Source organism: Humulus lupulus, chromosome 1 (genome assembly GCF_963169125.1).
Source record: "Humulus lupulus chromosome 1, drHumLupu1.1, whole genome shotgun sequence".
Taxonomy (NCBI): domain Eukaryota; kingdom Viridiplantae; phylum Streptophyta; class Magnoliopsida; order Rosales; family Cannabaceae; genus Humulus; species Humulus lupulus.
In genome coordinates, this window is record NC_084793.1 from 297,020,181 (window position 1) to 297,092,269 (window position 72,089).

The 72,089-nt window shown below is 35.3% G+C and overlaps 2 protein-coding genes and 2 long non-coding RNA genes across 4 annotated transcripts; 1 reads left to right on the plus strand and 3 right to left on the minus strand.

Moving 5' to 3' along the window:
- Positions 1-17,402: 17,402 nt before the first annotated feature.
- Positions 17,403-19,362, plus strand: LOC133810984 (patatin-like protein 2). The gene is made up of 5 exons (XM_062246106.1): positions 17,403-17,621; positions 17,740-18,123; positions 18,236-18,397; positions 18,493-18,855; positions 19,009-19,362. Exons 1-5 carry the CDS (start codon positions 17,499-17,501, stop codon positions 19,240-19,242), a joined length of 1,266 nt encoding a protein of 421 aa, XP_062102090.1. The 5' UTR covers positions 17,403-17,498; the 3' UTR covers positions 19,243-19,362.
- Positions 19,363-24,755: 5,393 nt separating this feature from the next.
- On the minus strand, positions 24,756-25,259 carry LOC133779541 (leucine-rich repeat extensin-like protein 3). Its single transcript, XM_062219496.1, has one exon. The coding sequence runs from the start codon at positions 25,257-25,259 to the stop codon at positions 24,756-24,758; it is 504 nt and encodes a 167-aa protein (XP_062075480.1).
- Positions 25,260-42,099: 16,840 nt separating this feature from the next.
- On the minus strand, positions 42,100-42,815 carry LOC133779405 (uncharacterized). The gene is made up of 3 exons (XR_009869147.1): positions 42,444-42,815; positions 42,275-42,364; positions 42,100-42,200 (listed from the first exon to the last, which is right to left on the minus strand). It is a non-coding gene; the product is annotated as an uncharacterized LOC133779405 (long non-coding RNA).
- An 8,587-nt stretch (positions 42,816-51,402) lies between these two features.
- On the minus strand, positions 51,403-53,233 carry LOC133779413 (uncharacterized). The gene is made up of 2 exons (XR_009869148.1): positions 53,165-53,233; positions 51,403-51,853 (listed from the first exon to the last, which is right to left on the minus strand). It is a non-coding gene; the product is annotated as an uncharacterized LOC133779413 (long non-coding RNA).
- Between the last annotated feature and the right edge of the window lie 18,856 nt (positions 53,234-72,089).

A 72,089-nucleotide genomic window follows, 5' to 3' on the forward strand; every position in this document is an offset into this window, starting at 1 on the left:
GACATTATGACACTGAAAATCTCCCCTGGATTCTTGACAAGGTCTATTTCCATCGACTAGTTAGTCTGCTACCTCTATTGGCATCTCGGAGAGGATGCAGGTTGGTTAGGATTGGGAAGATGAGTCTGACCTGCATCTTAGTCCCGGTTCCTTCGTTATGGTCGTGCCCATCGAACGTTGTTGAGCTCAACGATGATTGAGCTATCAGAACTTCTCCCTTCCCCGTTCATTGGGCTCAGGATGGATCCGGATCCCTTAAAGAGGACCCATGGACCCACTGAGTCAGGCCACGTGTCACGGGTAGAAAACAAGGATAACATATAGTATTTTGGAAAATGGTATTGATGATGACTTTGGGAAATATATGTCCTTTTACTTTTAGACGAAACTTTTGGCAAATAATATACCACCTTTTTGTTGAGATCATAATAATATTCCTAAGGGCAACAAAACATAGCAATGTTGCATTCCGATGTGGTTCAACATCTCTTTCTTCAATTGCCAAAGAATCTTGAACCTATTCTCATCAAGTCAAACCCATGTACCAAACACCCCCTAATAGTCATCAATTGATCAACACCTCCCCCTTCACGTATTCTGAAGTCAATGAGGATTTATTTTCTTTTATTGTTTAAAATTGACATCTTCAACTACTTATTCTGAAGTCTTGGCAAATCAATAGTCATGATTGGGATCTTCCTGTGTTGGCACCCGATCAAAATCACCTAGTTGGCTACAAATGTTGAAGTTGAGTATAGCATACTCTTAACATAATAACTCTATGACAACACCAAATTAAGGTCATTTTGGGATTTCTCACAATGATCATAGCGCTAGCAATCATCGTCACGTTTGAAATTTTGCAATGTTGTTGATTGATGGAACCAAATTTACCCTAATTAATTGGATATTTTCAATTTATTTATTTTGTTTTTTTGGGTTTGATTTCTCTATGATCATACTAATTAAATACGAGTTCAATTAATATATATTAATAATGTGAGCTGTTTCTTTGTAAACCAAAAAGTGAAGGAGGAATGGGAATTAGAAACATTATGAATTGGAATATTGCTGCCATTGGGAAATACATTTGGGCTGTGGCTAGTAAGAAAGACAACCTTTGGGTTAAATGGGTACACAATGTGTACATCAAAGATGAGGATTGGTGGGCTTACACTGCCCCGGTGCAAAGTAGTTGGTATTGGAAGAAGATTGTGGCTGTCAAAGAGCAATTTAAAAGTTTTATTAATGCTGGCCATTTTTCTCAGCTTGATTACAGTATAAAAAAGGGGTACTTGCTGCTGTGTCCTTCTCAATCTCGGGTCTCATGGAGCAATGAGATTTGGGGAAGACTTAATGTCCCAAAGCACAGTGTCATTCTGTGGTTGACCAGGCTGGATAGGCTGAAAACTAAGCAGAGACTTTATAAAATTCGAATCACTTCTGATAGCAATGTTTATTATGTAGGCAAAGTGAAGAGAATATTGAGCACTTATTTTTTAAGTGTCCATTCAGTAATAGGTGTCTATCTAGACAAATTTTGAGAGATTGTATTTGATTGAAAACTCAGCTCAACGAGCTCTGTGCAATTCATTAGATATATAGCCATACGACATTTACAATTCATGAGCATATACAATACTCCAGTAACAACATGACACGTATACTAACAGAATTACACAAATAACAAGGCATAACAGAATTTGGTTGAGCTGTTGAGAAGAAATTCTTGCTTCAGGACTCCCTCATTCCCTGCTGCTGCTCTCCTTGTCCACACCAGCTGATCCTCCTTCCTTAACTCCACCCCTTAAACGATATGGTGACTGAGTCACATTGAGTATGTGTATCAAGTATTTGAAGCGAGGAGGTGAAAGACCTTTTGTTAGGCAGTCGACAATCTGCTCATGTGAAGGCACATATCTAACTTCTAACTTCTTTTCCAACACTTTATCCCTTACAAAATGCACATCAAGTTCGATGTGTTTGGTTCTTGCATGATAGACGGGATTGGAGGCCAATGCACTTGCGCTTTGGTTGTCACACCATATCACTGGCGTTGATCTGCACTCAAATCTTAGTTCTTTCAATAACTCTTGAAGCCACGACAACTCAGCCGCAAGATGAGCTAAGGAGCGATATTCGGATTCTATGCTTGACCGTGCTACAACACTCTGCTTTTTGGAGGACCAAGATACTAACGAATCGCCAAAGAACACACAGAAACCACCAACTGACTTACGGTCATCAGGGCAGCAAGCCCAATCAGCATCAGAAAATCCTATGAGTGTGAGATTATCACTTGGCATTATATGAATTCCATGATAAACAGTACCTTTTAAATATCGAAGGATCCTCTTAGCTGCATTCCAGTGAACATCAGTCGGTTGTTTGAGAAATTGGCTGAGCTTATTTACAGCATAAGAAATATCAGGTCTAGTGTGGCTGAGATATTGAAGCGCTCCAATGAGTTTTCTGTAATCGGTTGGGTGTTCAAGAGGTCTTCCATCAGTAATTGAGAGTGGCTTTCCTGCTGTCATTGGTGTATTGGTCGGCTTGGTGTTCTGCATCTGAAATTTGAGTAATAATTCAGTAACATATTTCCCTTGAGAAAGATAGAAGCCTGTTTGATCTCTGAATACCTCCATGCCCAAGAAAAAATGAAGAGGACCCAAATCCTTGAGTGAAAAATGTCTATTTAGCTTGTCAATAAACGTGTTTAACTCTTCTGCATTATTTCCAGTTACCACTATATCATCCACATATACTAAAGCCATTATAACAAACTTGCTTTCCTTGAGAATAAAAAAGGAGGAATCTGCCTTTGAATTTGTAAAGCCCCACTGTATCAATGTAGTTTTCAGTTGCTCATACCAGGCTCTTGGAGCATGTTTTAATCCATAAATAGACTTGTGCAATTTGCAAACATAGTCAGGATGTTGTGTATCTTCAAACCCAGGAGGTTGTAACATAAACACATCTTCTTCAATTACTCCATTCAGAAAAGCATTGTTAATATCAACTTGCCTTACTTCCTAGTCATGTGCCACGGCTAAGGTTAGAACAATACGAACTGTAGCTTCTTTGACCACTGGACTAAAGGTCTCCCCAAAATCAAACCCAGGCCTTTGATGAAACCCTTTGGCCACCAATCTGGCCTTGTAGCGTTGAAAGCTACCATCAGCATTAAACTTTTCTTTGAAGACCCATCTGCATCCCACAACATTATAATCATCAGAAGGAGGAACTAGATGCCAAGTTTGGTTCCGTTGAAGTGCATCAAACTCCTCTGTCATAGCTCTTTTCCACCCCTCATGCTGAAGGGCACTCTGGATTGAAGCTGGAACGGCAGAGAAACCGGAAGCAGACGCTGCACCAACAAACGTACGAGGCTTGAAAATGCCCGCCTTAGCACGAGTCACCATTGGATGTGTGGGAAAAAGAGGCACTGAATGAGAGTCAGAGACATCAGAAGCAGCTGGAATTGGGCCAGAGGATTATGGGCAGTCAACAAGCGAATCACTGCGATAAGGAACAAGAGACCCAGTCGCCGAATATTCATCATGGCCGAGGGAAGAGCTGGAAGAAGGTGCTACGGGAACACTGTGCGACGAGGCAGGAGCGACTGGAGAGGAATCAGGAGTGGCAGATATTGGAGTTGAAGAAAACGGTAAGGTGAACCACGAGTGAGGGGTAGTTAAAGTAACACATTGTTCTGGCTGTTTGGTGTTCAGAAACCCAGTGGAAAAGGGAAATTCTTTTTCGTTAAAAATCACATGCCGAGTAATGTAAATGCGACCATGAGGACTGAGACATTTGTATCCCTTATGAACTTCACTATACCCCAAATTCACACACTTCACTGAATGAAACTCAAATTTATGACTTTGGTAAGATCTAATGCAAGGAAACACAAGAGACTCCAAAAATCTTCAAAAACGTGTAATCTGGAAGTTTAGAGAATAAAACCTCAAATGGTGACTTGTCTCTAAGCACAGATGTGGGCAGCCTATTAATTAAATAAATAGATGTTTGAAATGCATCAGACCAATATTTCAAAGGCATTTGTGCTTGTGCAAGAAGTGTAAGGCCAGTTTCGACAATATGCCTATGTTTACGCTCAGCCCTCCCATTTTGTTCTGATGTATATGGGCAAGAGTGATGAAAGAAAATTCCATGGTCACTAACAAGTTGCGTAAAGGCTTGAAATTCCCCTCCCCAATCTGTTCGGAGTTGTTTAATTTTTCTGTCAAATTGATTTTCAACAAGTTTCTTGAATTGAACAAATGCTGCCAAAGCTTCAGATTTATGTTTTAACGGGTAAAGCCAAGTATATCGACTATAGTCATCTAAAAAATGAATATAGTATCTATAATTTGTGTGTGATGCAACTGGAGATGGCCCCCATAAATCTGTGTGAATAAACTCTAAAACATGTTGTGCTTGGCTTTGTGAAGTGGGAAAGGGAAGAGCATGAGCTTTGCCAAATTGACATGCATCACAGAAAGAAAGTGTTTCATTAACATTAACATTGACATTTGATAGTTTCAAAACACGACTCAAAACATTCTTAGAAGGATGACCAAGGCGTTTATGCCAAGTATCTACAATAGACTGTTTCGACTGGGTTGGAATGGTTTGACCCGTGGGTTTGTGAAGATGGGTTGCATAGACATGCTTCTTAGGTGATATGGAATCCAGTCGATAAAGGCCTCCTTCAAGTGTTCCTCGCAGCACCTCCTTCCCTGTTTCCAGATCCTTCACAGAGCAAAAATGAGGAAAGAACTCAATAGAAACATTATTATCACTGGTCAACTTTGACACACTAATGAGATTCTTAGTAATTGTGGGCACATGCAGTAAATCATTTAAGAGCAAAGGGGCAGAATAAGTGGTATCAAGTAATCCAGTGCCAACATGAGCAATTTTAAGTGTACTACCATCTCCTATGACCATATGTTCCTTACCCATATAGTCGATTTTGTTGTTGATTTTGTCAGCTTCAGGTGTAAGATGATTTGAAGCCCCACTGTCTGCATACCAACTATCATCTTGCAGTGTCTGAGGAGTAGCAATTAGAGCTGACAACTGTCCAGATTTGTCATAGCTTTGTTGTGATTCACCTTGAGGAGGATGACCCATATAGTGATCATTATACCTGAAGTAGCACACAGCTGCCGAGTGTCCGAATTTGCCACACACCTGACACGTGGGTCTGGTGTTGTCTCTTCCATGTCTACCTCGTCCTCTGCTGAAATTGGGGCTTCCACGAGCATAACTGTTAAAGGGAGGTGTAGACCCACGGTTTTGAGTATTCTGATTGTTGCTTCTTCCAAACCCATTACTGAAGCCTCCTCGACTTCCTGAGTAAAATGGCTTTTGGGCCATGTTTGCTGTAAAATTGCTGAGGGTTTTGTTGTTGGGCGAGACAGCTCCTAGCCGTTCCAGTTTGCTATCAAAGCTGAGAAGGGACCCTTGAAGTTCCTGCCAAGATAGATCAGATCTATTTTCCAGAATCAAAACAATAGACAAATATTCCATATCCAAGCCTGAAAGAATATTGGCAATAAGATGTTTCTCTGGGTAAGGATCTCCAGCGAGAGCCAAAGAATCTGCCCACATACGCTTCATCTTGAGGTAGTCGGTCATGGTTTGAGCTCCTTTTCTCGTGGTCTGCAGTTTCGTCCTTAGATCGTCCATGTTTGCCTTTGAGTGGGCTCCGTAAAGCTCTTCCAGAGCTGTCCAAAGTGCTGATGCCGATCTGCAACCCATGACCTCCGATGCTATGGTTTCGGACATTGAACCGTACAACCAGCCCATTAGCAACTGATCGTGTACAATCCAAGTCTCATACTCTGGGTTTATTTGTTCTTCTGTGGTGGTAAGCTCACTTCCTTCATTTAGCTCCACTGTGATGTACTCTGATGGACATGGTTTCTGACCATTGAGATAGCCTTCTAATCTATGCCCTCTAATGATTGTGAACACCATTGTTTTCCACAATGGAAAATTGTTTCTGTCTAATTTTAGTGAAAAGGGTTGGCTCAAAGTATTGTTGAAGGGGCTGTTAATTGTGACTGATGAGGGAGCCATTGATGACTGATTTCTGGAGCTTCTTTGTGAGTTTTCTGGTGCTGCCCTTTCAGGTGAAACATTAGCTGTTTGGCTTTGATTTGTGGACATAGTGAGAGGTAAGAACCTGGCTCTGATACTAACACTACAACAAAATAGGCATTTAATGGCTATATGGGGGAGACATTGTAGACATTTGATGTCTCCCCCTAGGGAAGACGCTGTTGCAGGGGCCATCTAAAGTGACCCTATGACGTCTCCCATGGGGAGACTTTGTAGGCATCCAACGTCTCCCCCTGGGAGACGTCATAGGTTTTTGTATTTTTAAAAAAAAAAAATTAAATAATTATTTTCAGTATATTAATTAATAGAATTAAATATATTAATTTTTTTTGAAATAGAATTAAATATATTAATTAAAAAATCTAAATTATATACAAATTTAAATTTTGAATTTTCATTAATAAAACCGAAATGTGTATATCTAATATGTTTTTGCTAGCTAAATATACAAAATTGTAATATTTGTTGTTAAACATACAAAATTAACAAATATTACACTAGCTAGCTAAACACATAGTAAGAAAGAAAAAGTAAAAGTAAATGACAAAAACCTAATATGTGGGACGATGACTTTGAATTATCGGTAGCATATGGTTCGCCCAGTGTTGTCGCATTTCATTAATCTGTGCTTGTGTATATGGCGTAGTGTTTAGCTACAAAAAATACAAAGTAAAATATATTAGTTAATCAATTATTTGATTATATATACTTTAATAATAAATAAATTATTAACTTTGTATAAATTTATATACATACCTCTTTCTTCAAGTAACGTCCAGGTCGTGAATGTTCAATGTAATCCTTGAACATTCTCATCACATAATATCCACATGCCACATTGTCTGGTTGATGCAGACACTAATATTTAAATAAAATATCAAGCAATTAATATAAAAAAATATCAGTAAAATTCAAGTATAATTAAAGTCGTGGTTACTTACTTTCGGTTGCACAATTTCTATATTATTTGGAATCTCGGGAGGTTTTGGTAGACTGGTCAGAAAAAGGTTGAAAGCATTGACTATTACTGCCACAATTTCTTCACGGTTTTCCAGTTCTGAGTTCACCGGATCACAACAACAAACGTAATATGCATATGGGGCCAATATAATCAACATCCAATGATCACTGCACAAGAAAAACAATACTTGGTATAAGTCTCCAACGCAAATGTTATAAGGACTAAGTATCTGGCAGTAACAAATTTTTGAACTTACCCATGGTTCCAGGGGACAATCATAAGTTGCTCACTTGATCTTAATTGACGACAACGCTTGAACAGACCTTGAACACGCTCTTCAAATGAACTTCCTTTAGTGGCTACAACATTAGGATTGACAAATAAAAACTTATTTTGGCGCCCTTGTTCTACCAAAAAATTGTATAACAACCTATTAAAAAAAGAGTAGTAGTCAAAAATATAATTTAGGAAATTTGTTGTTAAAATAAATCAAATAAGAAAGGTTAAGTAAAAAAATTGTGAGATACCTCATGTAGCAAACAACAACTCCTTGTCCAATCTTTTCCATTCGAATAAATTGAAGTATGTCCTCTTTGCATATGTAAAGACTTGAAATATCCTGACCGAATACATCCTCATCTATGCCTGGATTGACACAGTCATCGTCATTCCAACGAGATATAATATTGTATATCTGTTCCAAAGGACTGGTGTCTTGTGTTAGAGGATCACTCAAACGTTGTGTTCTTTCTCGGGGTCGCTGTGTTGAAGGAGCAATTGGTCGTTCTGATATGTTATTACTTCTAGAACAAGTCTGTAAACTAATATTAATAATTAGAAAATTTACAAACAAATTGAAATATATAATAACAAATATGATTATATAAACATGATACATCACCTGTTCATTTATATCATCAGATACGATGACCAATTCCTTAGGCCATGATATAGGATGCCCAATAGCCTGAATGACTATGTACATATGTTGATCAGGTTTTGCATAAGGAAGAGGTGTCGTCGGCTTAATAGCGTCAGTAATCACCACTTGGTAGTTGTTACCCAGCTCTTTGTCAATGAGCTTGCCTGATGCAACAATATTGGATAGCGAACCAATGGCTAACTGACAACTAGGTACTTGCACATTATAATAAGTAGCATTATGTATATGTGTGTATGCATGTACATACATAGTCATTTTTAACTATCAAATTGAAATTACCGCAGTCACAAATGGTACTGGTGGTTCAGGCTGATAGTAAGATGGTGCTGGTGGGTCAGGCACATAGCAAGATGGCCCTGGAGGGTCGGGCACATAGTAAGATGGTGCTTGTGGGTCGGGCACATAGTAAGATGGTCCCGGTGGGGTTGGAACTACTGGTGGGACTCCAATATTGGATCCTGAACCACTCTGTTGGGCCATGAAAGATCTCAACATTTCCTCTTGTTTACGAAAACGTTCTTCTAGACGCGCTTCTTGTTGACGATGTCGTTCTTCTTGTTGACGAAGTCTTTCCTCAAACTTATTTCTCATAGCGCTAGCTGAAACCGTGTCTTTCGATTTCCCTTTCATTTTGGTAGGTTTCGGAGTATCCCAAAACAATGCGGGGGACACACCGTAACCTTTAGCCCGAACACGCCCTCGTGGCTCGGGGGTGCCCAATGCCCTCGCCAACACATCATCAGGGCCTTAGGGTTCCCATTGACCCTCCTCAATGAGTTTTCGATAATGAGCCTGTAAAATAAAAGTAATTTATTTAAGTTAGTTATATTAAAATAAATAGATTATATAAGTTCAATATATATATAAAAACTTACAATGTTTTTTTGAACCTCAGCTGCCTCTCCAATAAGTTCTCCTTCTTTATTCTTCGGTCGACCCATTGTCCATAAATCAGCTCTATCAATATCAGATAATTGTTGCCCAGTCTGTTGTTGAAGCATCTCTTCCACACGCACGTAGCCTCCTCTAGATTGGTTGTGGTTGTATTTGTTCATTCTTCGATATTCTGGCATTTGTAACCTCTTATCTTTCCACTCTGGTGTTAATCTTGAGTTGAAAAATTCTAACCATTGCTCATCTGTAATGATCTCCTCAAATCCAAATGGTTTCCTAGGGGGAAACTCATCTGGTCTTTTCTCTAAAGCATTAAAGATGTGCTTCCTTGTCGTGTCAGTCTTCCATTGTCTGAACATCTTTGCTGCGTCTTTCATTGTCTGCTTTTTGGAGCTATATTCCAACTGAAAAGTTTTCTGCAAGTTTGAAATAATAATCATATTAAATCACATATTTTAAAATATTTAAGTAAAATAGAAGTAATTAAATCATACCTTCATTAAATCCCATATATGAGTTTTGTTCTCCACTGGAACTTCATTCCAGGAGTTACAGGTGATGGGCACAATAGTCCTCACCATAGAACCCAACGCTGAAGATCGATTACTTCTTGCGGTACCTATTACTTGACCATATTCATTGAACTTTACAGGTATAAGATTTCCTTCACTTCTATTCTTAATCAATTTATTCATCCATGTGTGTCCTCGCACATTTTTATCATCTGTAATCTCTGCCTCAGTATCAGGATTTTGTTGAGGATTTTGTTGAGGATTTTCCTCCTCATCACTATCACCAAAAGGATCTGACATCTGTGAAACATAAAAATCAACATGATAAGTTATATATATAAAAAAAAATGACAAACAAAAACATATCATAAACAAACCAAAATCATTTTTGCAATAATGACAAACATAATTATATTATACCTCACATCAGATTATCAATCCATAAACCTTCACCATTATCACGTAAACGAACACCATCATCATCAATTTCATCATTACATATTGGTGAAGTGAATATGATTGATTCTTCTTCAATAGGTATATCATGCAAATCACCATCTTTGGTATTCCATTCTTTTGTTGGCGTTGTAAGCACAATTGACCATTGGTTGTCTGAAGGATCATTCACATAAAACACTTGTTTTGCTTGTGCAGCCATTATAAATCTGTCAGTTTTGTGCCCTAGTCGATTTAGGTTTACTAATGTGAAACCAAAATCTTCATATATTATGCCACTGTCACTCTTCACCCAATCACAAAAGAAAACAGGTATTCGAGTTGTGATATAATCTAACTCCCAAATTTCTTTAATTACTCCATAGAAAGTCATATCACTTTGAACATGATTTTTGTCTTTCGCACTGGATATTTGCATAGTTCTAGCGACAAGACTAACACCACTATTTTGTGTGGTTCTATTGGTATCACGCTCCCTAGTATTGAATTGTGTACCATCGATTACATATGATGAAAACTTGATGACTCTATGAGAAGGGCCTCGAGAGATCCACTTAACAATGTCTGACACATTATTTGATGTGTTTTTCAATTCATTGACAACCTATTAAAAATAAAACTAGTCAAACAACATACATTACTATATAATAAAAATAAAATCAAAAAATCAACATAATATACCTTATTTTCTATCCAATTATTAAATGTACGATAATGTTCGTCTTGTAACCATTTGGAGTTCCTTGACTTTGATGGAAATTTTGTCTTGATCCAGTTCAAATGTTCCCTTCAAAATTACATATGCTGTTAGTGAACTAATTGTGAAAGTTATCACATATTTACATTGCATATGCATTATATCTATGAAGATAAACTTGCTCGATATAAGGCTGGATTTCATTAATATTTTGCAATACTAGACGATGTGCTTCATCTAGTTCATCATGACTCACTGCGCAAACAACACTACCCCGACGACTCTGAATCTCAGCATTATTAACTTCATTTACCCCAATCCTCTGTACACCAGCCATGTATTCGGAACAAAATTCAACTGCCTCTTCAGCAATGTAACATTCCACAATGCACCCTTCTGGGCGACTTCTATTTCTGACATACCCCTTAAGAATCTTCATATATCGTTCAAATGGATACATCCATCTTAAATAAACGGGACCACAAAATCTCAATTCTCTAACCAAGTGAACTGTAAGATGAATCATTATATCAAAAAAGGAAGGTGGGAAGTATTTCTCCAGCTCACACAAGACCTCAGCAATTTCATCATGTAACTTGGGTAACTTAATAGGATCAATCACCTTACAACACAATGACTTGAAAAATAAACATAACCTTGTGATAATCTCTCGAGCTTTTTGAGGTAAGACAGAACGAATTGCCACTGGTAGCAAGTGTTGCATTAGAATATGACAATCATGAGATTTCATACCACTCAGAGTACAACTTTTCATGTTTACCAATGACCTTATATTTGATGAATAGCCATCTGGAACTTTTACATTAAATAGACAGGAACAAACTTCATTCCTTTCATCTTTAGTGAGGGTGTAAGCAGCAGGAGGCAAGTATGTTCGTCTCTTATCTATTTTCGGAGTTAATCCTTCACGTATACCCATTGCAGCCAAGTCTTGTCTAGCCTTAATTCCGTCCTTAGTTTTCCCAGGAATATTCAACAAAGTTCCAATCAAACTATCACATACATTTTTCTCTATGTGCATAACATCTAAATTATGGCGTACAAGTAAGAATTGCCAATATTCAAGCTCGAAAAAAATAGATTTCTTTTTATAACAACTTTTGGGCTCTTCCACAACCTTAGCCTTCCCACGACCCTTCCGCTTTGTAGGTGTACGAACTTTAGGCTTACCTAACTTAAACATGATTTTAGACATCTTCTCAAGTACTTCACTCCCATTTACAGGTTGAGGAGCCTCCTCAAACTCTTGTTTGCCTTTGAATGCCTTTTTCCAAGTTCGATATTTATGCGTACTAATCAAGAACTTCCTATGACCCATATAACATACTTTTCGGGAGTGTTTTAAGTATTCAGAACATGTTTTTTCTTCACAAACGGGACAAGCCTTATATCCTTTCACACTAAACCCGGATAAATTTCCATAAGCAGGAAAGTCATTGATAGTCCACAACAATACAGCTCTAAGATTAAATTCTTCCTGCCTGTACGCATCATAAACCTTAACCCCTTCATCCCACAAAGTTTTCAAATCATCGATAAGAGGCGACAAATATACGTCGATGTCATTGCCAGGTTGTTTAGGTCCCGATATCAACAATGTCAACAAGGTAAATTTTCTCTTCATGCACAACCATGGGGGTAGATTGTAAATGACAAGCATAAGAGGCCAACAACTATACTTACTACTAAGAGAAGTGGGTGGATTAATCCCGTCAGTCGAAAGACCTAAACGAATATTACGAGATTCATTTCCAAAACAAGGCCACTTCAAATCAACCCTCTTCCAAGCTAGGGTGTCAGCTGGATGCCTTAATTTACCATCATTTATTCTCTCATTAGCATGCCACGATAAATTTTTAGCATGTTCAGCATTTCTAAACAACTGGATGAAACGAGGAATAGGAGGAAGGTACCATAAGACCTTGGCGGGTACTCCTTCCTTGACATCCTCACCATTTCTTTTCTTTTGCCATCGTGACTCACCACAAGTAGGACACATTTTTGCATCTGCAAAGTCATTTCGATATAACATGCAATCATTAGGACATGCATGAATTTTTTCATATTGCATGCCCAATGAGCATAATGTTTTCTTTGCTTCATAAAATGAAGTTGGCATTTCATTACACTCTGGCAACAAATCATTCAAAAAACAAAGTAGATCAGTCATCCCTTTATCACTCCAACCGTGTTTAGCTTTCAAATTGTATAACCTAAGGAGTGCGGATAACTTTGTAAATTTTGTACAACCGGGGTAAATCGGTTTCTCAGCATCACTAAGTAGTGTCTCAAACTTATCTGGGTCTACTCCGGATCCATAATGTGCGTCATCAATCATATCATCTAATGCATCACAATTCTCCTCTACTATATTCCTCCTTACTTCATTGGGTCTACTTGGTGGAGTTGGCGCGACATGCATTCTCTCCCCATGCATATACCAAACCGTGTAACTTTTGTCGATTCCATTGAAAAATAAGTGTTGTTTGATCTTACTAAGATCCATTTTCCTTACATTTCCACACTTAATACATGGGCAATGAGTAAATTTTAGGTCTTTCACATTCTCCGAACAAAATCTTAAGAATAAATCGACCCCGTTTTTATATTCCACGGATAACCTATTCGCTGACATCCATTTTCTATCCATATCTTCTCCTATGTCTATGAAAAATTAAACAATAAAAACTACATAAGCATATGGCCGAGCGTATGAAAAATTGGGCAGCATTTCTTCTATATTAGTAACCTAGCCATCAGTCAATCTTATCAAATCCAATCAAATAAGCACAACACAATTCAAATATAATAATAGAATACATAATTCTAGACAAAATTGGACAGCATTTCCCCTATAATATTGATTTAACCATCTGTTAACAACAAGTCAAACAATTCAAACAGCACACAATAAGTTTCTTCCTTATAGCTCCACAGCACACAAACAAATTTTCCAGAACCTACTTCAATAAAACACACAGTTCTCAACCTTCTGTTATCACCGCAACACACAATTTTAATCTCAGAACCTACTTCACTATGGATGAATATTTAAGATATTCAAACTCCTCTAACAAAAATTTAATAATACTAAAACGAGAGATAAGATAATGTACGTACCTCTTGCAATTAATAGTCCTAGCTAGAAAATTTACTTCACTTTGCAATGCACTTTGCTATTAAATTCACAACCAACAAAATTGAATTAATTAATTAATAAATAAAACATAATATATATAATCAACTTACTTCAATGTTAATAAAATAATTAAAATATAAATACAAATATATAATTTTTGAATAATATAATAATATAAATAAATAAAATCATAAACATATATACTTGAATTACTTATTTCTATACATGCAATTTAGTATGTAAATTAAAATTAAATTATTTTCCTTATTTTAGACACATATATATACTTAATCAACCTAAAAATTTAATTAAAAAAAATCTACAATTTTCGAATTAAATTGTAAAAAAAAATAAAAAAATAGTAAATAACATGGTATAACTATTAAATCTCAATTGTGTATCTCAAATCTTCATTAAAATCATTTTTCAAACTTTTAAAAAATATTTATAATAAACTCACAAATCATAAAAAAAATACACAAAAATAATTATTTCTATCATTCTAACTATAATGCATTGTTTTAATAATGAAATCATATCTCAAATCTTCTTCAAATCAAGCAAATATTACCCAAAACCGCAACCCACAATACCCTAAAATCTCAATATTAACCCATTATAATTAAAGAAAATAAATAAAAATATATAATCATAACTATTATACATTAATTAAAATGAACAAACATACCTAAAATTAGTTTTTGGAGGAGAAAATCGGCCAAAATCGGTATCAATTTCGCCCAAAATTACCCACAATACCCAAAATCGCAACCCACAAAATACCCTAAAATCACAATATTAACCTATTATAGTTAAAGAAAATAAATAATAGTACATTATCCTAACTATTAAACATGAATTAAACTTAAAAACTTACCTCAAATCAATTTTCGGAGGAGGAAAACGGAAGAAAAATCGCCCAAAATCGCCAAGGAAATGCCCAGAAATCGCCTCTGGTTTCGTCTGGTTGGTGATGGCTCGGGGAAGGTGATATATAGGGGAGGCTTCCAACGTCTTCCCTGGGTAGACGTGTACACATCCAACGTCTCCCCTGGGAAGACGTGTACACTTCCAACGTCTCCCCTGGGAAGACGTCCGATGTGTACACGTCTTCCCAGGGGAGACGTTGGATGTGTACACGTCTTCCCAGGGGAGACGTTGGATGTGTACACGTCTACCCAAGGGAGACGTTAGAGGGCTCCCATTGTCAGATTTAATTATTATTTTTTCGACTTTTTAATTTATAACAAATAACGTCTCCCACCACTTTTAATGACTTACCTTGGTAGTCATCGACAAGAAATTTTAATGACTTACACCATTAGACTTTAAATATACCTGAATACTTTTAATGACTTACACCATTGGTGTAAGTCATTATAGAGAGTCATTAAAAGTGAAAATTGTTGTAATGTAAGACAAATTTTGAGAGATTGTATTTGATTGAAAACTCAGCTCAACGAGCTCTGTGCAATTTATTAGATATATAGCCATACGACATTTATAATTCATGAGCATATACAATACTCCAGTAACAACATGACACGTATACTAACAGAATTACACAAATAACAAGGCATAACAGAATTTGGTTGAGCTGTTGAGAAGAAATTCTTGCTTCAGGACTCCCTCATTCCCTGCTGCTGCTCTCCTTGTCCACACCAGCTGATCCTCCTTCCTTAACTTATCTAGTCTCAAAGAGAAGCTGGGTTGGAGAGTTCAAACAGAGGCCATTTATCCCTTGCTGAGATGGATTTCGAAGGCTAAAATTAGCAGGTTCAAGAAGCAAGTTCTTGCTGCATTTGTTGCTGCTGGTGTGTACCAGATTTGGAAAACCAGAAATGAAGTGCTGTGGTCTCAACAGGTTAAGAGATTGGATTTAGTTTTACAAATTATTATACATGATGTTAAGAGTAGAATATTCAACATTAAAACAAGGAAAGTCAATTGTATAGATTGGGAATGGTTTGAAGCTTTGTAATTAAATAGACTTACACTGTCAAAGTTGTCATTTTTGGGCCTGTTTTTAGGTGCCTTTAATTTGTAAGTTCCTTTTGGTATTAATGAATTCTGATTTACCAAAAAAAAAATAATGTGAGCTGTTTTCTTAATTAGTAAAGTCGTTGTCTTTTACTCCCCAATATATAATCAATCACTACTACAAGAAAAATTAATTTTTATATTACTTGAAAAAAATATTATTAGATATAATTAATTTAACACTATACGAATAAATGCTAACGTAATCCTTATTATTATAAGCTCAGAACTTTTTATAACAATTTTAAGTCATTATTTATAGTGTTGTAATAAACTATTTCATAATAATTTTCTTTTTGTTATAATATATAAAAAAAAAATGGAGGGAGACTTAATCTACTGTAGCTAGCAAGTTAGGTACTGCTTTCAGTCTAAAACGTCACTTTATCTTCTCCTACCTACCTAGACCCCATAAAATGAACAGTATTGTTATATTTATGTTTTCCAGAGAGAGCTGCCCATGTGAATATATTAACCACCTAAAACAACTGACTATATGCACTGTATATAGATATGGTCAATTGAAACTTAAACACTGGACAAAGAAAGTATTAAATAGAAAATAAAAATGAAGAAGGGGTTAATAGATAGGCTATATCCTAAAGAGTACAATGGTATAATTTAATTTCAGTTGAGGTTACTTGTTATAACAGACTCTGCCCCATGGCAGCTATAAGAGCTGTCATTATTGGCTGCTTGGTTGCCTTGACTCACTCCTCCAGGGCCCAGAGTAGAGACAAATTAATGAGGAACCTTCTTCGATCTTAACCGATGGTGGACCCAAATTAAACACATTTCTCACATGTCATCGGTAACAGTAAAAGACACAAGAAAGAATTTATGGTCAAACGAAACTGTACTGTATATGTATATTTTAAAATACGTGTACGTTTATCAATTTCATCATTTATTAAAATAATTTTATTATCTTTTATAAATAAAAATGTATTAGAAGCGACGTCTCTAATAAAAAAGTATTAGGGAGATTGATGACTTATCAAAAGTTATACTACATAATCGCTTTTGATATTGCAATATTAAAGCGAGTGTCGTCTTGATATATATCATAAACGATTTTTATAATTTTTAGGAGTGACGCTGCTAAAAACCCTTATATATGTCTTCACGACTTGAACCGATATTACACGACACAGTACTTCTTAGATGTATAAGAGTATCATGAGAGAGTGCCATAATTTCTCTAAAGATAATTAATAGAGAAAAAATGCACTAATTATTATTAATTATGATTAATAAATATAGATAAGTACGGACAAGATGAGACCAAAACTAGAATAATTGAATATCTGACCTGGCTAAAGGAAAGAAGAAAAAGAAACATTAATTTGAACGACCGAATCAACTACGGTGTCTTATAATAATGACAATAAAATAAAATATTTAGCTAAGTTGCATGTAATTACCCAAAAACAAAAGGAGTGTGGACCCTGCAATAAATATTATAGGCATATAATTTTTGACCTGCAATACTTTTCAGAAAAATCTACAGTGTCATGCAATTAGAGATGGAGTACATGTATGTATGTATATATATAGCACTAATATGTTAGTTTGCTGAAAGAAGCAATATCTATCATTATTGTAATATAGAGCTAGAGAGTTCGCTCGATCGATCTCTTGGTTGATAATTAAGAAAGAAAAGAAAAGGATCAGCATATAGAGCTATAAAGGGAGAGAGAGAAATGACAGGCATTTGTGGTGATATTAAGAAGGGAAAGATGCTTACAGTTTTGAGCATTGATGGAGGTGGCATTAGAGGGATTATCCCAGGAACTCTTCTGGCGTTTCTCGAGTCAAAACTTCAGGTATATCTATATATATTAGGTTTTGTAATCTTTGTTTATTTTTTTCATTATATATATATGAATTAATAATATTAATTGCTAACTATATAATGATGGGGTTATATATATATATTTATAGGAGTTGGATGGAGCAGAAGCAAGACTTGCAGACTATTTCGATGTAATCTCAGGGACAAGCACAGGTGGGTTAGTGACCACCATGCTCACCGCTCCCAACAAGGAAAATCGACCTTTATTCGCTGCAAAAGACATCAACAACTTTTACTTGGAGCATACACCTAAGATTTTTCCACAGAATAGCAGCAATGATTTCTTGAGCATTTTCAAAAACATTACAAACTTGATCGACACACTGACTGGGCCTAAATATGACGGCAAGTATCTTCATACACTTCTGAACAACCTGCTTGGAGACCTTACTCTGGACCAGACCCTGACAAACATCGTTGTGCCAGCTTTCGATATCAAGCTCATGCAACCTGTCATCTTCTCTACCAATGATGTACGTACGATCCATCGATACTACTAGCAAAATATATAGTGTGTGATATTATTATTTCACTATATATAAAGTCAAAAACAAGTACTCTAACATACACATATTATTATTACAGGGAAAAGCAAAGGGTTGTAAAAACGCTCGACTTGCAGATATATGCCTCAGTACCTCAGCGGCTCCTACTTATCTTCCTGCACACAGTTTCAAAACTAGTGATCGCAAAGGAAACACTCGCAGCTTTGATCTCATTGATGGGGCAGTTGCCGCAAACAATCCAGTAAGTAGTACACAAAATTAATGCATCATGTATGTATATATATATACTCTGATGACACAATTAACTTATTCGCTATTTTTCATTTGTGAATGAAGACAATGTTGGCCATAAGCCAGATGTTGAGAGAAATGACAAAGAAAAAGCACTCGTTGGGGGAATTGATGAAAGGCGAGAATGATGATGATGTAGTGGGTGCAGAGCATGGGGCTGGTGCCGGTGCCACGACGATGGATGGGAAGAGAATGCTAGTTCTATCGTTGGGCACAGGATCAGCCAAGCGTGAAGAAAAGTACAATGCAGCCAAGGCATCCGAATGGGGCCTCCTCAGTTGGATTTTCGACAATGGCAGCACACCCATCATCGACATTTTTGGTGATGCTAGTTCTGATATTGTAGATCTTCTTGTCTCCACTCACTTTCAGTCTCGTCATCATAGAAACAATTATCTTCGTATTCAGGTACGTACATATATAAATGAATATTAATTTATCTACTAATTTCATTATTTATATATATATATATATATATGCATGTCTCTAATCATGTATTATAATAATATTGCAAGTAAAATATATGTTTGCTAATTTTTATCCAACTCTTCATATATATAGGACGATACATTGGTTGGAGACGGGTCATCCGTTGATATAGCCACTACTGAGAATCTTCAAAGACTGGTAGAGATTGGAAATAAGCTATTAGAGAAGCCAATTTCAAGGGTTGATTTGGAAACCGGAAAGTATCAACCTATTAAAGGAGAGGGCACCAATGCACAAGCTCTTACTCATTTTGCAAAACTTCTCTCCCAAGAAAGGAAACTTCGATTATCAAGCAATAAAAAATGAATAGATAATCATCTTGATCATTATAATTAATTATTGATTTCTACTCCTTTTTAATTAATTCGTTCTTTTCTCGTTGTAATATATATAGAAGAAGAAATATATATGTAGGAATTCTTTTTATTATAATTGTAATTCATTCATTCATTTTTTTTATCTTTAATAATATATATATATAAATATAATGAGTGGATCGATTTAATATATATATATTTTTTTGGTAAATCAGATGTGTATATTGCTCATAAACAAACATTTTACACCTATCTCAGCACCATATTAGGCCTGACATTCTCTATTACAGCTGGTCAAACCAATCTTGATCTATTTGCTGTATTTTGTTCGGCATATAACTCCTAACTCTACTTTTTACATTGCTTTGAATTCTTTATACAACTATGCTCACTCTATACACTTTGTGATTCCACAGTGCCTCATTTCTACACCTCCAGAGTTGATAAACCATAGCAGCTACTGTAGTTGAGTATACTTGCTTTCTGAATCTTGTCAACCTTGCTTTAGCTATCCACCTCAGGAGTTTCAGTATTGTGCTTGCTGCTATATGCCATCCCATCCAATCTTTGATTTGTTCCAGCACTTGACAACTCAGATGGCATTCGAAAAATAAGTGTTCTCTGTTTTCCTTTTTTGTTCCACACAACAGGCAATTTTCATCTGCAACAATTTTCATCTGAATAGCCTTTCTTTCATCTGCATTTTGTCAAGTACCACAAGCCATAAAATGAACCTATGTTTTGGTAATGCCATCCTATTCCAAACTTCCCTGTACCACTTCACTGATTGCTTAGCAGTAACCAAAGCTTGGTACCCTTCATTCATCCTGTATTCTCCATTTGATAATAGTTTCAGCATTTGCATGTCCTTTAGTTTCTCCTTGACTTTGACCAGTTGCTTCCAATACCAACTACTTGTGATTGGTGCTTTCAAAGTCCACCAGTTGGTTTCCTTGATATATACAGTATGAATCCATTTTACCCATAATGAGTCTTTCTTTACTTCCACTGCCCATACGTATTTCCCCATTGCTGCTGTGTTCCATTCCTTTATCTTCCTAAACCCCAATCCTTCTTCCTTTTTGGTTGTACACATATCTTCCCATGATACTACCCCTGATCTTCTAAACTCAGCCTCTCCTTTCCATAGAAAATTCCTACATATTGACGTTATTTTATGTATTACTTTTTGAGGTAAGATCAGTACCTGAGCCCAGTATGAATGGAGGGACATCAGGACTGAATTTACCAATGTAGCTCTGCCTGCATAGGAAATATTCTTGGTACTCCATATTTTGATCCTTTGAACCATCTTTTCCACTAAAATATCGCAATCTGCTGCTGAAATTCTAGTTAGGCTTATAGGTATTCCTAGGTAGATGAATGGCACTTTGCTTCTAGAAAATCCTGATGCTGATGTGATCCTGTTCACCTCTGTTTCAACCATGTTGCTGCAATACAACCCTGTTTTGGTTTCATTCGGGTACAGACCAGAAGTAAGGGAGAACAGTTTAAGTCCCTGAAGCATAGTGTATATTGACTTGAAATCTCCATGACAGAATAACATTACATCATCTGCAAAGCAGAGATGATTAAGCTTGAGTTTATCACATCTGTCATAATATTTGAAGCCCTCTTTCTTGCCTATTTTCACCAAGATTCTAGATAGGTATTCCATCCCAATTACAAACAATAGGGGTGATAAAGGGTCTCCCTGCCTCAGCCCTCTTTTTGCATCAAAAAATCCATGTAGAACCCCATTAAACATTAGGCTATATCTTGGAGTCCTAATACAGTTCATAATCAGCCCAATAAATCGATCTGGGAAATTAAAAGCTTTTAACATCTCTTCCAAGAATTCCCATTCAAGAATATCATAGGCTTTCCGCAAATCCAGTTTTATCATACATTTTGGTTTTGAGTTTTTCCAACCAAAATGCCTAATCAAATCTTGGCAAATCATTATGTTATGGGTTATGGATCTACCTTGTACAAAACCACTTTGATTTGGTGCAATAATATCTGGTAGAACCTGCCTAAGTCTCTTGCATATCATCTTGGTTGCCACTTTGTAGATCACATTACAGCAGGCTATGGGGCGATAGTCTGTCACGGATTGTGGACACTTGCCTTTAGGTATCAAGGTAATTGTTGTTGAATTAATTTCTTTCAACAGCTTCCCTGAATGTAGAAATGATCTCACAGCCGCACAAACCTCATTTCCAACCACCTTCCAATTATCCTGGAAAAAGAAGCTACTGAATCCATCTGGGCCTCGAGCCTTAGTACCTGGAATCTCAAACATTGCAGCCTTTACTTCCTCATTGGTATACTCTGACAGAAGGATCTTGCAATGGTCATCTGTTATTCTAGCCCCGCTGTTAACTATGTTAGTCTGAACTGGTTTCTGTCCTCGGCTTTTCTTCCTAGCAACCTTTGATAAAATTGCATAAATGCAGTGACTACTGCCTGTGGGTTGTCCACCCATTTCCCTTCCATATCTTGGGTTGCATAGATTCTATTCTCAGCCCTTCTCATCTTGATACTCTTATGAAAAAAAACGGGTGTTGTTGTCCCCCTCTTTCAGCCATTGTGTTTTCGCCTTTTGAGAAAGAAATGACAGATACTTATTATTTATTGCATTATACTTGGATCTATCTTCTTTTTCCTGTGTAATAAGCTCCTTGTCGAATGGCTTCTGCTGCAATGCTACTTGAGTGTTAATCATTGCTTGACAACACTGAGTATTTTTTGCTTGAATATCCCCTATCTCAGATTTGTTCATGTCCCTTAATAACTGTTTGACTCTCTTTAGCTTCTTCACCAGCCTAAACATCGGTTTGCCTGTATCTTGCTCTTGCCATATTGTTTTCAAACCTTCCTGAAATGATGGATACGTTTGCCACATTCTGAAATATCTAAAGGGTTTTTTGCCTTCTGCCATATTAGGATACACAGATAACAATGCTGGGCAGTGATCAAAGTTTCCCTCTGGTAAAAACACAACTTCAGCTGTGGGAAATTTTTCTATCCAGTCTTGATTTGCCATTACTCTATCAATCTTGGAACAAATCCGATTGACCTGATCTTCTTCACCAGACTTAATATTGTTTATGTAATTAATCTTTCTACCCTCATTAATAATTTGTTTATATTTTTTCATTAACTGTTTACTTTCTATTATTATTATTTTTTTGGAAAAGTGTATACATTTAAAGTATACTAGCTTTAAACAAAAAACTACCAATAATCTTATATATCAATCTGAAAAAAGAAAGAAAGGAAAAATGTATCTCTTAACTAGTTAGAAAAATAGTTTTAGAATCCAACAAATTAATTGACAATACTTAATTATATTATGGATGGGCACTATGTGGGGTAATATTCTCACAACTTGTTATAACTATTCAAGACTTCAACAGCTTTTATCAACCTGTCTCATTTGTTTGTTTTTGGAGTCTATACATTAATAAGCCTTGTCTCTATTCATTTATAAATACACTTGAATCTTTTTACGAGCATGTGAGAGACTGTGTGAAGGAGAGTTTCTTGTTCATGTGCTAAGAGAGTTGGAGTGTATGGTGTGAGAGAAGCTTCGACTGAGTGTATATACTCTGCATGAGAGAACTGAGGACTTGAGTGATTGTGTTGCTCTCACTGTGTAAAGAAGGCTTGTAATATGATTTCCATTATAGTGGACTAGATCAAACTGGATGTACGACAATCATTGGTCTGAACCAGTATGAATTTGATTTGAGTCTATCATAGTATCATAGACTACACCTAGACGAGAATACAAAGATATTGCATACATTAAAAAAAAATATTTAAATAAAAGAAGGGCCCATTAGGGTGGGGAGTACCATCTGTAATCTCTTTCCGTTTAATATATATTCAAAGACGAAAAAGTCTCCTCATTTCTACCCCACTTCCCATTTAGATGGAAAATTCCTGGGGCTGGCTTTGTGGAGAAAATATGCATTTCTAGTCCATATATTCTCTTAACAGTAATACGCGCACTTAAAAAACATATTTCATAGACACTATTCGTGCAGTCAAATGTCGGAGGAAAGAGTTAAGAAATTCCCATAATTATTGAAAAAAAATGTTTCTAAAGAAAGTTCTTCTGTCAAATCTCATGGTCATGGTAGAGAGATAAGGCAGAATCCAAGGTAAAATTGCTCACTTCAAAAAATATCATTATTTATTTAAAGGAGGTCGTGAGTCGTGACCAAAACTATATAAATATAGGTGTATTAGGTGGTCTTACATATATCTCGAAAATATTAATAAAATAAGAATAATGATATGTGTATAACATGTGTATGTTAACCAATTATATTTTGTTATATTATAAAATATAATTATATTAAATAATATGAAAAAATGTGATTTGTGAGTTACAAAATTAGACACATGAGTATGCCAAATTATAACATATTTTGGAGTTGCGTAGGCATGACAAAATGGGGCGGTGAGGCGGGGCCCCGACGGGGCGTCTTTGCCCCGGTAAAAATAGGGCAGAATTCGGGGTGGGGCTGTCCCGCCCCATTATTAATTCAAGCGGGGTGGAGCTGCCCCACCACGAAAACTTTTTTTTTTCTATACTCTAACTCAATTCTCTCATGCTACTTATACCCATGCATAGTATATAATTTTTATATGTGGTTTAGAATATCCTTAATTCTAAATAGACTTTAGGTGTAAGATTTATATAATTTTTTATTCCACAACTACTATATGAAATAATTGTAAATATTGAAAACAATGTTTTATATAATTCATCATTATTCTTGTATTTATTTTTGTAAATTTCAAAATAAAAAAACAAAATATAATATTTGAGGGTGTAGTTGATACGAAGTGTAAAAAATAAAAATTTCAATAAAAAAAATTTAAGCTTAGGGAAAATTCTAAAATTATAATTTAATGTCACTACAACAAAAATAGCCTTTAGGGGCGACGGATGTCGCCCCTAATAATACCCAAAGTCGCCGCTAATGTCTATTAGCGACGAAATATCACTGCTGACGCGTCGCCGCTAATGCAGGTTATTAGTGGCGACTTTAAGGTCGTCCCTAATAATTAATATTAGCGGCGACATTTTCGCCGCTAATAAATCGATAATCACCCCTAATAATCGTAATTTTCAGATCATATTTCGCCTCTGATAATAAAAAGTCGTCTCTAATAATTTAATATTAGCTACGAAATTGGATATTATTAGCGGCGACTTGAATATTATTAGTGGCGACTGATATATTATTAGCCGCGGCAGATGTCGCCCCTAATAATTTGATATAATAAAAAAATTATTAAATTAAAAAATTCAAATAATATTTTTTAATTTATAATATCAAAATAAATATGCAAAAAAAATAATATTAAATTTAAATATGCATAAAATTAATAATTTGTTCAAATTACACAACTAATACAATATTATCCAAATTAAATATTCATGCAATAATATATTAATTAAAAGTTATTATTTAATACATCTCAACCATCAACGTCATATGTATTGTTCCCTTCTTCTGGTGCTTGCGGTTGTGGCGGCGGTGGCTGCGGTGCTTGTGGTGTGTGCGGAGGCATCGACCATGGATACTGTGGAGGTAATGACGATCCTCCAGGTCCATATATGTATGGATAAGGATAAGGATATGGCGGTGGTTGAGACAACGATCCACTCATATGAGGAGGCGAGGGTTGGGAAGAAGGTCCACCCATATGAGGATGATAAGCCTGAGGGTACGGAGGCATCGGCCATTGATACATATATGGATTAGCCGAAGGTTGAGATGGAAAATTTGGTGCAGACGTGTCGGGATGGCCTGGTGAAGGCCGAGAAGCTGAAGCTTGAGACGTGTGTTGTGTCTGAGTTTCAGAAGATGAGCCGACATACTTCTCGAAAAACCGTTGATATGTATTCTGTATATCCACGTTTGTTGTTGGACGTTTTTCAGGCGGAAGCTGCTGACACACGTACTGAAGTTGTTCATTCATGACCTTCACAATGTCAACCAATTCATGTTAACCCAAGATATGTTTCCAAGAGGGGGGGTGAATTGGAAATTTAAACTAATTTCGGAAATTTAAAACTTAATATGCCAAATTATGCAATAAATCAAATTTATCAAGTAAAAGCAAATAATATGGCAATCAAATAGATATAGCAAATAATCAAACTTGTAATGTAAAGAGTTGAAGGTTAAGAAATTGCAAACTCTCGAATTTTACAAGGTTCGGTAGAACTAAGCCACCTACGTCCTTGGTCTTCAAAGCTATGGACCTAGCTTTGAGTTCAACTATCGAGCCAAGTTAGCGGGCTTGACTAACCCTTACAACCGGGAATTTTTCACCAAGGTATTTCCAAACCTCTTACAATAGCTTTCCACCACCAAGGACTATCAACCTCTTTTTCGGATTGTTGAAGTGCCAATCTCACTCTAACCGGGTTGTTTACAAAACCGGTGCCAACCTCACCTCAATCACAATATGGGAATGTGTTTGATATTACAAGCAAAAATCACTCTAGAAGTATGATAATACAATGAGAAACCTAGAGTGATTAGCAAGCACACTTAGAAGAAATAAATACAAATTTTGGCTCAAGTGTATGAATATGTGTTTGGATGATATAAACTTTGAGAGCTCTTTGAAATCAATGGATTAGGATTGATAAATGTAATAAATGCTCAGCCAACCACCAACTTTGAGTGAAAAATGAGTTTATATAGAGTTTGGGAAAAAAACTAGTCGTTTATAGCCGTTGGGGGTTATTTATTGAACCTGCCAGCCACGAACCGGAAGTCCGGATGGGGAACCGGAATTCCGGTCTGGGAGCAACCGGAATTCCGGATGGCAAACAGAGAGCAAAAATCTGAATTAGCCTATTTTCCTGTTTTTCAATTCTATATAACTTTTAGCTCGTTTATCCGATTTAAAAAATTCCAATTGCGTTACGACCGTATCGGGATGTATTTTCTTATAAGTGAATTTAGGATATTTATTTCTCATTTTGAAAAATCACCATTTTTAGTACGTGAGTGAGCCAAATTTTATACTTATGACTTGAAGTAAACTCACAATCACTTTACAAGACTAAGAAATGAAATTAAACATTCATATTGAGTTTCTTGAGTCTTGAAATCCATTTCGGGCCATTTCCGGAAAATTTGGTAAAATGACCATTTTGCCCTTGGTCATAAGTTTGACTTGGAAATGCCAATTCACTTTGGTTTTTGCTACAAAATCAACAAATCATTAGTAACAAATAATAATAAAATATTTTTTAATCATCAAAACAAGGAGACTTAAGAGTTTGGGTCAACAATCTCCCCCTTTTTGATGATATCAAATATTTGATTATTTTAAAAGGGAAAGGAAATATTTTTAAATATTAATATTAGATTAGCTCCCCCTTAATGTGTGCAAGGGTTTAAAAAATTTGAAACTTTACCTTTGATTTTTACCTTGCATGATTTTGTAAACTCCCCCTCAATTTATTACTCATAGTGAAATAAAACGTTAGTCCAAAAATTGAGGTTTTGCCAAAGTTAAAATAATCTCAATTAATTTCTCCCCCTTTTGATTCATCAAAAAGGGTGGCAAAGGAATTCACAAAATAAATCATAAGCAAAACATAGATGAAACTGTTTAAACATTCATACATAAGTCATAGAGCTATGCAAACACATAAGTACACAAGAGAAAATACACATAAAAGGATGCAAAAAGAGAAAACATGTGAATGCCTAAGATGGTGGAGCCCCAAAACGCCTCATGTAGGCCTTCATCTCCTCCATCTCATCATGAACATTTCGGAAGCCTTGTTCCATGTCACTCCGCAAGTTGGTAAATTGAGTGTTCATGTCGGTGGTAAGACGAGCAAAAGCCTCCTCGAGGTTGAATTGAGAAGCTTGAGGAATTGGAAGGCTTGAAGGTTGAGCTTCTTCTTCTTCATTTGCTTGCTCCTCTTCTTCACTTTCACTTGCGGGTAACCCAAAGCTCTCCTCTTCCTCTTCTTCATCTCCTACTTCAAGGTCCTCTTGCGTTCTTTGGCCTCTTTTGGGAGTGAAAACCCACTTATTGTTGATAAGAGCATACCCCAAGCTTGTGAAAGTTTTAGTACCTAACTTATCTTCTTCGGTAGGTTCAACCTTCTTTTCATCCGAGATGGGAATTCCTAAGAGAGGTAGGATGTAGCTAAGGAGAAAGCCAAATGGGAGTGACTTGACCATGTTTGGTTTATACACATCAACGATAAAGTGAAGAATGAGATGGCCTAGGTTGATTCGTGCCTTTTTGGTTAGGATAAGGTATAAAATGAGTATATCTATGTTGTTTACCTCAGCTTTATGGCCACTTCTAGGAGCAAGGTTATTGATGATAAATAGTTGGAGAATTTTAGCTTCCAAAGTGAGATTGTGAAACTTTGGTTTTATGAAAATAGGGACTTCTCCACAAAGAACTCTAGAACACTCATTCATGGCAAAAATTTCATCATTCTTAAGAGTTGTTTTTGGCTCTAGCAAAAGTCCTTCATTTGGTGCTCCTAGCAAGTTGTTTAGAGTTTCTACATCAAGTTCAAAGGAGACATCTCTAAGGGTGCCTTTAACTCCTAGTGGTGCATGGCTAGGTTTGATGCAAGCATAGAAAGCTCTAACTAACCTAGGGTATATGGGGGTCTTAATATTGATAAAGGATTTCCAACCTAACATTTCAAAATGGTAGCTGAATTTTACACAAGCTAGGCTTGGAAGGGCACAAAATTTACCTGTGATGATAGGCCTAGAGGAGAAAGCATCATGGAAACGATTAAAGTCCTCTTGGTTGTAGAAGAGGGTAGGCTCATTCCTTCCTTTTGCCCTCTTCTCCCTGATTTGTTCAGCAGTGGCAACTCTCTTGCTCTTCCTTGGGTTGGATGATGAAGCCATTGAAGTGGAAGCAAAAAGAGAATGAGATTTTTGGAGAAAAATGGAGGATGAAGTTTGGGTTTGAGGGAGTGATTTTGGAGAGGGAAGAGAGTGGTGGCTTGTATGTTAGGTTGTAGAATCAGAATGGGGGAATGGAACTCGTGGGTAGGGTTTCTATGGGGAAAAAATTGCTTTTGAAAAGACCAAAAAACCCCTTAAGTGGCAGCTGCTTGTGCCAACCGGAATTCCGGTTGGTCTGTGCACAGACAACCGGAATTCCGATTGGTGCAGCAGCCCAGCCCCCTTTTTCAAAAACGTGCCAAACTTCTTCGTTTTTAACCCAATTGACCCCAAACTTTTTCTAACACCTAAAATATGACAGAATGAATATGCTCAAACAAGAAAATCTGAAAAATGTTGAAAAATGACGATTTACGGTAAGCTTTTTCAAAAAAGTTTAAGAAAGCTAAAAACTTAACAAAAATGAAATCTGTTCAACCAAATTGAAAAATTCTTTTTCCAGCAGTTCAAGAATATTAGATATGAGGTGTGTGAAGTGACGGAATTGAAAAATGTTGAAAATTGAGAAGTTATGGTAGATTTTTCGAAAAATGCCTTAAAAGGCCTTGAAAAGTAGAAATCTACCCCAAAATGAGTTTTATGCAACCAAATCAAAAAATTCTTTTTGGAGTAGTTCAAATATGTTAAATGTGAGGTGCCCAAACTGACGGATTTGTAAAATGTTGAAAATTGAGTAAGTTTGGCGAAAAACACTCATTTAGGCAAAAACTAACAAGTTTTCAATACTTAGCATACCTAAAAATTGTTCAAAGAGTAATTCAAGCATAGCAACCCTATAGGAATACTAGATAAACTTATTTAGACATGTTCAAACACATAAACACATATACTAAACACGTATGCAAAAATTCACATATTCACTCAATCAAAAATGAGTTCAAAGTTCACCAAAAATTCATACCATGACCTATAATTTGTTATTCTCAAAGACATACATCTAATAGGTCAAGTATTAAAAGACTTTGCTTATTTATGCATTAGAATCATATTATAGTGAAAGTATATATGCATAAGTAAGTAAGGAGAGATATGGTATTCAAATAGCTAGTAAACCTTAAATTTCGTTTATGTTGGTCATTCCTAGCTCTCTTATAATAAAACTAAATCTCTCATCACTAAGAGGCTTGGTGAAAATATCCGCTAGTTGGAAATTGGTGCTCACAAAATCTAGCATAATCTCACATCTTTGGATATGGTCTCTAAGGAAGTGGTGCCTTATATCAATATGCTTGGCTCTAGAATGCAAGATTGGATTCTTAGAGAGGTTAATGACACTAGTATTGTCACACTTTATGGGTGTACATTCAAAATCAACATCAAAATCCTTAAGAGTTTGTTTCATCCAAAGTATTTGAGCACAACAACTACCGGCGGCAATGTATTCGGCTTCGGTTGGGGATAGGGCTACCGAGTTTTGTTTCTTGCTAAACCATGACACTAAAGAGTTTCCTAGAAAGTGACATGTTCCACTAGTACTTTTCCTATCCGTTTTACAACCGGCAAAGTCGACATCCGAGTAACTAATGATTTCAAAGTTTGAGTTCTTGGGATACCAAAGCCCTAGATTCATTGTGCCTATCAAGTATCTAAAAATTCTCTTAACGGCACTTAAGTGGGATTCCTTGGGACATGATTGGTACCTAGCACATAGACCAACACTAAACAAAATATCGGGTCTACTAGCAGTTAAATATAATAATGAACCAATCATACCTTGATACTTGGTGATGTCAACATCCTTACCACTTTCATCCTTGTCCATCTTTATGGAGGTGCTTATAGGAGTTTTCATGGACTTTGCATTGGCCAAGTCAAACTTTTGAAGTAGATCCTTGATGTACTTGGATTGACTTATGAATATTCCATCCTTTTGTTGCTTTATTTGAAGTCCAAGGAAAAAGTTGAGCTCTCCCATCATGCTCATCTCGAATTCACTATGCATACACTTTGAAAATTCTTCACAAAGAGCATCATTAGTAGCACCAAAAATAATATCATCAACATAGATTTGTACTATAATAATGTCTTTTGATTTTCTTTTAATAAAAAGTGTATTATCCGCTTTTCCCATTGAAAAACCATTTGAGATAAGAAAAGTGCTTAAACGATCATAACAAGCTCTAGGAGCTTGCTTTAAACCATATAATGCTTTCTTTAATTTATAAACATGGTTAGGGTGTTTGTGATCTTGAAAACCGGGGGGTTGAGAGACATAAACCTCTTCCATAATGTATCCATTTAAGAACGCGCTTTTAACATCCATTTGATACAAGACAAAATTCTTGTGACTTGCAAAAGCTAATAACATTCTTATGGACTCAAGTCTTGCTACCGGGGCAAAGGTCTCCTCATAATCAATTCCTTCTTCTTGATTGTAACCTTGGGCCACTAATCTAGCCTTGTTACGCACAATGACCCCATGCTCATCTACCTTATTTCTATAGACCCATTTTGTTCCAATCACCGATTGGTGTGACGGTCTTGGAACTAACTCCCAAACATCATTTCTAATAAATTGATTTATTTCTTCTTGCATAGCTAGAAGCCAAGATTCATCGAACTCGGCCTCTTTAAAATACTTTGGTTCAATTTGAGAAATAAAAGCAATGAAATTACACAAGTTTCTAAGGGAGTTTCTAGTTGTGACTCCTTGTGAAGGATCACCTAGAATTTGGTCTATAGGATGAGCACTTTTGAACTTCCACTCATGTGTATGGTTAGAATCCATACCTTTGCTTTCATTTACCTTTTCCTCGGGTGGTTCCTCTTTGGGAGTTTGTGATGGAGCGTTAGATGATTCTCCAATGTCAAGATTTTCAACCTCTTCTCCCAAACCTACAACATCATCATCTACACTTTTGCTTGTAGGAGGGTTAAACTCATCAAATGCAACATGAATAGATTCTTCAACAACATTAGTTCTTTTGTTATAAATTCTATAAGCTTTACTATGTGTTGAGTAACCTATAAAAATTCCAACACCGGATTTTGCATCAAATTTTCCAAGGTTGTCCTTGGTGTTCAAAATATAGCATTTACATCCAAAAACTCTAAAATATCCAATGTTGGGTTTTCTCCCTTTCCAAAGCTCATAAGGGGTTTTATTCATGTTAGGCCTAATGAAAACACGGTTCAAAATATAACAAGAAGTATTAACAGCCTCGACCCAAAAATATTTAGGTAATGAGATTTCATTGAGCATTGATCTAGCCATTTCTTGAATTGTTCTATTCTTCCTTTCGACAACTCCATTTTGTTGTGGAGTTCTTGGAGCCGAAAAGTTAAGGTTAAAACCATGTTCATTACAAAACAATTCTAAGGCATCATTGTCAAACTCTCCACCATGATCACTCCTATTGGAGGTGATTGAATACCCCTTTTCATTTTGCACACTCTTACAAAATTTAACTAAATTTTCCAAAACCTCATTTTTGAGTTTAAAAAATATAACCCATGTAAATCTAGAAAAATCATCAACAATCACAAATTCATAGTATTTACCACCTAGACTAGCAATTCTTGAAGGACCGAATAAATCAATATGAAGCAATTGCAAAGGTCTAGAGGTTGAAATCTCTTTCTTGGAATGAAAAGATGTTTTAATTTGTTTACCAAATTGGCATGCATCACAAAGTTTATCTTTAACAAAAGGAATAGATGGCAAACCAACAACAAGATCTTTTCTAACCAACTTTGAAATAGAATCCATACTAGCATGTCCTAATCTTCTATGCCACAACCAAGAATTATCATTCATAACGGTTAAACATTTATTTTTGCTATCAAAGGAATCAACATCAATAACATAAACATTATCCTTCCTTTCTCCAACAAAAATAACTTCATTGGTTGAAGCATTTTCAATGGAGCATTTTGAGGATTAAAAAACAACACGAAAATCTTTATCACATAGTTGACTAATACTAAGTAAATTATGTTTAAGGCTATCAACAAGAAGCACATTTTTAATACATGGAGAGTATACGTTGCCGATATCACCAATGCCCAAGATTTTTCCTTTTGAATTGTCTCCAAAAGTGACAAAACCACTTTCCTTGCTCTTAAAACTTGAAAATCTTGATGGGTCACCGGTCATATGCTTTGAACAACCACTATCCAAGAACCACAAGCTTTTGCTATTCCTTGTTGATTCCTACAAAAGAAAATTATTTGTTGGCCTTTGGTACCCACATAACTTTGGGTCCTTTCTTGTTAGTTTTGGAACCCTTTGGTACCCATTTGGTCTTGCCTAGATATGCATATCTCTTAACATGACAATATGAAATAGTATGACCATCTTGGTTACAATATGTGCATGTAAAGTGTGGTAGGCTAGTTGGTTTTACAAAGAAGTTTCTCAAAAAAATTTGTTTCCTACTAGGATCATAACCAATACCACTTTTTCCAAAACCACAAGATTGACTCCCTAGCATAAGTTCACAGCCTTCTTTACCTTTTGTAAAAGTATATATGTCATTCTTAAGGCTTTTTACATTAGCATGCAACTCAACAATTTCTTTCTTATATGAGGAACAAGTATCACATTGAGATTTAGCCAAAAGTTTCTTTTCATTTAATTTTAAAATCTCAATTTCCTTTAATAGCATGTTGGTCTTTTCTCTAAGGGTTTGGTTTTTAGCAAGCAATTTTCCAAAATCATCAAATAGTTCCTTAAATGAATTTGACAACTCATCATATGATATTTCTAAGTTATCATCATCATTTTCACTATCACAATCACTTTGGTTAGAAATGCTTACCCCATCATCAAGTGCCATCATGCACATGTTTGCTACTTCATTCTTCTCCTCATTTGTTGGAGTCCTCTTCATCACTATTGAGCCAATCCTCCAACATTGCCCTTCCTTTATATTTATTCTTCTTCCTCAATGGGCAATCCATTTTCATGTGACCGGACTTCTTGCATTCAAAGAAAATTGGTGGATCATCTTTCCTTTTTCTTTCTTTTTCTTTTGAGTCACTTCCTCTTTGTGGCTTCTTCCCAAAGTTCTTCTTGAATTTCATGAACTTTTTGTATTTCTTTGAGAAGAGTGCCAAGTCCTCCATGTCACTACATAGGCTATCCTCATCATCTTCACTAATGGCACGAGAGGAGGAAGACTTGAATGCAATAGTCTTCTTTTTCTTCTCAACTTCCTCTTCATCTTGTGCACTCATGAAAATTTCATGGTTCATGAGTGAACCAATTAGTTCTTCCAAGGGAAGTGTTGAGAGATCCTTGACTTCTTGAATGGCAATCACTTTGCCTTGATAGGCTTTGGTGAGACTTCTCAAAATCTTGGTCACCATCTCCTTTTGTGAAAGTACCTTGCCAAGAGAATTCAAACCATTAGTGATAGTAGTGAAACGAGTATACATGTTAGCAATAGTTTCATCCGCTTTCATCTTAAAGTTCTCATATTGAGTAGAATAAATTTGAATTTTAGTTTCCTTCATAGAATTTGTTCCTTGATGAGTGACTTCAAGCATTTTCCACATATCATGAGCGGTAGAAGCTTGTTCAATATTTTTGAACACATTTCTATCCAAACCACATATAAGTGCATATTTAGCTCTAGCATTCTTAGAAAGCATTTTCTTGTCATCTTCATCATATGCCTCATGTGTCTTAATAACTTCTACACCATTAATGACATGTTTAGGAATGTAAGTACCATTAGACACTATATGCCACAAATCATAATCAATAGATTGAAGATAAGTTTCCATCCTAATTTTCCAATAAGGAAAGTCTACTCCATTGAAGAATGGTGCTCTATTTGTGCTTAAACCTTCTAACATGTTATTTTGTGAATTACTTGGAAACGTCATGCTCTAGATTGTGAAATCTAATCAAATAAATGAGCCCTTACTCTGATACCAATTGTTAACCCAAGATATGTTTCCAAGAGGGGGGGGGGGGGTGAATTGGAAATTTAAACTAATTTCGGAAATTTAAAACTTATTAATATTCCAAATTATGCAATAAATCAAATTTATCAAGTAAAAGCAAATAATATGGCAATCAAATATATATAGCAAATAATCAAACTTGTAATGTAAAGATTTGAAGGTTAAGAAATTGAAAACTCTCGAATTTTACAAGGTTCGGTAGAACTAAGCCACCTATGTCCTTGGTCTTCAAAGCTATGGACCTAGCTTTGAGTTCAACTATCGATCCAAGTTAGCGGGCTTGACTAACCCTTACAACTGGGAATTTTTCACCAAGGTATTTCCAAACCTCTTACAATAGTTTTCCACCACCAAGGACTATCAACCTCTTTTTCGGATTGTTGAAGTGCCAATCTCACTCTAACCGGGTTGTTTACAAAACTGGTGCCAACCTCACCTCAATCACAATATGGGAATGTGTTTGATATTATAAGCAAAAATCACTCTAGAAGTATGATAATACAATGAGAAACATAGAGTGATTAGCAATCACACTTAGAAGAAATAAATACAAATTTTGGCTCAAGTGTATGAATATGTGTTTGGATGATATAAACTTTGAGAGCTCTTTGAAATCAATGGATTAGGATTGATAAATGTAATAAATGCTCAGCCAACCACCAACTTTGAGTGAAAAACGAGTTTATATAGAGTTTGGGAAAAAAACTAGCCGTTTATAGCCATTGGGGGTTATTTATTGAACCTGCCAGCCGTGAACCGGAAGTCCGGATGGGGAACCAGAATTCCGGTTTAGGATATTTATTTCTCATTTTGAAAAATCACCATTTTTAGTACGTGAGTGAGCCAAATTTTATACTTATGACTTAAAGTAAACTCGCAATCACTTTACAAGACTAAGAAATGAAATTAAACCTTCATCTTGAGTTTCTTGAGTCTTGAAATCCATTTCGGGTCATTTCCGGAAAATTTGGTAAAATGACCATTTTGCCCTTGGTCATAAGTTTGACTTGGAAATGCCAATTCACTTTGGTTTTTGCTACAAAATCAACAAATCATTAGTAACAAATAATAATCAAATATTTGTTAATCATCAAAACAAGGAGACTTAAGAGTTTGGGTCAACAATTCAAACTTCTCTTGTAAAGAAAGCTAGAAAATGTGAAACTGCTTATTGTATGCTTATTGTAGAATAAGCAGCCTGCAGTAACTGAAACATTTTCTTTGTGTAAAGCTCTGCAAGATGTTCAGAAACCAACATTTAAAAGGACAGCATGAAAAATGAAATAAAAATTAGAATAATTGTTAAAGTACTTCTGAAAAGCCTGTCAATTTAAGTTGCTGCCTTATGTTCACGAGGAATACAACATAACAGCAGCAAAGACAGTTTTACAAATATTTTTAAGTACAAACAAGATTGGTATGTTTCAAGATCATGCTAACATGCTATTATGCTCTGACTTTAGTACCATGATAAATATATTATGCTAAAACAATATTGGCACAACTTTCCTTGAACATGGTCATTGCCAGAAAATGTCATTATTAGACAGCATCATCAATAAGAATCCAAATGGCCTAATTCTCCCAGAACAAGATTAAATAATGAACTACGCTCTTTGTCCTCCAAAAAACGTTAAAAAATAGTTCTCAAGTGGAGGATTGCATGAAAAGATCAAAATTGAGCAAATATGTAAGAAACATGCTAGCAAAGAAAGGTGGCTGGTAACACAAATACTAGCTCAAAGAAAATCAAAATCATGACACACTTTGAAAACTGAAAGATTTGGTAACTTTCCCTGCTTTTATTCTTTTTTAATATCACCAGTTCTCAGTTCTTTATGTTTAATGTTTTTTAATCTTTTGAGTATATTTTTGTTTTATAGTGAAAAATCAGTTTGTTTGAAGACACAAGTACAATGACCGTCATTTGTTTCATTAGTTTTACTGATACAATTTTGTTTTTGTTGTTTTAGGATGGATATGGAGGCACTTAGAAAATAAGCAGATCCTAGGGGGGAGTTGGTGGACTTATCAAGGAAGGGGTATCGATTTGTAGTTAAATACTAATTTATTTTGTTGCCTTAAATTATATATTCATATCATGCGGAAGTTCAGTTCTATTCATATCATAGAAAAAGAAAGGGCAACCAATTGTGAGTGCTTAGCAAAAAAACAAAACCAATAAATAATTCAGCACAAGGAAATAGTAAGAGCCTATAATACAACAAAATACTAGAACAAACATGAAAAAATTGATACTTTCATAGGCTAAATTATCTAGTCAAGAATTGCATCAACACTTTTTTTTCTTCTCTATAACTTCTTCATAAGATTCAATAATTAGTTCTTGGTGATCCATTATGTTGAGGCCCCTCATTTTTCATTACATATATATGAAACAAACTTAACTTTTTATTCAAGGTTATTATGTTGTATATATGGGGAAAAAAATCTAAGCGTCTAGTAATATCTTTGACTATAGTGGTCATTCTCTGCAATCTCCTACTATAGTATACTTATTAGTGTACTCAAACTCTAGTTACTACTGAATCATTTGGTCAACTTTTAAGGACCAATTCTTTCAGTATCTCTACATTGAAGAAAATAAGAATGGTTAAGACAGTGTAATTTTGGAACAGAATAATCTCTTCGTGAATCTTTCCATTGATTGAATCTTCAAAGAAACATTATAGTGCTAATGATCCAAACATGAAAAGTGAAAAATGCTACAATAATGAAATCTAAAAGTAATAGTACAACTTCACAATCTTTCTTACTTAGACACTACTATATTTACCAAGGTCCATGAACTATTATCATGGTCAGTGCATATTTCATAAACCCCAGCCACCAACACTTGCCATGAAGACATCATCTCTCTAATGTATCATCTCGATCAGTTTCTTGGGCAGCTAAAATATAACACTTCCACTCAGTAAGCAACAGAAAGGGAATATACACGATGGGATTTTTTGCTTCTTACATTCCTCTCTTTTGCAACATCTCCCCTATATGCCATTACACATTTTCAAGGAGATGATTTTTTTTATCTACATAGTGTATATCTATATATATATATATAAATAGAGTATATATAGAATACTAACATAATATATATATATATAAATAGAGTATATATAGAATACTAACCGAATATATATATAAACAGAATATATATAAACAAAAACATAATTTATACATATATATATAAGAATATATAAATAATGAGGCTGCCGTGAGCTTACCAAGATCAGTCCAAGATGCCGTGAGCTTCGCCAGCCTTCTTCTTGTGCTGTTGCGGATGTTCTTAGCGGAGAGGGAGAGATGGAAGACGAACGGCGACCCAAATATAAACAGACGAAATGGTTATGTTTTAGGGTTGGGACTTTGTACCGTGTCAACTATTAGCGGTGACACGTGTCTCCGCTAATAGTCGCCGCAGATATTTTTTAATCTACGTGGCGAATATTAGCGGCGACACGTGTCGCCGCTATTATATAAAATGTCGCCGCTAATATTCCGTTGAGGGAAATTTCCCACTTTTTTTTACGGTATTTTAAAATTATTTCCCACGTTTTTTTTTTACATTTTAAAAATATTAGTGGCGATAAATGTTGCCGCTAATAGTAAAAATGTCGCCGCTAGTAATATTTTTAATTAAAAAAATTAACCGTCTTATATCAGCGGCGACTAAGCTTTTGTCGCCGCTAATAATGTTATTATCAGCGGCGACTTTCTGTCGCCGCTAAAGAGTGTATTTCTTGTAGTGTGTTTCTTTAAAAAAAATGGGGCAAATGTGGGGGGGGGGGGGGCAGACCCGCTCCGCTCCAAGAAACTAATCAGGGCGGGGCAAAGTGTTTGCGGGACGGGGCAAACCCGCCTCATTTACATGCCTAGAGTTACAAAATCAATTACAAATTTATAACTCTCAAATATTACTCAATAATGTGTAGATTGAGAGTTACACATTTGTGTTTGAATTTCATGGAGTCATTATGTAATATGGTCGTTGGAGACATGTTTTTAACTCTTATTAGGTGTATGAAGGTTACAAAATCATGTGGGAAAGAATTTGGGACATTTGGAAAAACTGAATTTTGGGAGGCTGAAATTGCGTGTGGGACATAGGCAGTGGCTGCGGGCAGGGACATTGACAGCCAACTCCAACTTCTTTTTTTCATCTTGAACAGTTCTAACACCTCATGTAACTCCCAAAACTCATTTTTAATTCTATAAACATCCAATTAAACATTGGTAACAACCATGGGGGTTGGTGGAATTTGAAATTCAAAGGATGCCTCAAAACTCTATAAATAGGAGTCTATTGCTCACTTGTAAGACACACCATTTTCTATCCACAAAGCACTTGGCTAGAAAATACTACCATAGAGGCTTGATAATTCCAGAGAATTATTTCCTTGTGAGATCCCTTAGTGCTTACAGAATAAGGAAAATAAGGTTTTGGAGAAATAAAGGTCTTGAACCTTGTTCAAGTTGATGATCCCCACTACTCTACACTTTGGTTGTGTGAGCGTGACAAATTTTCTATTGTTCTTCTTATTATTTTGTTCTTCAACCTCTTTTTTTAATTTTTTGCTTCTTTCTTATATATTTATTTGTATTGTTATGCTTTTGAGTTGTATTATCAATATATGTATAATCTTCTATTTCTATTTACTTGTATTTTTGCAATAGAGTTGTAACACTTATTTTTCTATCATCTTGTCTCTTGTAACCTTTTGCATAGAGTTGTATCTTTGGTTTTACCATTTCCATTGAGTATAATATATTCTTTAACATATTTATCTAAATTGGGATACACTGTTTAAAAAAAACACTATCACATCATTGTGTGTAAATTTGAGTGTATATTTTGAGTGCACATATGATTAGTCATAATATAATAATAGGTTCCAGACTTCACTACAAGAAATATTACATTTTCTAGTACGTTTCGGAAAAATTTCAGTAAAAGGGACTTTCCCCAATGATTTTCATGAAACGCATCAGCAAAAGTTTGGATGGTTGCCAACACTATTTTACACTGGCAAAAGGCAACTTTTGCCAACTATTTTGGGTAACGCGCCGGGAAAAGTCACTTTTACCAGCACTTTTTCAAAACGCGTCGACAAAAATCCTCGCCTTTTGATGATTAGACATTTCTTAGCACTTTTAATCTAGTTTTTTTGAGGAATGTGACATTTGGCGTCATATATGTTTAGACTTTTGTCAGCGCATTTCGCAAAAAGTGCCAGAAAACTGGGAAAAACACTTATAGCGGTTCATGAAAATCACCAGGAAAAATGTCTGAAAAATATATAAACTCATTGTTAATTATCGCCAATTTTTCCCTAAGGTAGTAGTTTTTGGCAACCTTGGCTAATTATGGGATATATCGGATCCAACCAATGGTTTAATTAGCCCCCGAGATATTCTAAGAAATACAATTTTACTAATAAAGGTTGTTCTTGTTGATGGACAAAGTTCTACTATCAGTGTGAATCATAATCAATCTCACCCCCAAGCAGTAGTTTCTTGCATCATTGGCTAATTATGGGGTATTTCAAACCTAATCAAAGGTCTACTAGCTTGCGGGATGTTCCAAGATAAACAATTTCACTAATCAAGACTGTTCTTTTTTAATGTTAGTGGTCAAAATTCTGCTAATGGTGTGAATTATATCTAGTCATATAATTATTTAATTCAAGTAATCACGTACTAATACACACATATCATAATTAACCACGTAATCACATATTTAAATCAGTTATTACCCTCCTAGCATGCTAATAAAGACACTAAACCTTATTAGTAGATTTGGGACGTTACAGTTCAAAATAGACAAACCCAGACCTTATTGAGGATTTGAAGGATTATCACTCGAAGAAAGAGACAAAACAGTTTTTCAATGTAGCTGCTCAATTAGATTATGTAAATTTACCTAATTATATTGTGTTATTCTTAGAATTGTGTTTTTGTATTCCTACTAATGCTTTCTTTAAAACAGGAAAAATTGAAGGCCGATTTTATAGCACAAACTTAGCAGACATCTGCTTCCGCCTCGAATGAGTATGGTTTGACCACAGTTGACCAGGTGGAGGTGCTAGAAAAAAGTACTAGGACGGAGGCATGGTCACGAGCGAGGATTGGGCCGCAAATTGAGGGGGACTGGGCCATCCTCTAGCAATCCCTCTCAAAACACTCAAACTCAAGCAACTCCTCAACAGTCGACTGGTGAATACAGTGATTTGGTGGGAGACAGTAAATGTAACGCCCTACTACCTTAGATTCATTACCATGTGATTTATAAATGTGTCATTAGCTCGCTAATCGAGGTTTTAAGTCGAAAAGTGTGATTAAATTGAAACAAAACTCATTTGACGACATTAGTCATAAACGATTTGGACATTCATTAAAATCATAAAAGTTATACATTTGGGATCCCAAAATATTGTTTCAAAATGTATTACAATTCAAAAGTTAATAATACAGTCAACCTAAGCGACAAAACCAATCGTTACAACATATTTCAACCGTGGCAGCCAGGTAGGCCGAACATGTACACGCCGCTCCACGCTCTCCAAATCATGGTTGGTCGACCTTCCCCTTGCCTTTACCTGCACGTAGAGCACCCGTGAGCCGAAGCCTAGCAAGAAAACTCAACGCATAACATATCATAATCAATCCAATAATGTATAGTTTAAACAGACAACATATTAAACATATAGCGGCCTATGCTGACCCAGGTGCTTTACCAGGCACTAGGTTCGCGATCTTCATCGAGCGGGTGAATATTGCACCCTAGAGGGTCTCTCCCTAGCGGCTTGCACTCAGTGTGCTCACTACAACAAAAATGAGTTTTAGGGGCGACGCATGTCGCCCCTAATAAGCTGAAAAGTCGCCCGTGAAAAAATGTCCCTGAAGGGTACATTAGGGGCGACTCGAGGGTCGCCCCTGATATTCAAATATCAGAGGCGACACAGTCGCCCCTAAAACTTGAAATATCGCCTCAAAAATTTGAAAATTTGGAATTATTTTTGTCGATATGTCGCCCATGATACTCCATTAGTCGCCCCAAATGGTTGCACGTGGCATATTATCAGGGGCGACAGTGTCGCCCCTAATACTATTTTATTTATAAAAAAATAATAAAATTAATTAATTAAATACAATTTTAATTAATTATTTATCAAAATTATTATTTAAATTTTAAATAATTGAAAGCAAATATATTAAAAATAAAAATATTATATTAAATATTCAAATTAGTTTATTAAAATAACAATTGTACATATTCATAATACATTAACATAGCAAATATTCATATTGTTCATAAAATTTAACAATAATTAATAATAAAATAAACCTAGTCTCCTAAATCAGCTGCCTCGTCCTCCTCCCTGTTGTCTTCTTGTTGTGGTTGTTGTGGTGGTTGTGGTTGTGATTGCTGCGGTGGCGGCATCGGCCAAGGATATTGGGGAGGTAATGTGGACGATCAAGCTCCATACATGTAGGGATACGATGGCTGGGAGGACAGTGGAATCAGACACGGATAAGGTGTTGCTCCGTACATATATGGAGGTACCATATGTTGAGACGGCGTTACCCCGTACATAGAAGGATGAGTTGGAGCTGGAGGTTGAGAAGACGAAGCCCTAGAAATATTTTCACTATCAGGCACAGGCGGCATCTGAACGTTTGGTGGACGAAATGAAGGTACAAAATATTGAGTTAAGAAATTAACTTGAACAGTCAATTTCTGTAGATTATTCTCCAATTTTTCTATATATTATCTTGAATGATGAGGAGGAACTTGAGACTCGCTGAAGTGAGAGTGTTGGGTAGATGATGACCCCGACCCCAACCCCGACCCCGACCCCTTCAATTTGCGGCCCACTCCTCGCACATGTCCACGCCTTTGGCCTAATACTTTTTGTAGCACCTCCACCTGATCAACTGATGACAGACTATCATTATTAGAAGCATCAGTGGATGTTTGCTGAGTTTGTAACTCAAAATCAGCCTTCAGTTTTTCCTGTTTTCAAAAAAATTTAGGCACTAACATTAAATATAACTCTATTAATATTAAAAAATATAATTCAAACTTACATAATCTTGGCGAGCATCATCGTTCACGAAATCATTTGTTGATTTCTTCCAATGATAATCCTTCCATGACTCAATGAGGTCCGGGTTCGTCTAAAAAATATAACCGAAATGTTAGAGAACATATAATTTAAAAGAACATAATTTTGATAATATTTTATCTTTTACTTACTTTTTCAAAACGGACGGCTGCCAGCGATTTTGTACCCTGCGTTGTAGAATACTTTTGTTTCTTCCGATTTTCCTTATTCTTTATGGAGCGCGCAATAAATTGTGGACTTGTAAATAACTGACAGATCTGCTTTCACTCCTCCTTATTAACATCATTGGTTGGGTTGTTTAGAACCTTATCCCAATCCTCCGGTCCATTGTAGTGTTTCTCAAAGTGTTCGTGTCTTAGTGTTTTCCTATTACGGTATCGGTCTTTCATCTCTCGATCGATACCATCTAAACACTTTAAGAAATCCTCGCGGCCCGCTATTTGATAATAGTACTAAATTGAAAATTAAACATATTAATAATATATGTACTATATTAAAGACAAATTTTTAAAAAATATATTTAATACTATTTTTACCTAAATTATGCCAAGGACCTGATCCTTGTATTGTTTAGGCACTAATTCCCATGAACCGTAATGTGTGGGAACTTTCGTTTTAATTTGGGTTCCCACAAGGCAGACAAAAGCAGCGTGCTCGCCCCCAACAACCTTGTACCTTCATGGGAAAAACGCTACTTCCAGTGGTTTTCCATTTTTACACCGCCTCTCCTCTAGATCTTTTCCAATAGCTGCGCCACGACCCTTTTTCTTAGTTGAGATTCCTGTATTTTTTTTTATTAATAATACATAGAATATTAGTATATACATGATAAACATATGTGAGTATATAAAATAACAAAAAAATTACCTGACTCGCATGTAGTCGGGATCCTAGTAGGATCCGGTGGAGGATCACCGCCAGCGTCTCCACCGTGAGCTCTAGCCACATCTGGTGACATCTACTAACACGACAGTAATTTAACCTATCTATTTTAATATTTAATTATTATTTATAATTAATTTATTGAGTATTATTTCAATTGATTAGGTAATTTGAAACATGCTATTTGGAAACGAACTTCTTATTTCTCAATATGTATAATACATTGAACACTAGATACAAAACTAAGTAGAATAGTCACTATCCTCACTAATTACATCAACATCTATTGGGCACACATCATTAGTATTATCATCACTAAGGTCGACAATTAATTCATCCTCATCTTCTGCTTCTTCTACACTGTCTGCCATATCATCTTCATTGTCATTAATAAATCCATCATCTTCTTGAACAACTAAAGAAGGTCGATGGGCCGTGTTGACTTGAGTCGCTGGTACATCAGATTGCTGAACAACCAACTCTCTGAGATCCACAGTCAAAACAAAATTCGATGAGTTGGTGTCATGTACAACATCAACATCAGCAATCATATCTGAAGCATCTGGAAAGTCTCAAACTTGCCGATGATTCACTTCTTGGACAACTTTCCAATCTCGTCCTCTAACGAGATCATCGATGTAGAATACTTGTTTTGCTTGACTAGCTAGTATGAACGGTTCATCTTTATACCATTCACCACTAACATTGATACTAGTAATATTATTTACAGTGATGGTTTTTTTTTTTTTTTTTCGGATCTGTATTGAACCATTTACATCGAAATAATACCACTGAATAAGAACCAGTAAAAGACAGCTGGCGTATTTCTTCAAGTTGCCCGTAATAGTTAAAACCTTCTGTTCCAGCAACACACACTCCACTATTTTGTGTAATTCGATTATGATCTCGATTGTATGAAACAAATCGAACTCCGTTCACTATACATGCTTGGTAGGAGTAAGCCAATAGATCTGACCCAGATGCTAAAGCTAGTAATTCATCAGCATGCTCTAATGACCCAAGCTGGTGCAAGTCATATATCTAATAATAAAGAAATATATTAGAATGAGAATGTAATTTGTAGTATGCAATTTGCTAAGTACAAGTTACCTTCTTATGAAACCATGAACGAAACTCTTTCTTATGTATCAATTTATGATTGGCAGCCATATCTCTTTGTTGCACCTCAGTTAGATGTTCCCTGTTAATTAATTAACAATGTCAATATTGTTAATTAAATAGTAGATTGAACAAAGAATAAAATGAATATTAATTATGTACTTACTCTAAATACACTTCAGTTTCTGGAGAATTATCCAAAATGAACCACTCAGCTTTATTCCGAGTATTTTCATTGAGGGGCACGGGAATTCCCTTACGAAGAGGACGACATTGAGATTCAAACACTGTGAGGTGTCGATTCACATACGGTGCATCTTCGTTACGACCAGGCTGATTAAATTTTGTTTGCACACCTTTGAAATACATTGAACAAAATGTCAAAGCCTCATCTGCAACATATCCTTCTGCTATAGATCCTTCAGGACGAGCTTTATTCCTGACATAGTTTTTTAATTTTTTCATGTATCTTTCAAAAGGATACATCCACCTCATAAATACAGGTCCTCCCAATATTGCTTCATCAGGCAAGTGCAAAACCAGATGGATCATTATGTCAAAGAATGATGGAGGGAAAATCAACACCATCTTGCATAAAATAACAATCAAGTCATCCTTAGCTTTCTCCATATCAGAAACGTTCAGTGTCCTAGAGCACAATTGTTTGAAGAAATTACACAATTCAATGATGGTAGTGGATATAGATTATGGTAAAAACTTGCGAACACCTACTGCAAGTAATCGTTGCATTATCACATGACAATCATGCGACTTCAACCCAACAATGTTTGAGTCATTGTCTGTGACTTTTTTCTTTAGATTAGAACAAAAACCATCGGGCAACTTCACTCCTTTCAAAAATTGACAAAAATCTCGCCTCTGTTCAAAAGTGAACACGTATGGAGCATGCGGTTTCATTAACCTTTTATTGGCATCCTCATAAATCCACAATGATTTCCTAACCCCCATATTCTTTAAATCATGTCTTGCGTTAGTGGTGTCCTTAGATTTATCATTATCTAACAAAGTCCCAAGGATACTGTCGCACACATTCTTCTCAACATGCATCACATCTAGGTTGTGTTTTAACTGATTTGAACTCCAGTAATCAAGTTCATAGAAAATACTTTTTTTCCTCCAATTACTTTCCCCTGCACCAAGCTTGCGCTTCACCCCCCCCCCCCCCCCCAAATCTGTCATGTTTACCAGACACTTGAAGCGGTAAAGCATTGACTTGATCTAAAACTTGTTGACAAGTAAACTGTTGTGGAGGATTTCTTTTCTCAACTTTGCCATCAAATTCCTTGTCCCTTCTATACTTATGATTACTCCTCATGAATCGCCTATGACCGACATATGATGTCTTACCAATGGAAATCGTTGCACGTCGGACATGCTTTATACCCTTGCCCGCTCCAACCAGACAAGCTACTACGAGCAGGGAAATCGTTAATTATCCACAGAAGGGTTGCACGCATCTTGAACAATTCATTCCTTGTGCCATCTCTTGTGTCGACCCCGTTAATCCACAATTGTTTTAACTCATCCACCAAGGGCCTTAGAAATACATCCATGTCTTTACCTAGTGATTTTGGCCCAGGAATAAGCAAAGTTAGCATAAAATACTCTTCCTTCATGCATAGCCAAGGGATAGATTGTAGTTCGTCAAAATCACAGGCCACATGCTGTATGATAAGCTCATGTTGCCAAAAGGATTAAACCCATCAGCAGCCAAGTCTAGACGAACATTTCTAGGATCTTTTGCAAAATCAGGATGGGTGGCATCAAAGTCTTTCCATGCAGACCCGTCAACCGGGTGACGCATCACACCATCTTCTATTGATCTCCCAGTATGATGCCATAACATGTCATTAGCTGTATGTCTTGAACTGTACATTCGCTTTAATCTGGGAGTCAACGGAAAGTAACGCATCACCTTGTGTGGAACCTTTTTCCCCTTCTTCTTTTCATTGACCCATCGGCTACTCCCACACACATGACATGAATCTTTGCTTGCATGCTCATTATAAAATAAGGAACAATCATATTTACACACATGGATTGATTGATATCCCAACCCTAACTTACTCAGCTTCTTTTTCGCCTCATAGTGTGTTGGGGGAATTTTATTATCTTTCGGAAATGCAAATTTTAGTAACTTCAACAATTCATCGAAAGAGTTATTTGGCCACTTCCCTCTAACTTTCAAATGCATCAACTTTGCCAAAAAGTTTAAGGATGATATCCAATCACAACCCGGATACAACTCAGCTTCAATCTCGTCGAACAACTCGTCATAATACTGTCCCATTCGACTGCCAGACACACCATCTGCTTCCTCTGCATTTGTCGGTAAGAGGAAATCATCAACGACGTCAACCATCTTGTCTACATCTTCATTCTCCTCAACTATCTCATTGGCGACACTAGCTTCCACCTCACCGTGGTAAACCCACTTTTGATAACTCTGTTGAAAACCCTTGTCAAAGACATGAGCCTCCACTGTATCTATAGTTTGTAGTTTAACATTCAGGCACCTCACACACGGGCATAAAATTCTCCCGTCATAGTCTACGTGTTCTTTTGCCATTCTCAAGAAGGCTTGGAGACCGTTCCAATAAGCATCACAGCTACGCTTCCTTAATGTTGTCCAACTCTTATCAATCGGCATCTACGATACAAGAATAAACAATAATTAAAACTTATTGACTATGTGTGTGTGCCCTAATCCACCTTTTCACTCCACTTCTATAAGGGTAAATAACCTATCCCATTCAGATTTGCAGTATACATATAATTTAATCTACACTCTTAAAATTGTTTCGTTTATGTAAAAATTTCGGCAGCACCTCCCTATAATTCTCATAAGTGGGCAGACTAAAATTAAGTTTGCCCACTTACAAGAACAAATAAGGAGACACATATTGAAATATCTATTAACGAAACAATAAAATGAGTACTAGATCAAATTATAGGTACACAACAAATCCAAACTATCCATGCAGACTCATACCGTCCTGGATAATTCGGAGAAGCATATTTAAGAGTTCTTACTGACTCAGCTTCAGGGCCGTCTTAAATATTTTGGCGGCCCTGTTTTAATTTTAAAAATTAGGCCCCTAATAAAAAAAATTGTAATGTGTAAATAAAATTTTTAACACTAAAAGAAAAAAAAAACTAAAAAATCACTAAAAAAGAGAGAAAAAAAAAATCAAATTAGGCCCTATATTTTGGGTTGTTTAACTAGGTTTATTAAAAAAAATATCTGAAAAACATAAAAAAAAATATTGGGCCCTTTCTTTTTTGGGGCCATGTGCAGTAGCCAAGCTTGCACACCATTAGAGCCGGCCCTGCTCAGCTTCACCGAATGGGTCTAAGGCTTTTCGTGATTGAAAATAATTAATAAAACATTATCACTAAGTGATAATATATAAAACGTCTATCCAATCTTTGGTGATCAAATTTTATCACCAAAGAAAAGCAACAAAAAAAGAAATATTTTTTAACACTAGATGTTTTATGATGTCTTATAAAATCTTATGATATTAAATTATAATTTTGTAATTTATTTTGAAATTATTTATCTAACTTTTAATTTATTTTTCAATTACTAAATTTGTTAATATTAAATAAAATTATAATTTTTTAATTCATTTATCTAAATTTGTAATTTATTTTGAAATTATTTACCTAACTTTTAATTTATTTTTAAATTACTAAATTTGTTAATATTAAATTAAATTATAATTTTGTAATTTATTTTGAAATTATTTATCTAACTTTTAATTTATTTTTAAATTATATATCTAATCATTTAATTTATTTTTAAATTACTAAATTTGTTAATATTAAATTATAATTTTTCACTTTATTTTAAAATTATTAAATTGTTAATATTAAATTAAATTATTTATCTAATATTTTAATTTATTCTTTAATTTATTTTGTTAATTCTAAGTATTCAATGTCTTCTTTATTATATTATTATTTATTTAGTCCTCTAACTCTACCAAAATTTTGACAGCATAACATCTCTATTATAACATATCCCAAAATTTTAAAACCCTACGAAAAGCACTCAGAAAATTCCTAGAATATTCACAATATACATATTATTAATCAAATTTAAATACTAACACATACTACAATTTTATACACATATATAAATATATCACTAAACACATCTCACTTTGTACACACATTCACATATTAATTATATTAATTAAACCAATAACATAATTAAAAAATAAATACCTTGATGCCACAAAATTATATTATACCAGTGAACGAATTTCCAAGAGATACTCCTTCAATTTCTACACAAAATCAACCCAAATAATTAAATTTAAACAAAATTAAATCAACTTAATATATATATATATATTCTGAGTTGGGTTTTAGCTTACCTGGGCTTCGGCGTCTGAGAGATCGGGGAGAGATCGGAGAGCAGACCGAGAGTGAGGGTGAGGTGAGGGTGCGACGACAGAGAGATCGAGAGTACTCTATACATAAATAAGAATATAACTCTTAAAAACACCAATAATCACTACAAGAAAAAACAGTATTCATAACACTTAAAAGCTGCTAACCGGGACTATTGATAGCACTTATGAAAATGCTAACATAGCCCATGTTATTAAAAGTCCAGTCTTTTCTATAACAGTTTTTGAATGTTATCACTACTACAAAAAAGGGCAATTGTGTCAGTCAACGCAGTTGACTGACACTGTTGACCAAAAATTAGCATTTGTGACAGTTAGTCGCTGCCACAAATGATGGGGCAATTGCGTCATAACATACACTGACGCTGTTTAATGGGACCGTTTGCGTCAATGCCCCACTGACGCAAACGGGCCGTTAACAGCGTCAGTGGGGCACTGACGGTAACGGCCCATTTGCGTCAGTGGGGCACTGACGCAAACGCCTAAGTGAAACGCGCGTTTCACTATGGAGCGTTTGCGTTAGTGCCCCACTGACGCAAACGACCGTTACAGTCAATGGGGCATTGACGCAAACGGCCCGAATAACCTAAATAAACCCTCATCGTCCCGTGTACAGACCCATTTACCTAATGTTCAGAAATGAAAATGCTTGAAAAACCAGAGAAACCAGCAGCGCCTCCTTCCACATTTGCTCACCTAGGTACGTTTTTATCAAAAAAAAATCAATTTTAATGTAAAAATAGTGATTTATATATGTTTATGTAACTTATATATAGTTTTTTTTTAATTTTTGTATAGATTTTGTATTTTTGAAGATTGTAGTTTGAAAACCCATAAACTTTCTTGGTTTTTTGGGGTTTTCTACATCAAGAACCCACATTGCTCAATTACCACAAGTAAGTGCAATTTTATTAATTTTTGTGATTTTATTTTTTATAAATTGACATAATTTCGGATTTTTTAATTTTTGGATAGTTTTATATTAATAATTATGTAATTGTTTTAGGTTTAAACTTTGCATTTTAATATTTGATTTTTTTAGAATTTTTTTTATTATAATTTATTTTATTTTTATTAACTTTTTTTAAAATTTTAATTTTATTTCGAATTTACTTATATAAATGAGTGTATATATATATTAACGAATATATTTTGTATAACTTTCATTTTATTAATTGTTTAGTTTGATTATTATTAGTAAATTTTTGTTTATATTTTGTTAACTTTTTAAATTTTTTTTTAAATTTTGGGTTTAATTGGTTAAATATGTATATATTAAAATTGTTTTTTTTTAAGTTATATTTTATTATTGATTTAGTTAGGATATTTATAGTCAATTTTTCTTTATGTGATTTGTTAAACTTTTTTAAAAAAAAAAAACTTTATTTCGGGTTTAAGTATATAAATGAGTACATATAACAAATTATTTGTTTTCTTTAAGCATGTTATTGTTTATTTAGTTACAATATAGCTTTAATATATTTTTCTTTATATTTTGTTAACTTTTTTATTATTTTTTGTTTATTGTTATATTTGAGTAGGTATTTTGTTAACAACTTTGTTGGTGAGATCAAGCTTTTGGAGGATTTTATATTAGAGGTAATATTTTAAACCTTAATGTATAATTAAGATATTGAACTTAGTAGAATGTACGAATTATAAAATAATGGAGATAGGATCTGAGACTGTGTGCTGCGGTGATATAAGGTTGTAATTGTGCATGTTTGATTGATTACTTGATTTGTTGTATTTATGTGATGAATATAGGTTTATTTAAATTTTGGGAAATATGATAGAAATAAGAGAAATGCTGCCCAATTTTTTGTAAGATTTAGTAATTTGAGCAAGTTGGTGAGGAAATTTTAGTTTAAGTAGGTTTAATACTTAGAAATTTAGAACACACAAGAGTACATATATTAACTTTGATATCCAAATTACTTTTATAGTTTTGATCACAAATGTTAACTCTAGATAAATGTTTAAAAAAAATTATACTGTTGTTTTTCTGTTTCTATTGCTGTTTTTTTGTTTCTGGTGCTGATTTTTTTTAATCAAAATAGGCCAGGGAAATTGGCATAAACATTTGCAATTTCCCTGGTTAATACTTTATGTGACAGTGCCTAACTGACGCAAAAAATACTCATTTTTAACATTTGTGGCAGTGCCCCACTGACGCAAACCAGAGTGTCATTTGCGTCAATGCCCCACTGACGCAAATGACACTCTGGTTTGCGTCATGGGCAATTGCGTCACATATCAAACTGACGCAAAAAATCAATTGTGGCAGTTATAAACTGACGCAAATGGCCTTTTTTGTTGTAGTGTATGTTCGGTGTTATCTTAAACTATTCAATAATACATTTTTAGGTGCTATAATATTGAAATAATAACATTTAGATAGAGTTTTTGGTAATAAATTTGAAATTTAATCTTGTACTTTTTTCATAACACTTTTCAACTGTTACATTTGATTATTTTGATAACATTTTTAATTTGTTATATTATATAAACCATAACGATTTTTTACGCTTATAATATATTTCTAAATCATAACATATTAAGGTTTTTTATTGTGATAATGGTACTTATAAGTTTTTTTTTAATTAAAAGATTTTCATTATTGTATTTTGATAAAAAAAAATCAAAATTAATCATAAAATATAATTCTCAATAGATTGATAAACCATAAGTATTACATTAAACAATAACTAATTCAAACTCTGAATGTGTCTATTTCATGAGATCTTAGTTCTAACTTAAGTTTGAAAGCATAACATAATAAAGTTTTATAATCTTGAAAATTTTTTACTTCAAAAATGAAAAACAAAAAAATTACAAGGTACACAAAAGTAAACCATGCATGAAACTTGCTCCATCCTTCAATTCATCATCCTTTGTGCACATGTCTTTGTTGTGAGTCCATTTGTTGTGCACTTGTCATATACCTGTTTCCCTTTCTTGTTTCCCTTTCTTCCACAGGTCCATGTGTAATCCTCTTTGCAATAAAGCCAGTTGTAGTCCACAAAAGGCCTATTGCTGTCAAGCTTATGTTAAGCTCCGTCTTTAGAGCACTGTAAGCTCCAGTCACATCTACACACCTGTAATATTCGAGTGTAATAATGGAATCACATCAGCAATTACTTAAAGTGGTAATTCTAGGGCTTTTATATATATAAAAAAAAAAAACAGAACCAAATTGCCTTGTATTAATTAAAAATGCATGAAAGTTGTAATTCTAGGTTTCTATGTTGGAAGTAATGAAATTATAAGATTTTATCAGTCAATCCAAGTATAGGTGTCAGTGTGTGCCCATGCATGTGTGTAATCGGTCACTTGATATATTATGTCACTGCACAATATAGTATCTGATAAAACTGGAAGATTAGAACTTATTAAAGTGGCATCTATATAGCCATCCATGTTGCATTAATGAAATTATTAGCTCTTATTAAATATATCTGTATTATACTTTCAAAAGCATCAATCAAGCAATCAAAGAATATGTACTATTATCTGATAGAAGTGTCAAACGTAAGCATGAAAAATCATAGACAACCTATGACTTCAATACAGTAATGTGTATAAAAAGGAAGAATGAAAAGGCTAATAAAAGCAGACATTACATTCTATGATATCCCTTTGGGTTTGGTTGACAAGTCCTGGAAGTGATCTGAACCTAAAACAACACATATGGATTGATCTAATGCATCTAGTGCCATCTAACACTTTCTTAAACATCATAAATTTTCACCTAAAATATTATAGATATATATAAAAACATTTATCCTACTAAACAAACAGTAAGTTACATGATTTACCTGAGAATTTAAAGAGGAAAGAATACTGAAGTCGCTGTACTGGCCGGACGATTCATTCAATAACTTTTTCACACCAGTAGAAACCTACTGTCAAGATAAACTAAAGCTTAATATACTTAAACAATTAAACTCTATAAGAATGCTGCAAGAAAATCCCAAACAAAAATACTAGTTTCTAGTTACCAAATAAAGATTAACAATTTTCAAATAAATATGAATTACAATATAGAGAGCAAACCTTATTTACATTCAATCCTAATGCCTTGTTTCCTTCATCCAAGTCTTCCAACTTTTTTAATCTTTCACGCTCCAACTTTAGTGTAGCTTATGCAGCTTTAGTAATGTCACCTACCACCAATAGCCCCTTTCACGCATCAGATAACAGAAAAATTCTTAAAAGAGTACAGAGAACATGAATAAACTGAAAAAAAAACAGAGGGGAATACAGTGGAGTGTCAAAAATGAACTATTGCCAAAACCTAGCTGATCTTTGTGAAAACTAGGGCTAAATTAGATTTTTAGATAAAAGGGCAAATGATTATATTTATAGATCAGTACAAGGTTGCTATATTTGCCTGGTAGCCAAATTACCTGCTGATGCTGAATTTATTGGTTTTTCAAATTCAGATTCCTTGGTTTTGGCTTTAGTTTGCAATCCTAAAGCTCCTTCTGAACAGCAGCCTGGCTTGACGCTTCATTGGCCTCTCTTTCAGCAGTCTCTTTTGCTTCTCTTCTCTGAGCTTCCATTGCAGCCCTATTTGCTTCTTCAACTCTGAGTTTTGCCTGCATCAGAAAATACTTTTATTACTAACAACAGCATAAAACCAAGATAATATACCAAAGCGCATTAAGATTATATCAGAAGAATATGTGAGAATAATAGAGGATTGTGACAACCATCTTTAGACATCTACCAAAAGAAATGAATAATCTGGGCAAAGTCAACAAACCTCAGCTTCTGCTTTGGCTTTTTCTTGGCAGAGTTTTTCTTCCAGGAGAGCTTTCTCTTTTCTTTTGGCCCCTTCATAAGCCGCATCACTTCTTATTTTCCTTTCTTCTACACTACAGATGATGACCCAAAAATTAGAAAACAGAAAGTCCAAATCTGACTTAAACAATAAAAAAGAAGAAGGAGATGAGAAATCATTAAAATTCTAGGGAAAAAAAATATCAAAAGCATGAGCACTTCAATGAGGGGAGGCAAAAAAAACAATACAACATTATTAACAAAGGAATTGCAGTCTTACATTTTTCTTCCATCAAGTATGGCTGAATTTCAAGTGCCGACTCATTCTCAGAGTCGTCATCATCACTAAGAGATAAATCAAGAAAATACAAAGTATTAATAGAAACTAGCGAGATCTCTAACAATCAATGCGATATCACATACCATAGAAATATCATAGAAGACTGTCATGAATACACAACAGCTGAATAAAGCTTTTGATGACAGAATAGGGATGCAAAACTTGAATTGATAAATGGAATATAAGTAAAGGAAAACAATCAAGGCCAGTTAAATGCATGCCTAACAACCATATACTTCACACTAGTTAAAACAGAACATTTCACAAATGACAAATATGGAATAGAATATAGAAATAAGTTGAGACAACTGCAGTTATATAAATATATATAGAGAGAGAGAGAGATAAAGAGACCTTTTCTGAACAATGAGGCCTTGAAAGTGAGTATCAAAATCTGAAATTCCAGAGCTTAACTAGTCAGAATCCATTGATGCTTCTGCTGCTTCAGCAACGCCCAAAAGCTTTAAACACTCATTCCAACACTCAGCACCCCTCCATAGAAGCTTAGCTGCAAGACCATAATACCCAACATCATTAACATCTTACATGAACACCCTATTACATTAACTGCGAATTGTCTAAGAATTTGGCCAACTAGAACTAAATAAGTTAATCACAAATTTAAATGTTGTATTTATCTTTCCTGAAACTTCATAGAAAAAAATAAAAATACTATTCAATGCAACGGTACCCTAGTCACATTGAAGTCCCCGCTGTTACAACACCATCCCCACAGTCCCACCTCCATGCTAACATCTTCAACAACAGAGAAAGAAAGAGAGAGAATGAGATCGTGGGTGAGAGGGAAAGAACTAAATCTGGAGACACAAACAGATGTACATATATCATTGTATATATATAATACCTATACATGAAATAAATACATAAAAATAGAACAACATCAGAGTAGAAACAAAACTAAGAAAACTTAAGAAAAAATAGGACAGAAATTGCAAAATAGATAATGAGAGTCACTAAGGAGGGACAAGTGACTAGCATAACAACCAAATAATAATCGCACCACACTTAATTCATAGTAACTGCTCTTTAAAATTTCTATGCATCTGCCTTTATATAATATGCAATGTCCTAATGGGAATTTAATTTTGGAAAGACAACCAAAGAAAAAAAGTTACTTTTTGTAAACAAAAGTAGACCCTACAAGCAAACAAAATTAACAGAAAACAGATGAAAATATTGAATACACCATAATAGATGGAAATACTCATCACAAGCTAAAATGACATGGTGAAAAATTATAAGAAATCAAGCTATAGAATCATGCCTTGTGTAGTCATGATAGCAACAAAAAGGATTATGCCAACAGGTTGCACCTTAAAAAAATGCCAAGCATTATGCATTTTAATTTCTCATTAAGACCTGGCTAAAAGCATTGAAGCAATCAATACAAAATATTATATTACCACTGTGTCAAAAAGCAATCAGTTGAATATTTATATTAGATGAAATTAGCGCATAAATGATCAACTCTTAATAATGGACCCATTCTAAAGATACTTTCATCTTTTACCAAAACATTGATAAGTGCTTATAGTAACTCTTAAAAAAACCATATTAATTATCAAAAGCATCAAACAAAGAAGCCTAAATATGATTTTGATTAAGAGCTTATCCAATTTTAGTTTAAGGATCAGGTTGTTTAGTTCTACCTCTTTTTATGAATTCCTACTTTGTAGGACTCAGCTAAGCGGCTGAAGCTATATATAAACTCTTGTAATTCTTTTGTTTCTTAGTGAAGTGGATTTAACAATGTTTTAGTGTTTCCTTCCTTAACCAACTTTACTCGTTATGTAATCTTCCTTTCATCTTATTGTTTGTTTTATCATTTTATTCTTCTTTTGACGATATGATTTTGACAACTTGTAAGTTTCAAATTAACTTCATAACTATTACTAATTTTTTAAAGAAAACATACTAATCTATATACTAAAATTTATCAAAGTGCACCAGACACTGTATAAGACTAAAAATATTCCTGTCCAGTCATTTCTACTGAAATCCAGTCCAAAGGTTTATTTAAATAACTAACTTCTTCGTGTGACTGGAGAATACATACCACAAGCGTAAAGCAAGCAACTAATGGCATACAGAACAGTTAGCTGAATACAGTAAGTTGTCCCCCGAAACCTATGCACACAAAGGAGCCAAAGACAACATATTATCAGGCAATATAAAATGCTCCGAACTTACTTGCATTTTGGGTGTTGATCGCAGCCAATAAAGTAGTCGGCACCGAATCGACTGACTTTAAAAACCAATGTGCCCTCAAAACAGCTAAGAAGAAAAACCATGAAATAGACTAATTAAAATTTAAAAATAAACAAATAAGCATTTAATTAGGCAAATAGACATTCCCCATTAAAGAGGAATAATAGAAATCATGCCCCCCCTAAAAAATGATTAGCGCCAACCTTGAAAAGGAAAAAATTTAAAACCATCTAAGAACCATTATGCAAAGAAGGAAAAATAAATGTAGAGAACTTTTGAAATGCAATTCAGAAATGTAAAATAGAGAGGACAAGAATATTTCTACACAATACATTTTGCATAAAACTTTGCTATTACTTAATGTTGAAATTATCATTGATTCTAGGTGATATTACAGCCGTATTTTACAACTGTGATCAGTTATTAATTTTCTCATTTGTAATAATGCTGATAGTATGCTATCAGAATATATCTTTATAAGCAATTAATTAGGAGAAAACTCTTATATATTCAACCTTAAATGAATGAATAAATTGCCTGCATATGGAAGCGAATTTTCAATTATCAAATGGCCAAATTCTCACAATCCAATTTGGTTGTATCCTCAATTAGACAAGTGCCAATGATCTCCATTTCATCATTACAGAAAAAGACATAAAGGTAATGTGCAAAACATAGTATTTCAGGCAAAAAAATAAGTAATAAAATAGAAGAACAAATTTACAAAACATGCAAAATTTAAATCTAATTTCATTTCTTTTCACTTCTGTGATCAAGAACCTAAAATATGCAAATGAAATACAATTGCAAAAATTGATATGCAAATAATCATAGTTTAACTTTAAGAGAGTAGAGCTTCAGATCACACTAATAACAAAAGCTTAATAAAATCAGATAATAGAACATGCATAAATCAAATCTAGACAATCCTAACTTCATACAAAAAAAAAATACAGCAAAAAGGACTAAAGGAGAGGTAACTACAAAAAGACCAACACAATACTAACAGAACTAAAGACACTAACAAATACAAATAGTAAAGTATTGACTAAGTGTTGCCGGCAAGAGAATACTCAATAGTTATATGGTTAATAAATTTATTAATTAATTGATTTTAAAATCACTCTTCATTTACCTAAAAGTTTCATTTACTTTCGGTGAATTAATTCCAAAGTGTAGTTTATAAGCACTTTCAAAGCCTAGTAAACTGTAGACGCCTAGAACATCCTAAAATTTACTCAGATCATCAAGAATAAAGATCATCCTAAAAATCATGGTAGCATAAAAAAATGGAATTAGAATAAAGATCATCAAGAAAACCAAATATTTATTTGCAGACGTTCAGAATAACATTAAAGCAGATAAAGATGGTCAAGGAAAAGGCAGAATACAAGTACCACAATAACAAACCCAAAGAAAATACCTGCACATTTTTGGGGGTAAGGACAATGTTTCTCTTTGATCAACTGATAATTCAGAACCAGGACATTGTAAAGCACTGCCAAAATCTCAAATTAAACCAAAAACTTCTATATTGTCAGGTCACAAAATGCAGATATGCTATTATATTTCGTATTAAAATACCAGGAGATGCCAATTTGAAAGAAGCAGCAAAATTGAATCTTTGTTTTTAAAGAAGCTGGGGAAAACCTTTTTTTTTTATAAAACAAAAAAAAAAAAACAAAACAACTTGTGTTAATAAATGAATATTACAAGACAGTGAGTGGTGAAAACCACCACAAGTATCGCATCAAAACAAAAAACTAAGAAAAAAGAAAAAGGTAGCTAAACTACCACTACATCAATACACAAAAGAATACATTACAACAAAACAGAGGACAAAGAAATGAAGTTATATAACATCAAGAAATGGTAAAAAGTAGTATACCTCCATAATGGATGTTATTCCAATCAAGTCAACAAGCTTCTGCATAATGATTTCTAGTTATAAATTACACAAGTTCAAACTATAAGAATAAATAAAAGTGAGATCAAGAATGAAATATAATAATATTTTCTAGTTATAAATTAAAACAGATGCAGCTGGTACAAACAAAGAACTAAATCTAAACATCTCACAAAGTGTACATCATACATGTTTTTAATAATTTCAAAAAGTAGAAGCAGCAACACACACATGGTTCTTTGAGGTATTTTCACAAAACATGGTTTACATTGTATCAGTTTAATGGAATAATTACATATGATCAACACTTAAATCTCATCAATAATGAATACATTAATATATACCCAATAATAGAAAAGAACAAAAAATCAAATGGACAAAGTAAGATCTTTTGGAATTGGCAAGGCTGGGTACCAACATAAAATGAATAGCACGTCAAAAAGAGAAAAATCAAATAAACCACTCAAAAATCAAAAGAATATGACAAGCTTTCTTGAAATTCAGCATAACTAAAAAAATTCAGATTGTATGCCAAAAATGAGTTTCATGCAACTTTCTAGAAAAAATTCTTTTGTAGCATCTTAAAATTATTTAAATACACATGTTAGAGCAAAAAAACCACTGGAAATTAAGAAATTAAAAAAAATGGCATGTTTTTGGACTTGGTGCAGTAGGGGATCCAAAAAAAAATTAAAATAATAAAGACTCAAAAGTATTATATATTCATATATCCTTAGAGTGAGTATTCGAGGATGAGGAGTGGATATTATTATTAATTACTCAGCATCATTATGTATTTATATTTAGTTATTTATACATTGAATGATTACCCTTATTATTACTTTATGTATGAATGATTACCCTTAAATGATCCTAACACAGCACATGAATCAGACTACAGGCTTTCTTTTTTCTTTTTCTGTTAGGAAAATTTGGCCATTGATTAATTTTCCTGCAAATCTAACCATGAAAAGCCAAGGCTTTTCTACAACTAGAAAGTGATTCCAAATAGTATATACCATATGCAGTTATACAATTGAATGACTGCATGACTTCATTGCAAATCCATTTGAAAGAGAAGAAAGGTTATCAAAATCTTGTCATCATTATTATTGTAATAATTTTAAATAAAGTTAACATATTTAGAAACTGCATCTACATCAAGTCAAAAGAAATAAAAATTCACAAGGCCCAATTGCATATTGACTAAGAATTCCAAATCCAATAATTCTATTGCTTAACATCATGAAAAAACTAAAACATCACAGCTTGACACCACAGTGTCCAATTGCAAAGCAAGTTTAAAAGCTCCCATCACCAAAAGTTAAAAAAAGGCATACCATATACACATTTTCTTTATTACTCAAACAAGAAGCAAAATCATATGAAATGGGAGAGCCAATATCTCAATCATATTCTTCAATTAAAAACAGAAGAGAAGAGACCAACCTCCTGCATCGTCCTTGGCGGCTGCATTGGAGCCACCCGTTGAGCCGGTGCTGCTGCGGCGGACCCCAGAAGAAGACAAAGGCTTGGATTTGATAGAGGAAGAAGACTTGGAATTGGAGTTAACAGAGAGATGCCTATCGACCTTGACAAAGCTCCTCTGAGCACCACCATTCCTGTGATTAAAGCCACCAGAAGCAGCCATTGCAAAGAAAGAAAAATACTTTTAAACAAAAAAGCTTTGGCACCAAAAAAGCTTAAGAAAACACATTTCAATCACTGCGTTCCACTTTTCAAAATAATGCAGAAATACACTAATGAAGACTAAATTAGCTAGACCAGATGTGGACCCTAATTATAAAGAAAAATGGAGATGACTTAGAAACACACTCATTGTCCAAACATAATAGTACTAGTGAAGGACCAATGGTAATTATTAGTGAAGTTATTGTCGTGCCTGTTAATACCACGAGTAGAAAAGATTGAGCAATAACCTAACCATTTTGACAAAACTGAATACATATTGACCACAAGAAATGAATTCTTTTATTTGGCATTCATTTACTCTTACCTCTAAAGGAATCACGCACTGTGACATGTGCACTATTTTCTGCCAATGCATTAATACACTTCTCTAGTGCACTTAAAGAAAGACTAATTGATTTTGCTTCCTCTAACATATGTCCTTCACTTTCTGCAAAACACTCCATTAAAAAAACAAAATAAGTGATTAAAAATTATGAAGGTAAAATAACTTTGAAAAAGCTCCCTTACTATAAACACACATATGAATTAATCTTCAAACAATTTTATACCAAAAGTTGCTTTGGATGTAGAGAAACTTTGCTTCCAGCAAAAAATGTGAAGAAACTTTGCTAAATGCATTAGATTCAAGACTTGAACTCAAGGATGAGCATGCTGGCCACACTGAATCGAGTTTCTCATTCCATTTACCATTCTTATACTAAAGTTCACTAGTATCTAAGAAACGATTAATTAATTCCAACATGGTTAATTGCTCATGAGAGAGTAGAGAGTCGAATCAAGAAACAAAATGAGAAGAAAAATTAAATGTTGTTGACGCCGTTTTTCGTCAACAGATAAAAGAAGAGAAGCACGTAAACAATTAAAGACAATGGCCAAACGGAACAAACAAATCAAACACACGATTTTTTACGTGGTTCAGCAGTTAAATCTGCCTAGTCCACGAGTCTCTGTTATTAATCTTAAGATTATCTCTGAAAGATTCTTTAGCATGAATCCTCCAAAGTTTTCTCTCAAAGATCAGAATTTCGGTCCATTACAATGGTGCATGGCTTCTCTATTTATAGAGAAGGATGCAGAATACTATCCCACATATTTTGGGTAGTTACTCTTTTGTGAATAAAATAAATGGCTTTAAATGCCTTTAATCAGATAAAAAAGGAAACGTCCCTGAAGACCACGGAACGCATAACTGACTAAATAATATCCCACGATTCTTGGGGATTTACATCAATAAATGAGGATTACATCTCATGTTTGCAATACTTGTAGATATTCAAGGTGGTTATAGCGTATCTCCAAGGCTTCAGCATCTCAGGTTTCATGTCATTGTGCGAGCCACTGACATCTCCCGAGCTAACATTGCTTTCGAGATAGTACATCGAGCTCAAGACCCATGCTCCGAAGTTCCTGAAGATGAAGGTGTTCTCGGAGCTACCTTTCGAGATCGAGATCATTTCGAGGTCACCGCATTCGAGATCTTATATCATACTTTGCATGCTCGATTTACAATCCTAGATCATACTCTAATCCTCACGAGACCATTTATTGCGAACTCAGCTTTCGAGGTCATATTTACCATGGCTCGAAATCTGGGTATAACAAATGTATAAATATATATATAACACCTACCTTGTTCGCCATCACAACAAATGCCAACTTCCCAAGGCCGGATGGACTAGCCTGAAAATCATGACATATTACATTAAGAGACATATTACATTAGGGAAATTAAAGACCTAAACTACCGTATAAGAACACAAGAAAGCCCATCAAACTATTAAATTTGAATTCTACTCACCCTTCAGAATAATCTGCCTGAAGAAGATCAAGGTAAGTGTCCCATTTGTTCCCAATAACATACACGAATCATTTCAATAAACCAAAATAGATTAACCATATGCTATGAAAAATCTTCCCACAAATAATTCAGGTTTGATCAACCATGGTTTAACAGAGCATTTCGACAAGAAAAAAGAATACGACCATCTTAAGTATTGGAACCCAAACGGAATATGCAAAAAGAACATAAACCCTATCAAAACTATGGTAAAGAAGAAAGTGAGATCAGTTCGAAGGGGCTATAGAATAGAAGAGAGAAATACCTTGTCGCAAGTGAAACAACGAACAGGGATGATCATCTTCAACCTCTCGCTACGGTTTCTTCTAGCTCTCTACGTTATTAGTCCCAGAGAGTAGAGAAATTTATTTCAGAGAACTTGAAAACAAAAATTATTACCACAATAAGATTAAGAACAAAGAATCATCACAAGATCTCTACTAACCTCAGGAGCCCATCGCGTGCTCAAATCCCACACATCGTCTCTGCAATTGCAAGTAGAGAGAGAGAGAGATATATATATATACCGTGGAAAAGAGTTATTGTGACTGAGAAACAACACAAGGGGAAGGCAAACAGTCCTTGCCCGAAGCCCATCACTGAGAAATGGAAGCCCCTGTACCCTTCCATTCATCCGTCGGCCATGCGAGAGATAGAGAGAGAGAGAAGGGATAGAGAGAGAGAAAGACCGAGTGAGGCGAGAGATAACCCATTTCAGGAGAATTTTTTTTTTTTTTTTTTTATGATTTTAGAGAATGAAAAAGTGAGTTAAGAGTGGGGAAAAAGTGAAAGGCGGGATGTTTTAACAAAAAAATTCATTTGGCACTTTTTTACTCTTTCTCCGTGTTTTTTTATGCGAATCAACAATAGCGCTTTTAAAATTATGTTATATTTTAATGTAATATTTAGTCAAATCTGTTGTAGTGAATGTATAAAAGCAAAAAAATCAAAATCCAATTTCTTTTAACAAAAAGTCTTCAAAACTTTGAACTAAAGCAAATTATGATCTAACAAAGCAGTACAAGCAAAGAATTGAGCATCAAACAGAAAGATATTCCAGAAAATATATTTGACTATAGCCAAAGCCCAAACATAAAGAGTTAATCAATCTCCTTATGAAAACAATAAAGAATCATTCTTCAAAGTGATGAATTCCTGCACAAGCATAAATTATCATTTTGAACCAAAACTGTTAAAAGCAATATTCAAGGCAATTGTCCATAAAAGTAAACCAAAATATCATACATCAAGCATCAAACAAATTGAAATCATCAAACTTTACAAATAAAAAAATAAATTAATAACTTATATCCATAATTTAGTTAAACTTCGAGAACTATATGAAGCTATAAATATAATTGATGAAAACAAACACGAAACATGGTAAGACTATAATTAATTCACAAAAAAATAAAAAATAAACAAAACATCCTGATTAGTAAAAAAAAAACATGGAACAATTAACATAAAATAAAAAGGATCCAAGTAATAAGAGTTATGCTCAATGCAAGGCACATATAAGAGTTAGTTGTAACTTTAACTTGCAATATGATAATAATGAAAAAGTTCCCCATTTGTAAGCAAACCAATCTTTCCACTTAAAACAAATAATAATGAAAAAAAAGAGTCAAATCTTGATCTGGAAAAAGATATGATTGTGAATCAAAGTAATGAATCACAACTCAAAAACTAAGGACAACTCAAAAAGTTCAAACAGGTATACATTTCTAACTAAAAATCTCAACACACCAACTAATAACACTCTTTAAAATAAACCATAAATCATACTCTAAACAGGATAAGAAATTGATTTAAACACACATATACACAAACTAATAACAAAATGGGCACCTAATTAATCCTAAACATTTAAAAGAACCAAAATAATACCTCAAGATACAAAGTCCATAAATATTGATTGCATAAAAAAAAACACCTTTTATTTATTTTTAATCATTTTTCTGTAGTAAATATTTGATCATGTACTTCCACTCCCAATGACAAAACATGACAATGGTGCTACTAAATATAATATTAGTAGTAATACTAGAGTAATGGGTTATTAGGAATGAATTATGAAAGTACATTCTATATGGTTGTGATGGTGAAGTGATGCCATCTTTGTCTTATTTTGGTTAGACTCTATAGTGTTATAGATGAAGTACATCACCTACTACTAACCTCAATCTTAATTAAATAACATAGCACAATACAATAATAATAAGCTATAAATAGGAGAAATGATCATCATCTTAGTCTTACACATCATCTTCCCACCAAAAATCATTGCTATTACTTTTATTTGTAATATTTATTAAATATCAATTTTATTCATTTGTAATCAGATGTTCAAAATAAATACCTTCTTTTTTTTCTTAAAAAAATAATTACAATAAATTTTGGTTTTATGGAATTAAAACATATAACATAATCCGTTTTTAAAATAAAAAATAAAACAAAATATCCCAATGACCAAAATATGTAGAGAGGAGTAAGTATGCGAATAAGACAGTTGTGTTTTGAAAAATTCATATACGCAAATCGCCAACATAAAAATACTTTGTCAACCTATTATTTAATTAGTGTAATAAACTATATTTATGGCATCTATTATTACAATTGTTCAAACCGATCGTAATGTTTTCGCTGACAAGTTGGAAAGAGTCCAAGATAAGATAAATGAGTGGAAGTTTGATATTGAATTTGACCAAGAAGGTGAGATTGATGATGACCAAATTTGCTCAGAGATGAAGTTTTTAAGGCAAGTATTGGAGGCTGGAGTTTTGAGTTGTAGATTAAATATGACCCTGAATGTAGCTTAGTAAATCTAGTGCTCATTTAAGAACGCTTATGAAGTTGTACTTTTACTTTCAAATTTCATATTGTTGAATTTTTCTGTTAAGAACAGTTGAATGTATAGTTTTTTTGCTATTAGAGGCAAGAAGAATCCCCAATAAGTTCTTGTTTCATGTATGAACTACACTTGGTATAATGATATGCTTGAATTAGTGTATAGCTTCTTTAGTAGAACTAGTCTGATGTCTAGATTTAACCTTCAGTTCTCTTCCAACATTACTATACTATTTAACAACAAAGGAATCTAATAGAGAATGAGAAATTTTTCCATACAAACTTGAATAAAAGGTATACAAGAAAATTATTAGCAAGAGTAAAGGTCAAGTTTGTTCCATATGCTTTGAATCCCAACAGCAATTGTTTCCATAACAGACTTCACTTTCTTTTCATCTCTATACCTCAACATATATATAAATGCATACCTATAATATATATATAAATGTATATAGATTCAAGTGGGAGAGGCATACCCAACAAAGGCGATGCTCAACTTTTTCGACCCAGCTAGCGGAGGTGACATACCCAGTAAGCAGAGGCCCTGCTTAACTTCAATCAACCCAGCGGAGGATGAGCGCGAAGTCAGAGGCGAAGTGCGACTTCGATCCAGACAGAAAGTGTGACTAAATGCAGGAGAAGGTGGCTTGGCGGTGGTCGAATGGTCCGATTGAAGGCTTGGCGGTGGTCGAATGGTCCGATTGACACTATACATATATGTAGTGGTTTGGGGTTTGGGGTTTGAGGTCTGAGAGAAGAGAGAGGGAGGTTTGGGGTTTGAGTTTTGGGGTCTGAGAGGAGAGAGAGAGGTTTCGGGTTTGAGATGAGAGATTGGGGTTTGGGGTATGGGTCTGAGAGGAAAAGTGTTAATTACAGAGGGGGAAAAAAAATGGGGGTTTTTATTTTGGTTTCGCGCGTAACAGAAAATATAGGAGCAGAAATGATCAGTGGCCGCGGCCTGAGCTTATTGGTGGCTGCGGCCACTTCACGTTTTCAAAAAAAAAAAAATTCACTCCCCACACAAAGACCCAAAACCAAAAAATCACTCTCATTTTTTTCATATCATTTCATCATTTCTCTCTCATTTTCACTCCAATTATTTCCAAAAAAAAATCATTAAATCCTATCATCAATCTTCAATCTTTTACAACTTTTCACACATTATCATCAAAATCCTCATTGTCTACACAAATTTCCTTTCAAAATCTATAGTCAATTCAAGTAAGTACATTTTCTTGATTCTTTGATTATTGGGTTTTGAGTATTCAAGAATATGATTTTGGGTATTTTGTATTAATTGGTTTTTGGTGGATGAAATATTTATATATTGTGATAATTGGCTTAGATTAAGTGATTATGTTGTTATATTAGTAATAATTCAAATTTTGGGAAGATTGAAACACTATAACATACTTTTTCACTATTGGTTAGTCTTTGCCCACTAAGTGTTTGATGAAAGTTCTTAGAGGAGTATGTTTCAGTTTTAAGGGGAATTAATGCAATATTTTTGAAGAGGAAGTGTTTATTGGTTTAACAGAAGTTTGTTGGGAATAATTAGAGGATTTTGACTTTATATTTTGGGGTATTTTGAATTATTCTTTTAGTGCTTAATTATTTGTGTTTAACGAAGGTTATCTTTGAGTCTTGAACTGACGAATGGCTCCAAAGAGATTTCGAAAGAATGCTAAAGGTGTTTCCTCATCTGAGGTTGAGTTTGATGCCACCAAATTTATTTCTGAGGAGGCATTCAAACGCTATCAAGATGCGATAGTGAAACAGAAAATGATGATTGAAGAAAGGGGGTTCGATATGGAGATTCGTCATGGGTATCCATCTATTGCAGAACAGATTGACAAAAGACATTGGATGAAATTTTGTTCACAACGAGATGCTGCAGTAATCCCTATTGTCAGAGAGTTCTATGCTAATGGAATTTCTCAATTTACAGCCATGGCTACAGTGCGAGGAGTTAATGTGAACTTCTCAAGTGCAGCCATAAATCAATTTTATGGGCTTCCTAGCATTGACAATGATGAGTACAGCCAAATCGTTGATAATTCTGACTTGAATGAGATTATCCAATTTCTGTGTAAGCCAAATACCCAATGGAATTTAACTGAAACAGGTCATCCTATTAAATTTAAGAGAGAGGTGATGGGAGTTATTGAAAAAGCATGGCATAAGTTTATTAATGCAAAATTATTTCCCACTAAACATGTTAGTGATGTGAGTGTGGATACTGCTATACTTCTATATGCTATCTTGAAGGGGAAAACAATTGATGTGGGACGCATTATTAAGTCTTCCATTCAGAGCAGTTTCAAAAATGTTTCTAAGGGGTTCTATCATCCCCATCTCATTACCGCTATGTGTGCTCAAGCTGGTGTGAAATGGGATCCCTCAGAGCCTTTGCTGCAACCCATGCATATACTAAATAGATCCTCCATTACTCGCTTTAAGGTCACTGACACTACAGGGGCTAGCTCATCTTCTCATACTCAGACTAGACCACCGCCATCTATAAAAAAATATGACCTTGGCAGACCGTATGACACTTGTGGAGGAATCTCTGTACACTACATCTCAAGAGTTGCATGCTCACCGTACTGAATTCCAAGCACATCAGCAGCGCATGATTGAGCGGGCTAGTTATCAAGATATTTGTTTCAGGATGAATGTCATACTCCTTGGCTTGGACATGACAAACTACCCACCTGCACCACAGTGGATTCAACCATATCCACCACCTATTCCCATGATGCAAGATGATGAAAATCAGAAGGAAGCTGAAGATGATCAAGGAGATGCCTAATTAATAAACATTCACTTCGGTTAAGGGAGTTTTTCTTTATCTTTTTCTTTCTTTTCTTTCTTTTCTTTCATTTTATTTGCATTGAGGACAATGTTTCTTACAAGTGTGGGGGAATTTGATAAGGGTATTTTGGATATTATATATTTTATCCTTTGGCATTTAGATAATGTTCCTTTAAAGTGTTTTTAGGTGTTCTTAGCTTTGTTTTACGAGTTTTTTTATTTTTAAGTCATAAAATATTTTATAAGGTATTATTGATGAATTTGATACAATTTTGTGGTTAAAAATGAAAGTGCAATGATATGACTCGAGAAAATTAAGTTTCGAGCGAGATTGAAGTGTTTTCGAAGTCCCTAAACCCGATGATTGAGCCTAAGTTGGAGATTATGAAGAAAAAAATATAGGAGCAGAAAATGATCAGTGGCCGCGGCCACCAGCATTTACTGGCCACGGCCTGGGAGACAGGGAGTATTGGTCGCGGCCAACATGATCTCCAGGCCGCGGCCACCGCGCGAACATGGCCCAGAATATGACCCGTGGCCGCGGCCATCAAGAATCACTGGCCGCGGCCGTGAGACAAATTTTTCTTTAAAATTTAAATTTTAAATGTAATTATTGGGGGCTATAAAAGGGATTAGGGTTAACTTTTATCATAACTTTGGATTGCGATTTTTAGAGGCTAGAGCAGCAGAGGAGGAGGAAAAAACATCATCATCTATATTCTTCAATCTAGTTTTTCTTTCTTCTCAAAACACTTTTATTTTCAATGAATATTTATGTTTATGAATATGAATATGATTATGGAGTAGTTTTGAGTTTGGGGATGCATGTGCTTGAGTTCTAGGTATTTGGGGTGCTTGGGATGAGTGGAGTGTGGTCATGAGGTTGTTTTTGAGTTTGGGAAAGAGTTGGAGGAGTTTTAGTTGAGGTTGGTTCGAAGAAATCACAGAAGAGGAAAGTTAGTGTTAGTCTGTCTGTGACTAGCGCTACAGCGCTAGCCTTTGGGTGCTGTAGCGCTAGGCCATAATGCTGAGGGGATTTTGGATTCTGTTTGTAGCACTGTAGCGCCCTCCCATGAGCGTTGTAGCGCTACCCTGCCTTCTGAAGGGGATTTTAGGGTTATTTGCAAGGGCTTTTGACCTAGGGTTTGGGGTTTGATTCCACCATCTTGTTTGGTGGAACTAGGACTTCCCAGGGCCTCGGGATTGGCCCCGAGGCTAGGTTTTGAATTTGGAGATTGATGATGACTTTGGCCTATGATTGTGTTTAGGTGAGTGCTAGGGCTCGAGGGGGATCGTGCTCAAGGAGTTGAGGGATCAAAGCTAGTGAATTGAAAGGTAAGAAAACTACACCCGGTTGTATGTTTGTGATGGGACTAAGTGCTCCCGAGAATTGTATCGTGTCAATGTTGGTATTACGCCATGGGACATGTAAAAGCGACCTAAGAGTGCCGTACATAAAATTAGCGCACAGGGCGCGGCTTGGCCACTGGTAGCCAAGGACAACGGGATAGCAGAGGGAGCAGCCTGAGGGCGCTAGCCCTAGTTATCGTTTGTGAACTGTACATGTTATGAATTGATATGCCTAGTATGTGGAATACTTGATTATACTATATGGTTATATGGTTGAGGTTATGTGATGCAATGTGAGATATTGATTTGTCTGCTAATTGCTTATGCTCTGTTGTTGTTGTGTTTTCTTGCTGGGCCTTGGCTCACGAGTGCTACGTGGTGCAGGTAAAGGCAAAGGCAAGCTAGACCAAGAGATCTCTGAGGTGGAATGTACATAGCCAGCTGTTCGATCACCATGGTCGAGGAGTGGGTCAGGACACGGATTACCTAACTGCTTGTTTTGCCTTAGCATGGCTGGTTATTGTATCTGAGTCTTATAACTTTTGTAAACGATCTTTAAACTTGTATTTTTGGGATCCCGTGTAAACGAATAATTTTCCTTAATGAAAATGTGGCTTTTGAGACCAAAACATTTTAAACCCTAGTTCCTTTACAGTTTTTGGTGACACACTTTTAATTAGAATGACTTGATTAGCAAGTCTGACACTTTATAAACACACAGTGTAACGGTCCTGGCTATTCAGGGCGTTACAGTTATCGGCGGGGTTAATAGTTTAATTGGGAATAGGGAATATTATTCATCATTGTTGATAGATTGATTGTTGAAAGTGGAGAGTAATTCTTGACTATTTCTTTAATATCGTTATATCCTTAGTTATTCAATCATTGATATTTATTTCATTTTATGTTTTCAGCTATTAAAACTAAAACCCCTTTTTCATTTTAATCTAGTATTAGCATTGGTCTAGAATTAACTGTCGGCGTTGGGGTCAATAGCGACACATTTTAACTGTCGGCATTGGTCTCGAATTAACTGTCAGCGTTGGGGTCAATAGCGACAGTCAAAAGCAACGGTGACAGTTATTAGCTGTCGGCGTTGGTCTCTATGCCTACAGTTTTTAACTGTCGGCGTAGAGTCACACTAAGCAACTATGACAGTCAACAGAGTTGACTGTCGTGGTTGGGTGTCGGGAAAGCCCAGTTTTGTAGTAGTGAGAGAGAGTGAGGGTGAGGGTGCGGTGACGGTGGCGGTGAGACTACAATCAGCTGGCTGAGATCGAGAGTGAGGGTGAGGGTGCGGCGACGGTGGCGGTGAGGCTGAGATCGAGAGTGAGGGTGAGGGTGCAGCGGAGGTGCGGCGGCGGTGAGGCTGAGATCGAGAGTGAGAGTGATAGTGAGGGTGCAGCGGCGACGGTGGCGGTGAGGCTAAGATCGAGAGTGAAGGTGAGGGTGCAGCGGCGGTGAGGCTGAGATCGAGAGTGAGAGTGAGAGTGAGGGTGAGGGTGAGGGTGAGGTCTGTGGCAATAAAGAAATTGAAACGATAAGGCAAAGAGGAAAATGAGGGTCTGCGGCTGTGTAATTAGGTTTTATGGAGTGGAGGAGAATGATAAAATGTATCAGGGCCGGTGATGGTTGATGGTAGGGAACTCTCAGTGGATTTGATTGAATTAGATTTGGCAGACTTTGATATGATTCTAGGAATGGATTGGCTGGTTAGGTACGGGGCTACGATTGATTGTAGGAAGAAGATGGTTACTTTTGAGCCAGAGGGCAAGGACCCTTTTGTCTTTGTGGGTGCGGTTTCTGGACCCCGTGTACCTATGATTTCAGCATTGAGAGCCAGAGACTTGCTGCAGGGGGGATGCATAGGTTTTCTAGCTAGTGTGGTGGTTACCACCAGAATTATGCCGGTAGGGCCGGGTGAGACCAAGTTGGTGTGTGAGTTTCTGGATGTCTTCCCTGAGGATTTGCCAGGGTTGCCGCCGCGTAGGGAGATACAGTTTGAGATTGAGTTGGCACCGGGAACAGAACCAGTGTCTAGGACACCGTACAGAATGGCACCAACAGAACTGAAAGAGTTGAAGATACAGTTGCAAGAACTTCTGGATTTGGGATTTATCAGGCCTAGCTACTCTCCATGGGGCACACCGGTACTGTTTGTTAAGAAGAAGGAAGGGACCTTGAGGATGTGCATCGATTACAGAGAATTGAACAAGTTGACTATTAAGAATAAGTACCCTCTGCCAAAGATTGATGACTTGTTCGATCAGCTGCAAGGTAAGACGGTGTTCTCAAAGATTGATCTTCGATCTGGTTATCACCGGCTTTCCGGACACGTTATGGGCATTATGAGTTCTTGGTCATGTCTTTTGGTTTGACCAATGCCCTAGCAGCTTTTATGGATCTGATGAACAGGGTGTTCAAGGAATTTTTGGACCAGTTCGTCATTGTCTTCATCGACTACATCTTGGTATACTCCAGGTCAGAGGCAGAGCATGAGCAGCATCTACGACAGGTTTTACAGAGGTTAAGGGAGCATCAGTTGTTCGCTAAGTTTAAGAAGTGTGAGTTTTGGCTACCAGAGGTGAACTTTCTTGGACATATAGTTAGGGCAGAAGGGATTAAGGTGGATCCGTCCAAGGTAGAAGCAGTTAGAGATTGGCCGAGGCCAAGGAATGCCTCGGAGGTGCGGAGTTTCCTTGGGTTGGCTGGTTACTACAGGCGGTTTGTAGAGGGGTTCTCGAAGATTTCTTCGCCGATGACAGAATTGACAAGAAAGAATCAGAAGTTCGTTTGGTCAGAGAAGTGTGAGAACAGCTTCCAGGAATTGAAGCGGCGGCTTATTTCTGCGCCTGTGTTGAGTCTTCCTTCGGAGGAAGGAAAGTTCGTGGTCTACTGTGACGCATCGAGGTTGGGTTTAGGCTGTGTGCTGATGCAGAATGAGAAAGTTATAGCCTATGCGTCTTGACAGCTGAAGGAGTATGAGCAGAGGTATCTGACTCATGATTTGGAGTTAGCGGCAGTTGTGTTTGCACTGAAGGTGTGGCGTCATTATCTGTATGGAGAGAAGTGCGAGATCTACACTGATCATAAGAGTCTGAAATATTTCTTCACGCAGAAGGATCTGAATATGAGACAGAGACGTTGGTTAGAATTGGTTAAGGATTATGATTGTGACATCCTTTACCATCCTGGGAAAGCCAACGTGGTGGCAGATGCATTGAGCCGGAGGGGTCCAGGACAGTTGTATAGTTCTGCTCAGATCTCGAAGGAATTGGCTGATGAGATGGTTAGGGCAAAGATAGAACTGGTGGTGGGCCAGTTAGCCAATATCACTTTGCTTTCGACCCTGTTGGTGCGGGTCAAGGAGGGTCAGTTGACTGATGTGCAGTTGCAGGATAGTAGGCAGCATGCCTTAGCGGGGACAGCTAAGGATTATTCAGTTTCAGAGATAGGTTTGCTCCGGTATCAGGGACGGATATGTGTTCCGGCAGATGAGGGGATTAGGCG

What these genes read in the sequence shown, in the direction of transcription:
- LOC133810984 (XM_062246106.1), top strand. Translation starts at nt 17,499, where the DNA reads ATGACAGGCATTTGTGGTGATATTAAGAAGGGAAAGATGCTTACAGTT. An exon ending in TCATCTTCTCTACCAATGAT is followed by an intron (nt 18,124 to 18,235) that starts GTACGTACGATC and finishes TTATTATTACAG; the next exon opens with GGAAAAGCAAAGGGTTGTAA. An exon ending in CAGTTGCCGCAAACAATCCA is followed by an intron (nt 18,398 to 18,492) that starts GTAAGTAGTACA and finishes TTGTGAATGAAG; the next exon opens with ACAATGTTGGCCATAAGCCA.
- LOC133779541 (XM_062219496.1), bottom strand. Translation starts at nt 25,259, where the DNA reads ATGAATGAACAACTTCAGTACGTGTGTCAGCAGCTTCCGCCTGAAAAA.